This window comes from Lutra lutra, chromosome X, assembly GCF_902655055.1.
Source record: "Lutra lutra chromosome X, mLutLut1.2, whole genome shotgun sequence".
Classification (NCBI taxonomy): Eukaryota; Metazoa; Chordata; class Mammalia; order Carnivora; family Mustelidae; genus Lutra; species Lutra lutra.
Genome location: NC_062296.1, coordinates 64997959 through 65069625, shown reverse-complemented (window position 1 = coordinate 65069625; position 71667 = coordinate 64997959). Strand labels below are relative to the sequence as shown.

Sequence of the window (71667 nt, the reverse complement as noted above, 5' to 3'; positions counted from 1 at the left end):
GAAATGAATAACAAAATGGAGAGCAGTTCCAAATTCAGAAACTCTTATCCACCTGGTCAGACCCTGGCTGATTCTGGAACCCCTGAATTTATAGATCAAGTTCCAACAAGAGTAATTCTCGGAGCCTTACAACATATGTCTGTTGAAACTCACCATTAATTTGTTTCATCACCAATTCTAGGTGCCAGGGGTATGAAAATTAATAAGTCACATCCTCTAGTTCCTGATGGAGAAGGCAGATGTGTAAGCAAATAGCTATTATACGAGGTTATAAACGCTAAAATACAAGTATCGTTAAAATGCTATGGGAATGTCAATAAAGGAGGAATTAATCCGGTGGGGAAGGGTCAAAGAAAGCTTCAAAATGGAGATTATGTGTGAGCTCAGCTTGAAGGATGGGTAGCACTGTGTCAGCCAGACAAAGGAGAAAGGGCGCTGGGCTTTGTGTTTGCTTCCATTTGTTCCCGAGGTCTAGGGAACTCCACTAGCCTTTGAGAACCCTACCTGCTTCAACACGTCACAGTTCTCCCTTTGCTTTTTCCCTCTCCTCCTTCCGCTCATCAAGCCCCCAGTACCATTCCCTTCCCCAGGGGCACCTTCCGGAAGGTGCGTAAGTGGTGTCCTTATATGCTCTTTTGTTCTGATATCAGACACAGGGTCATTTTAGGCATATGTGTTTTTAATTTACATAAAAGGTATCGTGCTGGGTCATTTCCCTTCTCCCACGATACATGCAACACTCTGTAAAGATGTGTGCATTTGCTGTATGAGCATTTAGCGTTGCCTTCTAGCTGCAGCCTAGGTGTGCACACACCTCATTTCTCTATCCTCTCCCTTCATAATGGACACCCGGGGTCCTTCACAGTGCCCTTCCTCCATAAAGAACATCCGCACATATGTCCTCTCACCGGCGTGTGCGGGAATTTTCCTTGGCAGGATTGCTTGGGGATGGGCCATCCACATGCTTACTTTTACGGCATGTTGCCAAATTTCTTCCAAGAGGCATGCCCCCAGGGGACATTTATTGAGCACAAACCTTGTGCCAGGTATTCACCGGGGAGTTAGTCGGGAAGGAAGTCCTTGCTTTCAGGGAGCTGATAGTCAAATGTGGGGAAAAACAACAAACTGAGACGTGCATGATGAAATACCACGTAGTGAGAAGGGCCGTGAAGAAATGAGGGGCGCTCTGGGTGGTGCAGTCAGTTAAGCGTCTGCCTTCATCCCTGGTCATGATCCTGGGGTCCTGAGATTGAGCCCCATGTCGGGCTCCCTGCTCAGCGGAGGGTCTGCTTCTCCCCCTCCCCGTGCTTGTCTGTGTGCCCTCTCCCTCTCTCTCAAATAAATAAATAAAATCTTAAAAAAAAAAAGAATAGAAAAGAAAATGAAGCAGGGAATGCTATTTTAGGTAAGGTCACCAGAAAAGGCCTCTGAGGGGTGCTGTTCCACATGAGGTCTGAAAGAAGTGAGGGGTGCCTGGGTGGCTGAGTCGGTTAAGTGTCTGTTTTGGGCTCAGGTCATGAGCCCAGGGTCCTGGGATCGAGCCCCACATCGGGCTATCTCCTCAGTGGAGAGCCTCCTTCTCCCTCTCTCTCTGCCTGCTGCTCTGCTTACTTGTGATCTCTACTCTGTCAAATAAATAAATAAAATCTTAAAAAAAAAAAGTGAGAGAGTGAGCCATGTATTGGGTCTCTGGGGAGGAACATTCCAGGCAGAAGGAACAATAGCAAGGCTCCCAGGCAGGAGCAGGTTGGGTGTGTGTGAGCAGGAGGGCAGTGTTTGGAGTTGTTAAGCTATGAATTTAAATCTGATGATAAGGGATGCCTGGGTGGCTTAGTAGGTTAAGCGCCTGCCTTTGGCTCAGGTCACGATCTCGCAGTCCCAAGGATGGAGCCCCGCATCAGGCTCGGTGTCAGGCTCTCTGCTCAGCAGGGAGTCTGCTTCTCCTTCTCCCTCTGCCCCTCCTCCTGCTCATGCTCTCTCATGCACGCTCTCTCTCTCAAATAAATAAATAACATTTTAAAAAATAAATAAATTTGACGATAACGCTAACAAAATTCTTCACCTTGGGCTCCATTTTGATGGTCTGTTACTGTTATAGGAGTGCCACAGTTAGATTGGAGGTTTGGAAAGACCCCTTCCCTTGCAGAAGGAAGAAGGATGGTGGGGGTGAGGGGAGAAAAGGGGCAGGGGGTGCACAGGGCGGGAGGAGGTGGGGGGAGCAGGGCGGGATTTCAAACCAGCCAGAGGAGTAGGTACCTGAATTGGGATAGCGGCAGTGGGTTTCAGTTGAGAGTTTAGACTGTCCTAGCTGACTTTAAAAAAAAAAAATTATTATTATTATTATTATTATTATTGTTTTTTGTCTTCACAAGTGTTTTCTGAACAACTCTCAGGGTCTGGTTTTCGAGCCAGCAACTGAACCGATGGTCATCAACTGTCTTCATCACCATTAGGTGATGAAGCACCCAGAGGATGGTCCTTACAGAAGAGGGAGCCCCTTCCAGGACTGAGGAGGCGTTCAGACAGTAAGCTGGACCAAAGTGCATCCTTTGCTTCCTGGGAGCTTAAAGAGAATAGCATCTTGGCAGGGGTGTTGCAGCTAACTGCCCAAACCATCAGCTAATTACTTGGGTCTGAGCACAGCTGAACAAACCCACCTTCCTGAGCCACTGCCAGAGGTTTGAGCAACTTCATTCTGGCTGGATTTCAGCACCACACACCAAGAGCCAGATGACTGGGCCAGGAGGGGCAGTTCTCACCTACCTACTTCCTTCTGTTAAAAAAAAAAAAAATCCTACAGTGCCATCAGATTTGGGGAGGGCTAGAGACAGTATAAAGGCTATTCAGCCCCACTAAAAATCAGAACTGTGCAGTTATGACCAGAAATGAGAGACCGCTCTTCATCAGGTTGGCAAACATTAAAAAGATAGAAGGATCAACAATATGTAGAATTGGGGAGAGTGGGGGAGAACAGGCGCTGCTGTACACTCACGATGGGAGTTTTAATTGGCAAGGTCATTCTGGAGGGCAATTTGGCGGCTTCTAGCAACATTTAAATGCTCATAGCCTTTGGCCCAACAGAGTCCTCTTTCAAGCCAGCCTGAGAAACTATCTTGTAGATATATTTGCATGTGGACCCAGATACATATATATACACGTGTGTGCAGATAGATAGATAGATAGGTAGATAGACAGAGTGAAAACTGTAATTGATCTAAATGCCCATCCATAGGGGAGCTGTTAAATAACTAATTCATGGCGCGCCTCTACAATGGAGTCTTGGATGGATACACAGACAGGGAGAGATGTTCAAGATCTACGATCATGGAGTAAAAGCAAGCTCCAGATGATAGGTAGGATAGAATCTCATTAATATAAAAAAAGAAATCTGTAGATGTTCATTTCTGTGTGTAAATACTTTCCTACGGGGTCTGAAAGGACACACTTGGACTGTTATCTCTAGCCCCCCCCCCCCCCCCCGCCGGGAGGGCTGTGGGGAGAGGGAAGCGTGGTCAGGAAGGTTTCTCCCTATGTACTTCTAAGTTAGCGTCCATGCATGATACATGCCTTTCAAGGTGATTTTATCAGAAACCCAGAAAACCGGACCATGTGGCATTGGTATTGAAAATGCTTCCTCTTCCTCCTCTTCCACCACCTGTCCTGATCATCGCTTTCAAACCCCTGAGCCTTTTCTCTTCCTCGGCGCGTGACAAACCCTGAATCCTAAGCACGCTCTTATTGTGGCTGATAGCTCTGTCAGCTGTTAATTATTCATGCTAATGGAAGGGGCTGGAGGAACAGATAATGCAAAATCGAGAGGAGTAAATCTTTCAGAGTCTCTGTCTACTCCCCTCCCGGATCCCCTGGGAGCACCTTGCATACTGTAGGTATTTACTCAGCAATAAATATTGATTGATATGGATTGATATTTGTCTCTGCAATTTCAAATCCCCCCTCCCACCCTCCGATGTGTAGATACACCCCCCTGGGAAGTGCCCTGGTCACAGCTTTCCTGACCTGGCCTTTCCTGGCGGGTGGGGCCCTGACCCCTGCAGGGGCTTCCCAGGGAGGACCGGCCAGCCCCAGGCATTAGCCACCAGGGGGCTGTTCTGTTCCTGGCTAGAACAGAAATGACAGGCGTCCTTGCTGCTACTAGTTTTTTGTTGTTGTTTTTTTCCACACAGTGGTTACTATGTTAACTGGTGGCCCCACCTCTCTAGTGGGTTTTCATCAGGCTGATGCTCAGCACAGGCACAGACAAATGAGAGCCAAGACTGCATATGCACTAGAATGGCTACCCTAAGAAAAAATACATACTGATAACCCCAAATACTGATGAGGATGAGGAACGATCGAAAGTCACGCTGTGCTGGTGGGAAGGTAAAATGGTGCAACCACTTTGGAAAATGCGCCATTTCTCCTAATTACACATCTCACCCTACAACTCAGAAATTCCAGCCCCAGGTATTTACCCAAGAGAGACGAAAACATAGGTCCCCTGTAAGACTTGATCACGAACGCTCAAAGCAGCTTTATTTCTGATGGCCACGTGTGAGAAGCCCTTCAGGTGTGCATCGGTGGGCAAATGGATGAACAAATCGTGGGCACTTGCACAATGGAAGATACTCAACGATAAAAAGAATAAACCAATGATCCATGCAGCAACATGGATGGACCCTAAAAGCATTTTCTTGCATAAGAGGAGCCAGGCACAGAAAAGTATGTACCGTATCATTCCATTTTTATGAAGTTCTAGAACCAGCAAGGCTACTGTATGGTGATAGATGTCAGAAAGGTGTTGTTTATGGGCATGGGGGGGATTGATTGGAAAGGGGCATGAGAAGTCTGTCTGGGATTATGGAAATGTTCTGGATCTTGACAAAACTCATCCAACAGAACATATAATAAATGTATACTTTGCCCCGGCTGCCATAACAAAATGTCACAGACTGGTGGTGGTGGGGGCGGGGGCTACTGTTTAAACAACAGTTCTGGAGGCTGGAAGTCCAAGGTCAAGGTGTTGTCACGGTTGGTTTCTTCAGAGGCTTCTCTCCTTGCCTTGCAGATAGCTGGCTTCCTGTTGTGTCCCCACATAGTCTTCCTTCGGTCTGCTGTGATGTGTGTCCTAATCTCCTCTTTTTATAAGTATACCATCATATGGGATTAGGGCCCACCCTAACGACCCCATTTTAAGTTTATCACCCTTTGAAGGTACTTTGTCTTTAAATTCATTCACATTCTGAGGTCCTGGGGGTTAGATCTTCAACATATGGGATGAAAGGGGGGATATCATTTAGACCATAACAATAACTGTGTATTTTATTATATGGAAAATGTTCCTCAATAAAACAGAAATAAAAAGCAGGGAAGTAACCTCCCCCCACCCCGCCCCCACATTCCTGGAAGCAGAGGAGGCCTGGTCACTTATGAACAGTGAGGATGTCTGCCATGTAGATTTAAAGGCACAGTATGCAAATTACAATACCACAACAGCCAATGTTTATTGAATGGGGTCCTCTATGTATATCCGCTGATTTAATCTTTGCAAACATACTATGAGGTAGAGGCACCATTATTATCCCCATTTTATTAATGAGGGAACTAAGGCACAGAGAGGCTAAGTAATTTACTCAAGGTCACACAGCCAGAAAGTGGCCAAGCCAGGATTTGAATCCAAGCAGATTGGGCCCAGAGCCTGCATCACCATCACACAGCTCTGTCTCCACTGGGTAGAGAAATCATGAGGTTCTCCTAAAGGAGAATAGAGGTACTCTGGGTTAAAGACTGAAGGCGTCCCTAGGGAAATTAACTGATCACTGTGTTACTTAATGGAGTGCTTGGGACATAGTAACTTTTCAATATTAGATTTGAAGGCACTTGATAGGTTTTTCTGCCTGCTACATACAGGTCTCCTTCTCAGGGTTTCTGGCATCATCTATAAGTAGGAAACCACTGTGTGTGTGTGTGTTTCATTGAAATATAACATACACATAGAAAAGGGCACAAATCCCCCCCTCGTTGCCCCTTTCCAAACATCACCCCTGCCACCAAGGGTAACCATATCCTTACTTTTAAGAGGGTGGATTGGTTTGGCCATCTTGTTTCAGTTTCCCAGAGCTTCCAGAACAAAATATCACAAACCAGGGGGCTTAAGACAATAGAAATGTCTCACAGATCTGGAGGCTGGAAGTCCAACATCAAGGTGTTGGCAGGACCATGATCCCTATGGCGGTGTCTGGCTGTTCTGGTGTTCGTTGGCTTATTGATTTCTCACTACAAGGTCTACACCATTGTTATGTGGCCTGCTCCCTTTCTGTATCTCTGTCCCTGTGTCTCTTCTTCTCTGATAAGGACACAACTCATATTGGATTGAGTGTCCTTCCTACTCCAGTAGGACCTTTACCAATTATGACTGCAACCACCCTACTTCCAATAAGATCACACTCTGAGGTATCGGGGGTTAGGACTCCAACAAGTCTTTTTGAGGTGACACCATTCACCAGTTCACAACACCGTCCAGATGGAAAATGAGGCCCTACAGGATGAACTCCTGTGGCTGCCTTCTTCACAGTTACAGCTTGCGAGATTCCTTCATATTCTAGTAGGTTGCTGTAGTAAGTCTCTCCCTGCTGCTGTCTAGTATTCCATTTTGTGAACATACCATTATTTAGCTACCCCATTCTACTGCTTTTTTAAGGATTTTATTTATTTGTCAGAGACAGAGAGAGAGGGAGAGAGAGCATGAGCAGGGGAAGGGGCAGAGGAAGAAGAAGACTCCCAGCTGATCAGGAAGCCTGATGCGGGATTTGATCCCAGGACCCTGGAGATCATGACCCAAGCCAAAGGTAGATGCTTAACTGACTGAGACACCCAGGCGTCCCTCCATTCTACTGTCAGTGGGCATTTAGGTAGTTTCCTGTTTGGTGCTAGTATGAGTCATGCTGCTACAGATACTCAAGTGTATGTATTCTGGTTAGCTTCTATGTGCCTTCCCGTGGATATAGATGTGGGGGCGGAATTGCTGGGTCACGAGGCAGGCATCCGGTCAGCTCTTATAGATACTGGCAAATGGTATTCAATGGGATTTGACCTATTTACCCTCTTAGCAACCGTGTCTGAGAGTTCTGGTTTCTTCCGGGGCTGGCACTTGGTATGGCCCTTCTTTTTCATTTTAGTTCTTCTGATGGGCCCGTGATGACATCGTGCCATATTTTTAATTTGCTTCCTTTGGTTTTTCGTTCCAGCTTCCCATCTCTCTTGGATCATCCGGGACGCTTCCCGCTCCCTTCATCACCCATTACCACAACTAGCATTTCGAAATCCCTTCCTTACAGTCGGGTGTCTTGGTCTACAGGGAAACCAGTGTCTTTCCCCATTTATCATCCTCTTACAGAAGAATTTCTCTTGCAGCATCTTTGAACTGCCTCTGAACTCAAGTTGCAAAAGAATCCATGCCTGTTTGTTGATTATTTGGGTTTTTTTTTTAATGCCTTCAGAACACAGCTGGAACAAAGCTGGTTGGAGAGCAAGATGCTTGCCATAACGAATTTACAGAGTCTGTGGTGCATACACATCTACACATAACAAAGTAATCCCCCAACTTTGCTTTATGGCTGTCTTTCTTATTGTATGATTGTTCAATGCATTTCGTGGTGCAGTTATAACTAATGGAGATAAAACAATTCCTGAACAGCGTGGGTGGATGCAAGGAGGGAGCCATCCCCTGCTTAAATGGCTACCACGGGCCCCCTTCCTTCCTCTTGCCTGCACTCTCTTGTCTAGGCTATAGCAAGTTTGCATCTATTGTGATTTTACAGGGAAACAAAGTGGTATCCTGGAAAAGACAAGGCTGAGGGGAGAAGGGTCAGTCACCTTAACACCAAGCCCCATCCTGCCGCTTGGTGGTGATGTGAGAGAGGGGCGGGGAGCCAGGCAGATGGGCATCCTTGAGGAAGCAGGTGACTCAGTGGGAGTGGAATGAGTCCCGGCCAGAGACTAGAAGCCAGTGATGGATGGTAGCTCTTGTGCATTACAGGATCACTCCCTTTTGGCCCGGTCAGGTGTTCTGCGATGTCTTTTAGACAAGGCCAGTCTGTCTGGGGTGCTGTCTGGACTTAGGTTGGAGATTTAAAGGGGAGACACCACTCTGGGGCCATGAGTTAACACAGCTAAAGAGTGCTGCCTTCTCGGATCAGTTCTTCTCCATCTTCAAGTGTCCCTTCCTAGAACAGCTAGAGAAGGAATGGCGATCACCTACCAGGTCTGTTTTGAACCTGCATTGTTTCCAAAACTGCCCCCGGGTGAGTCAGACTTTTGATGTTTGACATCTATTGACAGTCCCAGTGCATTTGGGTTGATAGAGATTATAAATAAATAGATCATAACCTGCCCCCATAAGGACTTTTTTAAAATAAAGATTTATTTATTCATTTATTAAAAGATTTTATTTATTTATTTGACAGACAGAGATCACAAGCAGGCAGAGAGAGAGAGAGAGAGAGAGAGAAGCAGGCTCCCCGCTGAGCAGAGAGCCTGATGTGGGGCTCCATCCCAGGACCCTGGGATCATGATCTGAGCTGAAGGCAGAGGCTTAACCCACTGAGCCACCCAGGTGCCCTTTATTTATTTATTTTTGAGAGCATGAGCAAGGGAAGGGAAAAGGAAGATGGAGAGAGAATCTGAAGCAGACTCCATACTGAGCACAGAGCCCAACGCAGGGCTCGGTCCCATGACCAGGAGATCATGACCCGAGCTGAAACCAAGAGTCAGATGCTTAACCAACTGAGTCACTCAGGTGCCCCTATGGACTTCTTATTAAACATGTACCAAGAAGCTTACATGTATGAAGAGAATCTCAGAACCATCCACACCCAGCCACAGGGCTGACAAATGAGGACTGCCAAGGCTTAATGCAAGTGAAATGAAGACTTCCCTCAAGAGGCCCAACAAACCACTGCCAGACCATGACTGTAACATAGAGTTATACTGTTTCTGCCATTTACCTTAACTTTCACTTCCTGTCTGGAAACAGCTGGTCTCTGTGATTTGTTTAGGTGGAATTTCTCCAAGCATCGTGTCCTTGGATTTATCTTCCAAAAGTGGGAGAATAATTGAGTTTGATGCAAAGCTGCATAACAGTGACCCCTTCATGGAGGAGAGCACAGGAAGATCAGTTTGTGGGCTTGGCTTGAGATGTGGGGCCAAGGGGGAATTGTGGAGGGGTAGACTGAGGAAGAGAGGAATCAAAGAACATTTAGGCTTATCTGTGGCTTGTTTCAACACTCAGCAGTTTTGTGGCTACACAAGGACCATCCCTTGAAGGGAAGGAATGATTGAGGACTATTGTCATGTTGTGGCCGATATGATAAAGTGGAAAATTAACGAATGGGTTACATTTTGGCCTACAGAATGAGAACTGCCCACCTGGCTAGAGACAGGCCCACCACCTACTTTCAGGAAGAAAGGACAGAAAGCTGCTGCACAGAGATACTTCTCCCATATGTCAGGATATCAACCTTCAAGTTGCCAGGAATCAGGGCCAGGTTTCTCACTGGCATTCTTCTATGATTAACTCAATGATTAGTAGGTAAACTAAGTTGTGAGAAAAATACATCTTCATTTTCCCACATGGGAATAAACAGCGTCATTTTCAGTGAAACAAATGCTACCAAGAAGAATTTCTTTCTTTTTTTAGCCCTGAATTGGCAAGAGTTGGTTCATCACCATTCTACTCATCCACCAAGGAGAATGGTGGCCTCTCTGGGCCTCTAGTATCACTCACTACTGGAATGACCCAGAACAACCACTTTTGTCTTCTGAGTTAGTCCCTGGTCTAAGAGCTTGTGGTAGATGGCGCTGTGGTTGCCAGTTCTTCCCCTCTCCCAATGGCCATGCCTTTTGCCGTGTGACTTGCTGTAGCTAATGAGATCCTGACAGACATGATTGCCCACAAAGCATGGAAATGGGCTGGGCCCTCTCATGGCAGCTGCAGCCCCTTTATCCTGGTCTCAGAATTAAACATGTGGAGCATACCCGAGTGCTCCCCTGTAGCCTAGACTCAAGCCCAGCTGAACCCGAAGCTTGAAGCAGATCCACTCAGCAGAGCTCAGCCTGGGTCCACTGAGCCACAGACCCTGTGGACCCATAAATGTGAGATGGAATGGTGATTTCGTTGGTCATTGAGTTTGAGGACACATAGTCGCAGCTGAAAGTCACAGAACTCTTTAAGCATTTTTTTCCCCCATTGAACTCAACAATGTTATATGTGGGCACTCCTATTATTCCTGTTTTAAAGATGTGGAAACATTGTTAGGTTAAGGAATTGACTCAGGTTCACATTGCTAAGAAATGTCAGAATGGTAATTCAAATACAGGTCTGTGGGGTTCCAAGGCTTGCGTGGTTAGCAACTGTGTTTTCTTCATCAAGGGCAAACCTACAGGGTCTAGAGCAAAGGGAGAGCAGCACCACTTACGTGTCAGCCAGCGGACTTCCTGTTTCCGCATCACTGGACAATTTGAAATCTTGAGATTTTGAACCATTCCCCTCTTCTCCTCCCAGCAGATGGGTCCTATTCTTAAGAAAGCTAGAGCCTACGGTGCTGTTGACTCTTCAGAGGGGACAGAAATTCTCTGGTGATATATTTGCTTACAGAACATTAGCTGTTTACTTACCAAGAGATGTAAGGGGTGCGAAGATTATGCTCTCTGGCAGTTGAAGGTCAGTCGGAAGTGATGACCAAGAACCTGTGAACCCTTGGTCCAGATCAGTGGAAAACCATGATTTGTTTGATAATATATCCATTTCATGCTAATTTCCTAGGAATTGGGGGAGTATGTAAAGCCAGTTGGTTTTACTTTTACTGGCTTGGAATCTGGGTTTTGGAGAAAGGAGCCTGGATTCAATAACTGAGTGACTTTGGGCAAGTTACTTAACTTTTTGGGGTCTCGGGTTTTTTAACTTTTAAAATAGAGATAATAATACTACTTCCTTATAGGTGGTATGTGGATAAAAATGAGATAATGCATATAGAGTACTTACTTAACACAGTATTTGGCTTTGAGATACTTTTGGCTGCAAGCGACAGAGATCCTGAGTCAAAATGGCTGAAACAATTTAGGAAATGTATAATTTCGCATAGCCGGGTGAAGGAAGAGAGCTCCAGGTGGGAATCCAACCAGGGCTCTGGTCCTCATATATCTGCCATTCTCTGGACTTGGCTTTCCTCAGGTTGTCCCCCATAGAAACATGAGAGCTGCTGGTCCCAACTGGACCTGTGGGATTGCTTGTCCATGGCCAGTGAAGGAGAAAGAACAAACCACTCTCAAATATGGAGAGAAATTCCTTGCTTGACATCTCATGGAGCCAACCTAGGTTATTGCCCTCCTCCTGAATCAGTAACTGTTGCTAGAAAAAAGAGTGCTCCATGGCAACTGGCTTTAGCTTAGGTCTACAGATGGTCAATTGGGAGAAAAGAGAAATGGACTATAATGATTGATTCACGTGAGTCAGGATTCATCTTTGTTGCTGGAGGTAGGGCCCACCTTCTCCTAAGTTACATGGTATGGGTGGGGAAGTAGTGATTACTTGAATAAGAGCAAGATCATATTAGAAGAGGGGCAGCAGGGAATAAATTTGGTGAAGGCATTCAACAGGGATGACCACAGCAGACAGAGAGTAGGTGTTCAGTAATTGCTAGCTTTGCTGTTCTACTTTTGCAACCAAAAGGTGGGTTTTTTTTTGGTCATTCTTGGTGTTTTATGATAAGGCAACTGATGTCTGGCCCTCAGCCATGCCCTGAAAGACAAATTTGGGAACTCTGGGGTGACAAATGATTTACATTGAAAGCTTGTCTCACCTCTTCTTTTTTGGAAATTAATCTATCTGGAAAACAAATTCCAAGGCCCTGTGAAGACTTGGTTGGTCTAAACTCAATTCCTCATGTCAATGTCACCTTGAAAAGGCAAAGTTGATAATGCACAGCAACTTTTCCCTCCTTGGACCAAACTATATTTTCCTTCGAAAATATTATACTTCAACAGTTTTTGTACAAAACCTTGGCAGTCTGTGGTAGACATGTATTGTTTCTGCCTACCTCCCTACCTTTCCCTCTTTTCCACCTGACAGAGCTTCCATTTCCTATGGGAAACTCATTCTATATGATTTGAATAAAGCTGACCTCATCTACACACACGCGCACGCACCAGGTCGGCCAATCAGAAAACACCATCTCTTCCTATGGAGAGAGTTATTAGCTCCAGGATGGGCACACAACTCAAGTCTAGCCATTCTCTCTCTCTCTCTCTTGAAAATTTAAACCTTGGGTTGAATGAATGAGTGTCAAAGGCCACAACTCAGTCTTTATATATAGGCCAGTGCCTGTGAAATATACTTCCTGCATTCTCTTTATTTACATCCAGACCTGACATGGTTTCCATCAGTCACAAGTTCCGATTGTCTTGATTATTTAGCTCTATGAACCTCCCAGAATTTCTGTAATAAAAACTGCTATGGGTTGAATTGTGTCTCCTGAAAATCCATATGTTGAAACTCTAACCTGTGGTGTGACTGTATTTGGAGATAGGGCTTTTAAGAGGTAATTATGGTTCAGAGAGGTCACAAGGGTGAGATCCTGATCAAATAGGACTGGTGGCCTTATAAGTAGGAGAGAGGAAGAGATATCTCAGCACACACACACACTGAGAAAAGATCCGTTGACCACACAGCATGAAGGCAGCCTTCAGGAAGCCAGGAAGGGAGTCCTGACCAGAACCAACTCTCCTGGCACCCTCATATCAAACTTCCAGCCTCCAGAACAGTGAGGGAGAAATTTATGTTGCCAAGGCCATCTACTCTTGTACTTTTTTATGGCAGCCTGAGCAAACTAAAACAAAGGTCATTTCCCCTCTTACATATCAATGTCTATTACTTGCCAACCAAATAAGTCCTCATTTTGTAGTAGCAAAACAGTTGGCCAAATTGTCACCCCCTGTGTCTTCAGATACAGACAGTATGCCTCTGCACACCAACTACCGGGCTTAGTAGGAAAATATCAGGATGTGGTAGTGTGGGGTCAACTTTTTGTAGTTCTCCCCAAGGTCCTATCAGAAAACCTATTCTATTTGGAAGCCAAAAAGGAATAGTGCATACCTCTGGCTGAAAAGCATGCTCCTGAGCCTTGGCAGGACTGAAAAAGTCCGATTTTCTGCCCCACACTGAAGTTAGAGCTCAGGAAGGCAAGGAGGTAGGAAGCACAGTGGAAGATAAAATTGGCCCCAGGAAGAGACCGCGGAAAATGGGAAATCCCTGGCTCCTTCCAAATACCTCCAGATGAGGACTCTTTGCCTGACATAGGTAATAATTATCCTCAGTGTAATGAGTCATTCACTCAAATTGAATGGACGCTTTGAACTTGGAAGTGAGGGACAGATTAACTGGGCTTCATAACCAGGCTGCTGTTTTCATTGCTGAAATACTGAGCCCCAAATGGAAGCTGTTAGATTAAGAATTAGGGGTTACCTGCCGCACACTGAGACCAATTATGACACAAAAGAAGCCACAGGGCTGGGGTAGGGGTTCAAGCACCAGAACTCAACAAGGCCTTCGGATTTGATTGGAGTCACCTCTAGGTCCGTGGGGTCGCCTACTTAAGTACTGTTTTGGAGGGGAATGGAGGCAAGCTGTAGGTACAATTTAATTTTTTAAATGTGCTCTGAAATCCAGGGGCTCGTGTGAGGGGTAGTGATTTATCATTAAGGATTTAGAATTTTTTTTTAAGATTTTATTTATTTGACACAGAGACAGACAGCAAGAGAGGGAACACAAGTTGGAGGAAGTGGGAGAAGGAGAAGCAGGCTTCCCACTGAGCAGGGAGCCTGTTGTGGGGCTCGATCCCTGGACCCTGGGATCATGACCTGAGCTGAAGGCAGACACTTAGCGACTGAGCCACCCAAGAGCCCCGGTCAGTGAGGATATAGATTGATGGGTACGGAAGTTGTCCTTATGTACATGTTTCCTGTCCAGTAAGTAGGGGTGAAACTTCTTCAGAGTGTCCCGGCCCCATGTCTTCCCATGTCAGACCCAGGAACTATCCTTTGCGCTGTTTATTGCCAAATGTGTCATTCCTGGATAATTTCTTATCTCTCACAACAAGGAAAAGGTAACACTCCTGTTATTACTCACAATGCTGTAGCTCTTTGGAACCTGTTTGCATTGAAACTGGACAGATCTTTTTGCCTTTCCAGCTCCCTCATATGACGTTATGCAAAGCTGGTTATGTCACCCAGCCTTTGGCCTCACCCAGAGCACCACTGTGAACACTGGCAGAAAGGCCAGTGACTCTCAAAGGTCCCTCCTGTGTCTCACTGATGACCATCACAGATGCCCATCTTCCTGAGTATATAAGAAAATGCAAATGATAATCCGTTGTCCAGTCACCTGAAACTTACCATTTGAAATTTTATAGTTCGAACGCCTCTTCCACTCCTATCTTCCTTTGGTCTCATCTCTGTAAGCCGTCGTCATTGCCTTTCTAGAATGTGATCTCTTATGACACTGCCTCACCCCTGCTTTTCACACATCACTGCCAGCGGGGAGCATAGGTGAGGGACCCATGGGCAGAGGGAGAAGAGTCTTGTGCATGCAAGAGAATTCTGTCCCTTACCCTGCATAGCTTGAGACAAGCCTAGGAGAGCATCACATTGCGTTGACTGAAGGTGAAAGAGGACAGAGATCAGAGAGGTCCATTGATGTTGTAGAGCAACAGTCCAGGGAGCCTTCCTGGTTGGAGGACATAGAAAATATTTGGGTAGGTGCTTCAGGTGACCAGGACCCACTCAGAACTAGGGTAGCAAGATGAGAGGCTGTGCCCACAAAATATTCTGGGCCAGTTCAGGCATTGGAGGGGAAAGCACTCCAAAGTGCTTTGGAAAATCTCAAGGAAAACACTCCAAAGCTGGGGTCCCTTGAAGCACTAAGATCAGAGGAGGGGTCCTGCTTGCCCAGGTCTAAGGCCCACACACTGGCTTTGATTACTAACCAAATCTCTCATTGAAAAGATCCAATGTCTGGCTATTAATTAAGAGTTTTAATGACACTGGATCGCTGAAGTATGCACCAAGCCTGGGAAGCAGTGCTCTATGACTGTTCAGTTCCTAGGTAATCCCAAGCCCCTCTAAGTGTTCTGACAGGTACAGAGCTGCCAAATGGATATATCATCTAGAATTGAATTGTTTCTTATGCCCTCTTTAGGGAAGTCCGAGAGAGAGAGAGAGAGAGAGAGAGAATGAATATGAATGTGTGTGCGTGTTGTCCTGGCAAGCATTGAGAATGATTGAGAATTGCATTTCTATGTAGTGGGTAGTAAAGTGTCTATTGTTTTTGTTTTTATTGATGAAGAAATGAAGACACAGTGATTATTTAATCCTCCCACTGTCGCATGCATAGAAAGTGACAAAGCCAGGATGTGATCTATTTCATCCCCAAGCCCATATTCTACATGAACTCAAATAGGACAATGAGACAATAGAAACATCCTTTAGCACCTGGGCTCCCCAAATTCACCCGGTGCTTTGCCTGGAGGGTGGGAGGTGAGTGGACGGAGCACAGCGAGAAATTTTCTTGCTTGGGGATGTGTTCACCATCCCAATCCTTCTTCCCTTCTGACTTTCTCCCCTTGGCCTTGTACTGGGCAGCCTGATCTTACTGCATTGTGCTGCCTGATGTCTGAGGGCTTTGGGAGCCTAGGCTCTGTGGTCTTTATAGCCATCCTCTCAAAAAATAAAATGCATTTCTCTAGGTATTCACTCCATCATTTCTGCCTTAGGTCAATAAATGTGCTAGTTGAAATGGAGGATCCCTTTGAGAACCTGGGGATTTCTTCCCTTTTTTGGTTCATTTCTTCTGTTCTCCCTCCCCCTCTCCCTTCCTCCACTCCTTCCTTCCTTCCTTCCTTCCTTCCTTCCTTCTTTCTTGCCTGCCTGTCTTCCTTCCTTCCTTCCTTCCTTCCTTCCTCCCAAGCTGTGTACTTATTTATTTTTTCATTATGTCTAATCAGATATCTCTGTGTGTTTGCACTGGGAGCACAGTGAGCACAGCCCTTGTTAGCTCAGTCTCCCGAGTTATTGAAACGCTGCCTATCTTTCTTATGCCAACCTTCCGCCCGGTTTTGGATGATTCGCTCAGACTGCCTTCATTCTGAACTGAAGGAAACCCGGATGCTGGGGGTTACCGATGTGACCACACAGTGAGTTTGGAGAGGAGGGGTTACATCGGCCTGAGCCTGCCTGAGGACGGACTGGGGTCCGGAGATGGTGAGTCTTGTCCTGTCTCTGTCCCAAGAAGCATCGCGTCTATCAGATAAGTCTTCTCTGTCACGAGGAGCCCTAATTAATGCACATGCTGATTTGTTCTTCCCCGCTGAGGACTGCAGATTACTGCTTACTGGGTGCTACATATGTTATCTTGTACATATCTTTAATAAAAATAACACCGGCTACAATTTACAGTGGCCTTACTGTGTTCCGGAGCCCTGTGCCAAGCCCTTTGCATTCATTATTTCATTCACCCTCCCATCACCCGATGAGGCCACGCTTGAGCCTTATTTCTCTCGCCGCATAGAGGAAGGAGCTGAGGCTCCAAGAATTTCAGTAAATTTCTCAAGGTCACACTGCTAGAAAGAGGTAGGGCGGGTTTCACACCAAGGTTTGTTTGATTTCATAGCACTTAACCACTTGCCACCGTGCTGTTATGTTTTAATGTTAAGGGGAAGTGAGAAATGTAATAATAGAACTTCGGCAAGGTGGCAATAAAAATGAGGTAGGGCTGTTGCATCCCTCTTACAACTACCCTTCCCTCAATCCCCTTGCCTTTACGTGCCAGAGGCGCTCAGAATACTGATGGGGCCAGGCCAGTGAGGAGGGCATGACTGGGGAAGCAGCAGGCTCCTGGGTCTGAGGTGGACCTAGCCAAGTGGGATGTGCTGTTCCTGCTCCGAGATCTACCAAGTAACTATCAGAGAGCTTTAGGGTTGTGCTAGGGAGGGGCCAGGGCAAGAGGATGGAGCCGAATGGGCTGGCAACCCCCGTGGCTCTGGAGGGCTAGGCACCAGCCAGCTCTGTGACCTTGGGCAAGTTCCTGAACCTCTCTGGGCTTGCTTCAGGGAGGTCAGGCTGTGTGGGGGGTTGGTTCAGGCTGTCTACAACACTCCGGTTTTAGGCAGGGCAAACAGAGAAGGCTGGGAAAGTTCCCAAGCCTGCCAGGCCCACAGTGACGCTTGCCCTTCCAAGGACTGTCCCTAAGAGTGTCCCAGGTGGGACCCAAATGGCCAGGCCTTCAGATTCCTGCCTTGCACACTCACCAGACGTGGCCACCCCAGAAAAGACATGACCTTGGCGAAGTAGCTCCCAGCCGCTCAGATAGACTCGGAAGGGCTGGTGTCTGAAGGCTGACTATGGAGCTGGACAGCAAGTCCTCTTCTGAAGGGGCAGTACCATCGAGCATTTACCACATGCCTGGAGTTTATAAATGACCGAGGGCATGGATAGAGGACCAACTCAGGCAACAGATTGTCCAGGGAGAAGTTCCCAGAGCTTGGCAAACGGAAGAGGGCCTTGCTGTGGGGAGAACTCAGGTTCTTGTAGAGAACCAATGGAAAAGTAGGACATCTGTGCCTCTTGCCACATTGCAGGGAGCACAGTACAGACCCACACAGGGAACTGAAGCCCAAGGTCAGAAACCTGCAGGAGGTGGGAGGTGGGTTCGTCGGGGGCCTGAAAGAGGAAAAAGCCAGGGCAAGTGGGCCTCACATCCTGACCAGCGTGAGGGCCCTGGGTGGGGGTCAGCTGTGTGGCACCTTGGTGAGCCTGAAGGTCTCAAGGCTGGACATAGGCCTCGTTAGGTAAAGACCCAATTAAATAGGTGTTAGGAGGGAGAATCCAAAAATATTCTATGGCCCCCGTAAGACGGCTCTAAATTAAAAAAAAAAAAAAAGCCAACTTCTAAAATCAGAAAGTTCTCTCGCTTCCTATTCAGTGTGTCTCCTTACCAACCTGCCTCTCCAGTGTCTGTTCGTCTGCAGTCTTTTACACCATGACCTTAGCCACTGTGATGATCCCAGCACCTTAACATGGCCCGTTCTTAGTGAATGTGTTCAGTGGGAAGAGGGGCTAAGGGCTTCCCATCATGGCCCCCTTAGAAATTTGGAGATGCCAGCTGAGGCATGTTAGGAAGGGCTCTGAATACCCAGGCAAGGAAGATGGGCTTCCTTTAGCAGGAACTGGGGAGTTGCTGAGGACTTGGTGACAGAGAGAGTGATAAAGAGAATTAGACCAGTCCTGGAGCAGGACGCATGTGCTCATGGTGTTCTAGATATTCCAGAAAAATGGGAGGCCGGAGATGGACACGTAAAGCCCTCAGGTTTATTGTCTTAGTCCGGATAAAGGAGAGGGGCCTGAGCTGAGGGGTGGGGTGGCAGTAGGGAGAAAGATGGGGTCAGAGACACGTTGCAAGATCCCCATGTTCCTGAACTTGCCACCAAGGAGAGTGGTGGCCCTGGCTAACAGCCAGAGGGGGGTCTGTGGGAGGAGCTGGCTGGGAGGTAAGGGAGCTGGAGAGAGGGGGTGGGCATTTCTCTCAGTTACGAGATTCTGAGGGGAGAATGATGGGATTTTTGATGCATAAGCTACATCCAGTGGCCCAGAAGCCGCCCCTGAGATAAGGATTTGTGTGTAAGTGTTTCTGCAAGGAGGCGACATGCAGGGCCCGAGGGGAAGCAGGAAAAGAAATGCACCAGAAGAGAAGGAGACACACAGGGCCCACACAGGCCTGGCCTGGCCTCACCTGCAAGACAGCTCTGGAGGGTGACTGCGGCTGGCATGGCCCAGCAAGGGGAGCTGGGCTTTCACACCCCTGTCCCCCGCAGCCAACGACCATGAGAACTCTGGGGGTGGGTGATCTCCAGGCCCAGCCAGTTGCCTGTGCGGGTGTGCAAAGTGGCTCCCTTCCTATAGCCTGAGGACTGGCATCCCAGAGCAAAGCCCGAGTGCGAAGTCAAAGCAGGGTGCCAGGAACCGAGTGTGCACACGAAGTGGCGAGAGGGACCCCAGGGCCATGGGGTGGGGCACCAACATGGTCTGCCGTCGCTGGGAGCCCGGCCTTGAGAAAGAACAGTGGCTTGCCAGCGACCATTCTGGCCAGACTGATCGTTGTCCTCCCAGCCATCTGCTGCTTCAAGGAACAGCATGGAAGCCTGGGACGGGGTCTGTGGCAGATTTCACCTCACATTCTCCTTTTTACATAGAAATGGGGAGCCAGGAAGCAGATTTCTTCATGCCCAAGCTCCCAACAGGCTGCAACGTGTCCTGGGTGCTGGCACGTCCTTGCTACTCTGGCTGGGGGGTGGGGGGGTGGGTGAGTGGGCATCCGGCCCTGCGGAGGCCTCTGAGCTCCGGCTCATTAGCCATCCCAATGCCGGGGCTTCCGAGCAGGCAACCAGTGCCACAGCCTTGTGACAGCTCTCTCTAAGGCGTTCCCTTGTCAGCAGGCAGGACACTGGCCTCGAACACCCTAGCGGATGTTCCATGCCTGTTAGGACTTGCTGGAAGATTCCAGAAACTGCAGGACACAGGTGCCACCATCACATGTGCATTGCGTGGGCCTGGAGCGCACCGAACGGGAATCGCAAAGTGATTTAAGCTAGGCCTCTGGGGTTGGGGAAGGGGAGGGAGGCCAGCTCCTTCCCTGCAAGGAAGGAAACAACGCTGAAAGCCAGGGAATTCAGAGCAAGACTGAAGAGCCTCCTTCTCAGACCCCCGCCAGGGTTTGGGCCTGTGCCTTGGTGCAGCGTGCCAGGCACAGGCCAGAGGCCCGGGGAAGTGCACTCCGAAACAAAGGCATTGGTGAGGATTCTGCTCCTGCCTCTGGCTGCCTTCTGTTCTGATGGGGCCTTGTCGAGCCCGTAGGAGTTGTTAAATACTTTGAGGCCCATCCCTGCCTATATCCACCCCTTTTTCCATCCCCATGGCCTCTCTGCTGTTCCGTCCACTTGTCCCTGCGCCCCTCACCCCAAGAGAGGCAGGCAGGCAGTCTGGCCTGGCTTTACCCTCAGCTTCCCAGCAGTGAACAGGAAAACAGTAGGCAGTCGGGAGTTGTGGTCTTTGCCCAGAAGCCTTGCCACCACGTCTCTGTCCCCGCCACCTTCCTGTGGGAGAGCCCAGCGCCATGTGCTCTGTGGCGGCCCCCTTGGTGGGGTTAGCCCCGAGCTGAGTCGAGAAGGTGGCACCTTCTCCCTGAGTGGACCACACCGCTGTCTCTGCACCCCCGCTCAGCCCCCCTCTCCGGGTTTGCTCAGGTTTGGCATCTTTCCAATCCCACAGGAATTTGGCTGATAAATGAATTCATACTCAAAGGTTATTGACTTAATTTGTCACCCCCATCCAGGAGCTATTTGCACTGAAAAGAGATCCACCAGGGAGAAGGCAATGTTTAACTGCAAAGAATGCCTTTGGAAGGGGTGGTAGGGCGGGGGCGGGGGGGGGGGGAGCCGCCCTCTGCGGATCACCACCCAGGTGACACTTCCGGCACATTCTAGCTGCAGGCATGTCCCCATTTCAGGGGGCTCTGGAATGGCCTGGGATGCTTGGGGTGACTGCAGACCCTGGGGCCCCAGGGATTTGACTTAGCGGGCCTGCTTGGGGCCCGGGACTGTGCATTTTCACCTGCTTTCCATTTTTCTGATGGAAGACGTCTGGGGACCGCAGTTTGAAAAATTCTTGGGGTATTACCCTGCTCGGGCTGCGGTAAACTCTGCGTGGCTCAAACAGCAGCCATTGATTCTGTTCTGTTTGTTCAGTTTTAGAGGCCGGGAATCCAAGATCAAAGTGTGGGCAGGTTTGGTGTCGGCCTCGGCGTGGAGACGACTGCAGCTCCCTGTGTCTTCGCCAGCCAAGTGCTCTGCCCCCTTAAGCACCACCGACCCCTGCCACTGGCCACCCTCATCTCTCTGTGTGTCCAAATGCCTCGTTCTTAGAAGGACACGGGTCAGATTGGATTAAACCCACCCTAAGGGCCTCATTTTACTTTAATCACCTCTTTAAAGGCCCGTCTCCAAAGGCCGTCACCTTCTGAGGTCCTGGCAGTTAGGGCATCAACACCCAGACGCGGGGGAGGGATCCGTTTCAGCCCAGAGCGAGCGTGTCAGAACAGCAATAATTAAGGCATTTTTGAAGTGGTTCCCAAGTTCACTCATCTTTTCGGTTTACGGCAAGAGAAAAGATACCCAGGTTTGAGGGGTTGGTGCAGAAGCCCCCACAACCTGTAGCTGAACCAGAGGCAACGGGGCCTCGGACAGCGCCCCCTGTGGGCACCACCCGCCTCCGTTGCGGCAAACGCCTGGGCTCAGCCCTCTGCAGCGCCTATCCTGTCGTTCTTCTTCCTGGGTTCAGGAACAGACTTTCTCCTCTCCGGCTCCACGAGAGAGAAGTCTCCGGCACAGGCACCAGCGTGGCCACCCGAGGCAGCCCTTCCTTCTGCCTCCTAGGGTGCTGCTTTCTCCAGAAAGAAGCCAGGACCCTTCACCCTCCCCATTCATCATCACCCTGGGCAATCTAATTACAGCCTTGTCTTTAAAGAGGAACTCATTTACAATGGAGACTTATTCCTTATGAAAATGTAACATCTTGAACTATGTTTTTCTGGCCCCCTTTTCAAAAATAAAAAAAGAAATTAATTAATTTCCTTGCACACGGGAAAAACTCATGAGGTCTTGCCGGTTGTGCGAGGAAATGATTCTCTCTTCTCTTCTCTTCTCTCTCTCTCTCTCTCTCTCTCTCTCTCTCCCGGCCTCCCGCTGTGTGACAGTGAAATGCTAAAATGATTTTGGCAGGAGAATATTCTCAAAGGCTGTTTTTATTTCAGCAGCAGAAGAGTATCTCTGAACACAGGCTGCACCTCGGCCCTGTGGGGCTGTTTCTAATTGCACGAGGTGAGTTGCAGAAATCCTTCCCCCAGACGGGTGGGGAGAAAGCGGCAAGACACCTAAGAAAGAAAATCGTGTCTGCCACACTCAGCGCTCACCACTTAAAGGAGTTAACTTGTTGGGACAAAATATTTCTATGGGTGCGCAAACTATGCATGAGAATAATGAGGCTGACCCCTTCCTTTACGCTTTCCAATCACTGGGCTTTGTTGCTTCTCTCTCTAATCACAACATGCTATGTTCCTCCTTGCTCACACCTCTGTCAGCAAGACTGGCTGAGAATACTTTAGATTATCACCTTCTCATTTTCAGTGTGAAATAATTGCCCAAGGATGGAAACTGACAAACAAGAATGTGGATTTCGGAAAGCAGCCCACTCGGTATTTAGGATGGCCTGCGTAGAAGGGAGACAGGTGCACTTACGTGTCACCACCTTCCCCCGTCCTCACACTTGCCCCTTTAAAAAGTAAGCTGTGCTCTCGAAGACCTGGATTGATTCAAAATATGGAAGATAGTAGGGGGACTGACATGTTTAATTAAAGTCCTATCTGATGCTGCAGTATAAGGGCAAAAGGTTGTGTGGGGAAGTCTTGTGGGTTTTGCTCTTGGTGCCGCCACTGATGGGCTGTGTGGCCTTGGGCAAATGAACTAAACTCTCTGTGCCTCTCTATTTCCATCTATACAAATGAGACCATAATAGCAATGCTTTATGAGGTGGCGAGGGCTGATTTGGTAATAGAGAGTCCTCAGGACCATGACTGGCATACAGCAGGCGCTCAACCAATATCAGCTATTCTTACTTATGCCCTCAGAAAAGAAAGAGCAGATGCCTTCTTTCCCTCCTTCAGAAATATTTAGTAAGCGCTGTGCTCTGGCATCAGGAAAAGTAATCAAGGGCCCTGTCCTCAAGGAGCTCAAGTTTGGTGCACGTGTAAACAACCAGCTATAACACTGCATAAGACAAATTTGAATAAATGCCAAGTAAGGATAACAGTCCCATCAGATGGGGCCCAGGAGAGGAGCCACGCTTACTTTGGAGTAGAAGATCATAGATGGCATCACGAAGGAAGTGGCCTTTGAGCTGGACCTTGCTAGGATAAAAGGTCTCCGTAAGTAGAGAACAAAAGAAAGACGTTCCAGAGGGCAGTACATGACACCTCCAGAGAAAGGCGAGGATGTCCATGATGTTGAGACAAAGGAACCAAGGGGACCGGGCACCAGACAGGTAGTCGGAGACTTCATCTGTCCTGCAGCAACCTGGCATCCTGACTTTTTTTTCCAGGTGAAAGAACTGGAAATGAAATGGCTGTGTGACGTGTTCCCCCTCTTTTTCCCCCCTGAAAGACTTTGGGGGGAAAATTGTAATGAGCAAAGTCTCACAGCTACTAACTCTAATTTAGCAGCAAGACCCTACCCTCCCCGCCCCAATTCTGTCCATACAGGTCATTTATTACACCCAGAGAAATCTTTGTAGTCCCCCACAAAAGTGCAGCTACCTCTGGGGTACAACGCGGCTGCTACTTAACTGTCACGTAACATGACAATCGAGTGTCCTATTAGAGCTAAAATTTAATTGTGAAGACGGGTACCATATTTAACTGCAATCCTGGGGGGAATTTAGGTTGACAGGCTGTAATTACCCAAACTGGAACCTGGCCAGGACACACCTACTCTTTGCCAAAAGAGCTATGGGGGTTTCAAGGACCGCAGGACGCCCGGAGCTGCAGAATCTTTGGGGTGGGCAATCCGCGCTTGCGGCCCCACAGCGCCCCCTAACAGAGCTCAGGGCAAGCGCAGGAGCTCCGGGGAGCCGGCCTTTTCTGAGCACACAGCCCCCCCCCCCCCCCCCCCCCCCCGCTGTGCTTTGCAGCCTACCCCCAAGCCCTTCCCTGCCTCCACCTGGCTCCCATCCATCACGGGTTATCAGAAACTTTCCATTTAAGGTTGCGTGGCTGTGGGTCCTGCAGTCGGATTCTCGCTGGGTCTTATCTGTGTCTGTCTGTCTGGTTGGCCTTCTCGGTGTGTCTCTGCCCAGGTCCTGCTGTTTCTCTCTTATCATGATGGAAGTGCTTGTCCTGATAAAATAATTACCCACCAGAGCACAGTGGTTCTGATCACCAGCTGCTGTTTCTACATAGAGATCAATTAGAGACATCTTTTCGCAGGGGAAGTGGGCTGGTCAGGCCAGTTTACTAAAAATCCCATTAGGAGTCTTACTGTGAAATGCATTATATTCTGGCCTCACAATGCAGTTATTACCAGAAAAAAAAAAAATACAAATTGGGCCAAGAAGAGGTGGAAGTGTGGCTTGCTGATGTCACTGAAGGGTTAAAAGGGAGAAAGTTCTGGGCTGCAAGCAGCAGTGTGAATAAATGTGGTCTTAATTTAAGGTTATGGATTTTTTAAAAAGCCTTGCTTTTTGTCTTCACAAGCCTTGGCATTCATATCAGTTAAAAAATAATTTAGACAGAAAATAAATGTTGGAGCAAACTCAAATTATTATGTGCATTTTAAATAAACCTGTGTTTTCTGCCACAGACATAGCATATGAATAATAACATTAATAGTGATCACAATCATTCGTCAAGTGATGATCTTTTCTCTCCAACCTTCCAGGCCACTGGTTCCTGCCCCTGCTATTTAACACAGCCCAAGGCCCGTGTCCTTCGTGAGGGGGACTGACGATAACAGCCCCCACTCCCTCTGCAGGGGGGAAAGGTAGAAAAACCCAGGGTTCTGGTTCCAGCTCGGCCCTAATTAGCTGGGTGAATGTGGGTAAGTTGCTTCACACTTCTGGCCAGTTGTCAAAGGATGGAATGGTCTCTAAGGATGACCAGTGGAGCCCATGATGTATGAAATCAAAAGCAATACAGGAATGTCGCCTGGGAAAATTTTTTTCCCCTTTTAAAGATGAAAGGTCTGAAAAAAGACAGACTCAAATAGCAACTTCAACAAAGCAATTATTGAATAGAGCACCAGAGAAAGTTAGGTTAAGACTCTTTTTTTTTTTTTAATTTGCCGGACAGTTTTCTGCTGCGTTTCTAAGAGCACACACACATGCATACACACATAGGTACACTTCGGTCAAAGGCAAATCCACGTAAAATGCTCACTTTTCTGCCTCCCTGGAAAGAGGTTTTCACTGATCCACAAAGACAACAACATCATCGGGATATTATGACCTGTTTAATTCTTCTAGTAGTATAAAACTGTCCAGGTACTACCAGCAGAACAATAACAAGTAAGGTCAAACCTTAGGAAGTTGTCATTTCTATAGGCCAAAAAAGAGTTGAGTATAAGAAATTTCTTATGGCTCAAACTAATATTATATATATAGTATATATACATTACATATCAAAAGATATATATGTATTATTATGTTTGTGTACTTATATATGTATTATTATTTATCAAGTGGTATATATATGTATATGATATATAAACCATTATAAATTATATAATAATGATAATATAGCGGAGAGAACTGTGATTCTTCTATATTCTTATTTTTTTTAGTGAATACTTTCTCTGCAAAAGACTGGAACTTTCTTCATATTCCTATCCTAACACTTAGATCGAGATGGCATAAGACTTATTAACAGAACACACTTTGGTACTCCAGGTTACATTTCTAAACATGGGATCAGACCCTGACTTGGTCCCATAAGAATATCCCCAGGCTTTGATGCGCGCAAAGGTGACTCGGAGACACCGCAGGGATGTTGGCTCCCAGCAGAGGTGAAGGGTGCCCCGGGCACTTGGGGATAATGATCCCAGTGGAGCTGGGCCCAGCAAGACCTGTGCACAGCTTCACTCAGAGGTTTGAGTTCGAAATATGTATCGCCGAGGGGAGATGCTTTTTTAGCAGAGTTGAATGGCAATCATTTTTTATTAGTCATTTTAAAAATTAAAAAATACATGTATTATTCTACCCAATAATGATTTCAGGGACAGCAACTGTAATAGAATGTTCCAGGATATTTTCAAGAGAAAGAGATGAGGCCGGTAGTAGGGAAGCTTCCATGAAGGAAGTGAGTGGATTCCAAAATGAATAAGGAAATACTGATTCCAGAGAGAAACAATCGAATTTTGCACTGATTAAAAATTTCACTTCCTTATTTTATGTCCGTAGGTCTTTATCCGTTGTCTCTTCCACTTCCACAAAACAGCCAGAATAACCAGGCCAAGGGCTCCCTAAAAGGCATTTTTCAACAGAGATAACCATAAAGTTACATTGTGAAAAAAAAATCAAGAAATTATGAGAAAGTATAAAAGAAAAAAATAAAAGTCACCTGTAATTCCATCATCAAAAAAGTATGATTGCACAGTGTTTTTACCCATATGCTTTTCTACACATATACATTTTTAAATGCTCAAAAAAATCAAAGCATCCTACACCTTCTGTTTCCAATTTTTTTAATGTAGTGACATCTACATGTCATGGACATCTCTCCATATCAATAGATACAAAGCTATTTGTCTTTTAAAAGGGACTGCCCAGTATTCTGCTGTATGCTTAACCAATCATCTACTGATACACATTTAGATAACTTCCGGTTTTGCTACTATAAACTTCACCGAGACAACCAATCTTAGCGTCCACATCTTTGTTTACTTGTTTGATGACGCCTTAGGATTCTTTCCTACAGGTGGAGTCTGTGAGTCAAAGGACAAGGCATTTGTTCTGCATTGCCAAGTTGCTCTCCAGAAAGGCTGTACCTATTTACAGTCCCATTAGTGGTAAATGTAAATGCCCATTTTCCCTCACTTTGCCTGGGGAGGATCACTAGGTTTAATCTTTGCCTAGCTGACAAATGAAAAAGTATATTTGATAGGTTCAGTCTCACTGGTAATCAAAGAGATATCCAATGAAATTGCTTTCAGTCTTTATACAGAGTTGACTTATATTTCTTATGCTTCTTCTTTTGTGGATTGTCTACTCATGCCTTTTGCCCATTTTCCTATTCGGGTATTCCTCATTTTCTTATTGGTTGAAAGAGCTCTTTATATATTAAAGATACTCTTCTTTCAGTTGCTGTCTATGTAAAAGATGTTTTTATCATTTTTTCACTTGTCCTTTAACTGTTTGGGTTTTTTTCTTTTCAATACCAAAGATTTATGTTTTATGTATTAAAGCAGTTAACTTCTAAGGGTTTCAGTCTTCCAGGTCACTCTAGAAAGGCAACCTATTCATTTGCATTTTATTTTTCTAGCCATACTGAATTACACTATAGTTATAGCTCTCTTTTCCCTCCAAACCACATTTCTTGTTACTTTCCAGAGGTTCTGGAGTAAAAGCATAAGGGACCTTGCAAACCAGAGCAGAGGAAATATGACTATTAATAGTAACACTTGACATTTCTATTTCCCATGTGCTATAGGATCACTAATTAGTAAGCCCAAGGGTCATCCTGGAGGTCATTCACTCACTTTATAGGATACAGTGGCATAGGATAGGGAAGGCTGTGGCATTCATTTGGTGGGCTACACTCTACCTGGCCAAGACCTCAACCCAGGCTCCTGATTCGCCACCTGTGCTCATATGAAGGTAAGGCACTTTCCTCCACATAGGCTGGCAGATCCCCAGAATGTACTCAGATTGTCAGGATGAGTTTTCTGACCAAAACACCATGGCTGTTCCTTCTCCATTCCCAGAAACCAGAAATCATATAACCTAGAGGATGGTTTGCAACCTGGACTTTTCTAACTGTGTTTCCGACCACTGAAGGGATTGTACCACTTTTTAATTCACTGCTAATTTTTTGACAACTGAGATGCTGACTGTGAGAGTTAGGGAAGGCAAAGAAACATGGAGGAAACGAGCTGATGGAAAATAGCTTCTCAGTTGGTGTATGGTGCGCTCCCAAGGCTCCTCATGTGAAACCCATTCACACCATGAAGTTTGATGGGCTTCCTCGTGCTCCAGGCACTGGGCTAGGGGCTGAGAGTCTTGGCACTGAGGCTGAAGTCTGCCCTGCGCTGTTGTTTATGCTATGGACAGTACGGGGCTCTGGGCAGAGCAGGGGAAAGGGTCCTGGAGGGGTGGCCTCTCTGTGGAAATCCAACAGATGCACAGGCATTCATCAAGAAAGGGGAAATCTGTGGGCCTGAGAGAGATGAAGGCAACCTGCAAACTTCTGAAGAGTGGAGTGGGAGGGAAGCCAGGAGAGTTGGATTCAGAGAAGATAAGGGCTTATTGTAGTATTTCTGACATTATCTTTGGAGAAGGATTAGGGATTCTCCCCTCCATCATGTGTCCCAGACCAATAATTTGGTGATAAAATACAATAAAACGGATTAACAAACATGAACAGGCATCCAAAGTACAAACCCCATTTTTTATTATTAGATTCAACAGACAAAAATTCCTCTGCCGGATTGCTATAAAAGTTTCTGTTATTCTTCGTCTCCGTACTTAACCCCCTGGCAGACCAACAACAGTTTGCCTGCGGGTACGGGTCCACAAAGCCTGTATTTTGAGCGACACAGAGGCGGAGGGGCCTGGGAAGAAGGTGGGATCTGCAACAGCAGTGCGGCCAAGGTGTTAAGTCAAGGGCGGTCGCCTAAGGGTCCTTTGTGTGTAGCAACAAATAGGTGGACGCCAAGAGCAATGCCTACGGAGTGGCTGAGACATAAGCCAGACCAAGCGTTTGAGGAGTTCACCAGAGTTCGCTAGGACTACAAAGCATGGAAGGGGAGATGAACTGCGACCCGGAAGCACTCAGGCCCCGCCTGGTAGTCCCGCCCCGACAAGGCGGTGGGAGCGCCCGGGGAGCCAATGCCAATGCGGCGTGTCACAGCCCTGTGCCCTGGGGCCTCTCAGCCGGCAGGCAGGTGGGAGCTGGTGACGAAGGACCCGGGTGGCAGGTGGCGACGCTGCTGTGCGGGCCTCCCCTCCCAAGCGCACTCCGAAGGGCTTGGCCTTCCTCTTCAGCAACGAGGCTCTCTGGGCTGTGCACCTGCGGGCCGGCAAGGACTCCTCTTCCGCGCCATGTTCACAGCCACGGCACAGTGAGTGCCGAGATGCAGCTGTCGGAGGTGGAGCCGGCCGTCTTCCTGGCCCCGCTCCAGTTTCTCTGCTCCCCTGAGGTCATGACCACGCAGCCTACTGCTGAAGAGCACGGGATGCTGGCACTCGAGGCCCACCGTGTGGAGTTCCAGAAGAGCTCCTCCAGGCCCACCACGCTTTCCTACTGCTGACATGCCAGACTCTTCCAAGAACCGCAGCCAGCCGGCCAGTGCCTGAAGGATGCCCGGCCAAAACACAGAGACACCCTCTCTGCCACCGGCTTCACAGACATCGACCTAGACACAATGGTGGCTGGGCTGGGGCTGGACAGCCCGGGCCTTCAGAGGTACACTTGTTCAGTGCCCTAAGCCGCTGGTCCGAGGCCAAGTGTCGGCGACGGCAGCCGCAGGTGATGCCGGAGAACAATCGCGTGGTTCTAGGCAAGGCGTTTGCCCTCATCTGCTTCCCGGCGACGACCCTTGAGGCATCCGCTGCAGAGCCCGTGCAGAAGGGCATCCTCGCGGACCTCGAGGTGGGCAGCCTCTTCCTGTACTTGGCCGTCCATCCTGGGCCACGTGTGAACTTCATCCATCAGCATGGCTCCTGCCCCCACAGGAAGGGGTGTGGCAGCACGAATGGCCTCCAGTGGTGGGCAGAGCCGCTGGGGGTACTCTCCATCAACAAGAGCATTTTCGTGGTTGGCTTTGGGCTCTGTGGCTCCGTGTATGGGGCCGCTGATTACCGTGTGAACATCCAGGTCGTCCACATGGACAGCACCATGGACCAGAATGACCTGGGCTTCAGCTGTGATGGCTCCACCAGTACCTTCTGGATCATGTTCAAGAAGCCGGTGGAGGTGCTGCTCAACTTCAAGCACACAGTGGGTGCCATACGGAAGGGCCATGCCTCTAATGAGGCACCAGAGGCCTGCCCAAGGTGATCCATGAGTCACCCATGACGGAGGGCCAAGACATGCTTTACCTTCTGCTCTGTGGCCAGAAATAACAAAGGCAGGTCCGTGGAGGACAGCCACATCTCAGAGGCCATGTTCTACACCCACGACCCCAGGATCCCAGCATCGTCCAGGGAGGAAGGCCAGGACCCTGAAGTCACCTGATGCAGGTAAGCCACTCCACATTTCGTGCCAAGGCCTGGTGGCCCCTGATTCTGTCTATCTGCTCCCTGCATCAGGAGAGGGTCTCCACATTCTCTGCTGGTGAGCATGGTACCTGTTTAGAGGAGCCAGGAGGTGGCTGGGTGGGGGGTGAGGGCTGTGTGAGGCAGTCCCTCAGGGCTTGGGGTACAGGGCTGGCTTGGTCCCTCCCTAAGGGTCCACCTGGTCCCCAGGTGTGGTGTCCTGCCCACCGTCCTTACATCTCAGTGTCACATGACCCAAGTGCCTGACCATTGGATTTGAATAGGTTTTCATCTCATGTTTGCTTTGTTTAACTGCACATGGCATGACATCTAGGATTTCCATCTGTCTGCTAGGAGTACGGAGGGGGCGTTTCTAGTACATTCGGTTGGTGTCTTGTGTTGTTTTTTTTTTTTTTTTTTCCACTCAGTTCACTGAATGTATTTTGGCCATCCTGAGCCTGGTCCCCAGCATAGCGGCCTGAGCTCTGGAAAGTGGGACACATGTCGGGGATCCAAGCTTCCTTGAAGTCCTGAAGGCCACCTTCCTGCCATGCCCAGGCACACCCAGTGGGCCTCGTGAAGGGTCATACTTGTTTAGCCTGTCTGAACGGGTCCTTCTTGGTCCCTGAGCTGAGCCCATAGACCTCAGTCAGACCCTGTCTGCCTGGGAGGGGCAGTGCTGTGAGCCGGACTTGGTGGCCACTTCCCTGGCTGGCCCTCCCATACGTACTGTAGCCCCACCCCTGGAGCTTTGCAGAGGGGCTGGAGGGCATGGCCTTTCCCCCAACTTTCAAGTCCCTACCCCCTCCCAGCCCTGTGTGTCTCTGCCCCAGGGATTCCATCTGGAACCTGTGTCCTCCCCAAAGCCATGAGAGGTGTGCCTTCACACCATAGCCTCACATTATTTTTTTTAAATAAAGGTAATACACCTGCAAATGAACAAACCAAAACCAAAGATAACCCCATGAACACCTTAAGTTTTATATCAATAAGCGTCATCCTGTTTACACCAAAATTAACAAAATTTAACCAAAAAAATCTGTGTGTTGGCATGGAATAAAGACACACAGTAAGGGGGTAAGTGTGTGGTAGAGGAGAAAACATTTTGGTCTGAAAGTCCAGAGGCCTAGATGATCAAGTGAGGCCAGGCAGTCTTAACCTGTGTGACCTTGAGCAAGTCATTCACCCCCTCTGCACCTCAGTTTCCCTCTCTGCCAAATGAGGGGATTGTTCAAAACCTCTTCTGCGGGTTTACCTCCTGCTTTGGCGTTCTGCGACTTCACTGTTAAGTGATCACTGTAAATATGTAAATACTCTTCAAAATAGGGCAGCTTCTTCCGAGTCACCAAATTCTGTGGATCTGGCTGTGCATCGCCAAGAGCTCCTCCATCGCCTGCAGACGGGCGCCAGCAGAAAGCGCCTCAATTGGTTACAACTCGTAAGATAAACCTGCCTGCCCCCCAGATTTTGAACCAAGAACATGTGCCAAGACCCTCCACGTTCACAGTGTTGCTAGAGGACCCATTTCAGGGGCCAGCTGGAAGAGAGAGGCAAGGACCTGAGGGCATCGTGGAGCTGGTCTGGGCTTTGTCGGGTGAAATTATGGTTTCGGGGAAAGCTGGGCAGGAGTCAGGGAGACTCTGCAGGGGGGTGATTTTTCCTTCTTTGCCCCAATCCCTCTAAAGTGAAGGGATCATTGGCCCAATCGTTGGTCCTCATCCCTGTTCTTTCTTTAGCTAAGAAACGGACTTGGTGTTCTGTCTTTTACAGTCTCTGATAGCCCAGCATCCCAAATTCAGCAAATCGTGAAGTGTCTCGGGAACTCTTTCTCGCATCCATCATGTATTATCTTTGAACTTGATTCCTAGCTTTATAGACCTCCCTATGGCTGTGTTCCACGTTTCCTTCAGGACAGAGTTAACAGAGGCACAGCGCCGTCAGAGACAAAGAGGCTGGGGCACACTCGCACTGTTGGGTCAGAGCAGAAGGAAGGGGCTTAGGGGGGCCAGATAAACGGGGAGCTGCCCAGCGCTCCCTGGAGAGTGGCTCCCGGCTACTGGGCAGGGTCCCGCCGGTCCCCTTTTAGCTTGCCGTTGCTCTTGGCCCATCAAGTGCCACCGGAACAAGCCATTTGGGTGGTTGCGGCCACATCTGGCTGAAGTGCCCAGCTGTTGCTCTAGCCTCTCCTTGCTTTTCAGTCTCCGTCATGTGGACTCATTACAGCTGTGATCGTTGCTGATGACATTAATGCGCTGTGCCGCTTCGGCGTCGCACGTGCCATCTGCTCCTATCAGCCCTGTGGGGTAAGTGGGAGGTAATTGTTTCCCATCGGTAGTCCATTTTCTCAGATAAAGGATGCGAGATTCAAAAAATAAACATCCACTCTGAGTCATGGTGACGAGGCCAGTGTGGATCTGGGGGCAGCCATCCCATCTACCTTGAGTAGTGGGTGAGCCTGTTTTCCCGGTAATTCAAGTTGAAGGGCAATTTGATTCATTAACAGTGGCTCCAGGAGAGGAGGAGGTGCAGGGAGAGTGGAGAGGCAAAGAAAAAATAAAAAAAATCCCCGAGAGTTCTTATATACCAGCAGGGTCAGCGCAGAGAGGAGGGGAGGGCTGGCGCAAGAAATTGGTGATTCATCAGCGAGGGCTCGCTGGTGGATGGCGATGAAAGGTAAGCGCGGTATAGTTTCAGTGCGGGCTCCCGCTCCATGGCCCCACGCTCCGGCTTTGGCTTCCTGCTGAGAAACACGGGTTCTAGACTGGAGCTGGGGATGCAGATTGCCAGGAACAGGGCTCAGAAGGGAGCGGGCGGCGGGGGGGCAAACCAAGAGGGCGGGACAAGGCATTGCCAGTGAGGATCTGAGAGACCAGCTCACAGACGTGACTGGGAAAGAAACATGACTGAGCCGCAGCCTCCAAGTCCCCCAAGATGACCGGTCGGGTTTCCTTGCTCGCCTCTTCTCTTTCTTTTCTTTCTGTTCTTGATTTCAAGGAAATTGCATCCTGCAGTTCACCCCTAACCTGTTAAGCAGGCCACACGGCACCCTTGATTTGACTTGTGCCTCCCCTCCAAGCTCAGCCCCATGTACATCAGGCATTCCTTCAGCAAATGCGTACCGAGCTCCCAGTACCTCTCTGCCCTGGGGGGCTGGCGCCGATTTCTCCTATCTGTCATGACAGTCACACGAGAGCACGTGCAGCCCAGGCCAGAGGCAGCAAAGGCCCTTGGTGCTCAACGAGGCTGGCAGGAAGCTCATCCCTGCTTTCACACACGCCGGCTGTGTTCCCGAACACCCCTTTATCCGGGAGGCCTTCTTGGGTCTCCTCCCCCGGCCTGCCTGCTGCCTGCATCTCCTGCTAGTCCCCACCTGCCACCGGGAAATGTACCCTCCCCGGGTGGATGGGGTGGGGGCAGGGCACTCCCCCCCAGCGCCCCTTGGGACAGCTGAGGCCCCCGAGGGGTCGCACTTGGGGCTCCTTCCTGCCAACCCAGAGCTCCAAAGCAAGGAGCAGGAGATTCCTTTACACCAGGCTTGCTCCAATCGCAGCCAGTCCCGCTAATTGATTCATGTTATTTTATTTTCTGTACTGGTGGTTAGGGCCTCGAGCAATTTTATGCAAATTTATGAACCTTATGCAAATGAGGGCATCCCTAGACTAATTGCACACAAAATGGAAGCTTTGTGGGTACCTCCCCCATTCCAGTGTGCCCTGACTCCTCCTCATTCCTTAAATTACTCCCCAACTCCCCCATGCCCACAAGCCCCTAAGATCAGCAGCCTCCCCACCTCTACCAGCCTTCCTGCCTGCGGGCTTCTCAGTGGCCATGTTGGAATGTCTGAGGGACAGCATCTGCTCTGCTTGCTAGGGCTGGTGGCTGCTGATGTCCCGGCAAACCCTAGCCTTGGGGGACACTCCTCTCAGCTTGTTTTTATTTTATGCTGTTTGAATCCCATCCAGCTTCCTCTCCCAATCCTCCCAGGACAGGTAAGACCAGCCTACTACAGCCTAGAGCCTGCCTGAGGCTCATTGACCTGGCAGGATGTGGCCCCTTTGGGTAAAGGCAGGGCTGTATGTGGCCCTCCCATTTCCAGGGGGCCCTGTCCCCAGTCTGAGGCCCATTCCTGGTCCAAACACGCTGACAAGTGATGCTCAGGAAGGTGCCATCTTGGGTGGGGTTTCCTAGAAGCTGTGCCTGAGGCAGGAACTTAGGTGCGAGTGACTTGTCGAGGCAGGGCTCTTGGGAGAAGCCCACGAGGGAAGCAGCATAGGGCAGGGGGAAAGCTGAGCAGATGTGGGTTCTGCTAAAGTCTGGACTCAGCAGGGAGCTTGGGAGGTGTCCACCTTGAGGCAAGGGAGTGGGTTTCTGTACCCACCCTCCAGCCCCTGCCCCTTCTACAGACATTGGCTGCCAATAGCCCTAGGGGACCCAGGGTGGGGGGCGGTAATCCACCAGGCATTCTGGGGCAAGAAGACTCCCGTCAGACAACACCAAGCAGGTGGGGGATGCGTGACCAGCCCAGGTAGGGACCAACAATATTTCCTGCTGGCATTAAATGAAACGCCGGGTCACGCAAGCCCTGAGATGAAGGCCTTTCCATTTCTTTTATTTGTTTGTTTAACCTAATTTAATTTTAACATCCCTGTAAAGCAAGCCATTTGAATCATACCCATATTATAAATATGCTCGTGCTCAGCGCAGGTTGCCATGTGCTTCCAACATCATATGACCAGTAAACCTCCCAGATGGAGGAGGGGTTTGAACTTGGACTGACTTCCCCTGCGAGCCTGTCCTGTCTGGCAATGGGCCAGGACTTTTGTCTCCAGCCACTTAGATGTGCAAGGTCAGGATATGCCACTTCGAGACTCTAATTTACCTAGCTTTTCTCAAGAGCCCTCTTTCCCTTATTTTCCCTTTTGTGTGGCTTCTTTTTACAAATTCCTTCAGATGATGATGTGTGTGTGTGTTTTCAGGGAGGCAGGCATAGAGGACAGGAACAGAGCCTAAGATTTCCTGTCTTCTTAACCCTTCCTTCCTGCCCCTTCCTCTCCCCCTCTATCCCATCCTGCCGTCCCCCACCTTCAGTCCCATCTTGGCCTCCTCCCTGCACCTTCCTATCCTCCTCCTTCCTTCCTCTCCCTTCCCCCCATTTCACACCTCTGCTTCCTGGCCCATCCCCCTTTCCTTCTTTCCCAGCTTACACCTTTCCCTCCCCTCTGCTTTCTTCCTCTCCCTCCAGCTGTAACCCATCACCTGCCCTCCCGTTTATCTCCTCCCTCTTCCTGTTCCCTTCCTTCCTTGCCACCTCCCTCACCCTCCACCTGAGCCTTCAGGTAAGCGGAGGTCTGACCCTCTTGGCTGGGACATCTAAGCAGGCAGCCCCTCCTCCGTGGCCCTGTGGGGTGGGGGCAGCTGGAAGGGAGGCCCCCTGCGGACCTACAGGTGTACCTGATCCTTCTCCCGCTGGGCTGAGTGTAGGTCTCACTTGGAGGAAGGTGCGGAGGAGGAGCTGGGTGGGAGAAGAGGGCCGCTGGAAGGGATCAGCTTATCTCCCTCGACTCAGGGACCAGCCCGCGTCCAGGCAGCTCCGCCAGAGAATGGCTAAGAGAGGAACGCACAACGGATCCTCGGAACCATGTGGCTGCGAGAAGGTAAAAGTAAACTGTGATGAAAGACATTGCCTGTCGGCCCCGTACGTGCTGCCCTTTGGGCCTTTGCACAGATTGCAAGTTCATGATTGACCCACCTTTCTCCAGAGAGGTGCTCTCCTTGCAGACCAGCTGGCCAAGGAGTATACACGCCATCCGAGCCGGCATCAGCAGTAGCTCTTACCATGTGTCTGGTGTGGTGCTAAGTGTTCCCATTTTACAGATGAGGAAACAGAGGCACGCGAAAGTTAAGTCACACAGCTGGTAAGTGGTAGAGCCAGGGTTCGAACGTGGGAAGTCTGACTGCATGGTCTGGGCTGTTAAGCAGTGTTCCAACGACTTCTCCTCACCGAGTGTTTGGCTATTCAGGATGCCCCGTAGGTGCAGAGAATGGGAGAGAGAACACTCTGGAACTCCTTTCTCCAGATGGCAGCCAAGGAGGCAGTGCCATTTCTCTGGAGCAGGTGGCCACAAAGCCAGGAGTGATTCTGGATTCTGGAACTATCAGAAACCTGTTTCCGCAGGAGCAGAGTGGGGGGTGGGGCAGGAATCTGCGGTTTCTTCTCCAGTGGGAGGGTCTGCCTGGGAGCTGTCCCGCATCACTGCAGGAACCTTATACACTGCCCTCCCCAACTCTTCTGTCCCTGTGGGGGACACTTGCCACTTGTTGCGCTCATGCCTAGGGAATGGAACAACCGGAATGAGTCACGGAGGGCACAGCTTTGCTGTAAAGGAAGGAAGCACGTGACCAGGTGTCCTAAGTAGTCCCCTATGAATGGGGCCAAGAACTCACCCCTTCCAAAATCCCTTCTAATTTAGGCCTCTGTGAAAGAGTGGTCATTTGTTGAGGCCCTTCCTCGGTTCTAGGCTCTTTACAAATGTCATCGCACATCTACGAACCAAGTATCGTTACCCCCACTTTAGAGAGAGGAAAACTGAGACTTGCAGAGGCTAAGTGACCTCCCGACCTGAGGCCACCTGATCCCCACACCTGTGCTTTCCCCAGTGGCGTCTCCCTGCCAGGATTAGAGGGGAGCTGTGCAGTCCACCTGCCAGTGCTCCCCACTCTGTTTTGCCCACCACCCTCTTCCCTGCCCTGCCCTCCTCCTCCTGTCTCCTCTCCTCTTTCTCCCATTCCCCACTGGCAGGTCCACCTACCATCACCCCCCACCCCAGCTCAAGCCAGAAGGGGGAGCAGTTGTGGTGGCAGAAGGAATGGCCTTCATCCTTTCCTTGCACTGTCGCTCCGGGTCCTGACTCCTGACTCAATTACAGTTACTCCAGTGGTAAAAGAATTAAAATCTAAAGCTAGAGGGATCACAGGGCTGAGGTCATGGCCAGATGTGTGTGTGTGCGTGCATGCACATGGGTGCCTGTGGGAGTGTGAAGGAGGGAGTGTCTGGGTGTGGGTGTGGGTGATGCCCACGTGCGCGCGCTCAGCAGTGTCTATGGCGGGGAGCAGAGTCGCTTTTAGCAGAGCAGGAGAGGGGTTTTTGTGCAGGCTCAGTTGGCACTGGGTTCTCCAGCAGGAGCCAGATAGCAGGGCAGCCAAGTGCTGGGTGACCCCAGCTTCACCAGCCCCATCCTGCACCTGCCTCTGGGTGGCCTTCCTGGTAGAGGTGTATTGTGTCTGCTTGGAGTGTCACAAGGGGGCCGGCTGACAAAGAAGGCTGGGACTGGGGAACCTCATGGCAGTTCTGGGGAGCAGGAGGGAGAGGGAAGCCCTTTTGACCACGGAATGGTGAGGAAGGGCAGATTTCCCCACCCCTCTCCAGGGCAGGCACCTTTGACTTGTGGGACCTCAGGAGGGGAAGGGAGGATCTGGGAGGGGTAGTAGGGGTACCTGGAGGGGCAGCTTAAGTCAGAAATGAAGGCTCTGGCTAGGACCTCCCAGCCAGTTGCCTCAGCACGAAAATGAGGAAGGAACGGGGGAGGAGGGGACAGGCTGTCATGTCCTGGAAAGACCCAGATTGCATAAAGTCTTGTTCCCAAAGGCCTGGGGAGCCCTCCGTGTGTGGTCCTGTGCCCCACACCCACACCCCTGCCCCTGCCAAACAGGCTGGACCTCACCGCCCTCTCATTATGAGGGCTGCCATTGACCATGCAGCCAAGGGGGAGGTGCACTCGCTCTCGCTCGCTCTCTCTCTCTCTCTCTCTCTCACTGGAGTGCTGAGAGACCATCAGGCTCTCTGACAGCACAGGTCTGTGCTAAGAACAAATGGCTTCTGATGGGTAACGGGCCAGCAAGTGGCAAAACGACTCTCTCTCGGGTGCAGTCTTGGGGACTATGGATGCGTGCTTGCCAAAGGGCATAGACTGACCCCTCATTCCAGCGGCCATGCACCCCAGTGTCTACATCTGTGCCCCACTACGGCACAGGTGCTGCACTTATTAGGGTAAGTATGATAACAAGGTGACTGAGTGGCCTCTGCACGTCCTGTTGTCGGGAAGACCAAAGTCCCATCTGTGTGTGAGATTTCTGATCATTCCCTGGAAATTGGAGCCTCTCTGGAGTTCCTCACGTCTGGGGGTTGGGGGGCTGGCGGAAGTGCCAGCTGAGCCTTTGTCCCAGCTGCTTCTGACCCATGAAGGCTTGCTTTGCTAGAAGGAAACCTGTGCTGCCCTGTTCAGAGTTTTCTTTCAGGTGGGGTCCCCTCAGTCCCCATTTACAGGAAAGATGAGGGGCAGGTCTTCACAGAGAGCACTCTCTGAATCCTACCCCTCAGCCAACTTGGTATCCCTCAGACAAGGCCTGAGTCAGCCCGGCCGGGGCCCGCCTCCTGGAGGCCCCTTTGAACTCCAGTTCCTGAGCAGATTTATAATGAAATTCAAACGAGATCGAGGTGATCCAGGGTGAATGAGGCTGCTCCTTGTCCCGCCTTTCTCTGCAGACGGCTGTGGACTGCAGATGTCAACCTGCTTCAAGAACTGTCTTTCAAAGTGGAGTTTGGTAGGACAGAGTGGACAGGTGCAAGGACATAGGCCAGGATGGCCATGGGATTCACCCCTGCTGCCCACGTGAGCCCCAGGGCTGCCATTCCTCAGCTAGAAGAGAATAGAGTCAAGGGGCTTTGGGACCCGATCTGAACACCTGTGTGACTTTCCATCTTTAGGAGGCTTCTGGAGCGGGATCACTGTTGCTGTGCGCAGGCACACACCCCAGGCGTGAACCACCAGGCCCATTCCAGCCACCGTTTGGGGGAACCAAACTCAGCACAGTGGGAGGGGATAGGCTTCATTGCCGCTTCTGACTGTGGATCTGTGCTGGTCGGAGGTGGGGGCAGTGGGGAGGCGTCCACTCGGAACTGTCCCAGCAGGAAAGGACCAAAAGCCTTGCGCTTTCTGCCCCAGGGCTGGGCATGCTTCCTGCCTCAGCAGGCAGGCACTGCCGGGTGGCCAGGCCTAGACTCGGGCTGACAGCGCTGTGGAACACTGGCCCCCGGTCTGCGGGATTCCAGCAAGGTGCCATTTCCATATTCTCTGGCAATAACTAATTAGCGATTATAAAGCTCTTTGAAATATGAAGTGCTGCATGATAATATCTGTAATGAGCCTGATTTTTTCCCTCTTGCATGCAAGGGGTGGGGGGGAGGAGAAGAGGTTTTACACCCATTAAGGGGGAGTTGGGCTGCTTCCCTTCCCCGAGGGGCATCAGAGTCCCGGGCTGATCGAGTGGTCCTGGGGAGGGGGCATCACTTTGACTCCCACCCTTCTCCACTATTCTACCCCCCCCTGCCCCCATCTGCTCTGCTTACCAGCTTCTGAAGTCCCCTCCTCTGGGTGAGAGCAGGAGGGGGTGCTGAAGATGATGGATGGAAAGGGGAGAAGAGAAAGGTGGAGTTAGGGTGAGGAGAAGGAGCGGGGCTCGTGGTCTCCTTAATGTGATTTAGAATTTCATATTAATATATCACCTCAGAAAAAAATTAATGAGAAACGTGAAGAAAATAGGATAATGAATATGATAATATATGGGGAGTGCTTTGGGCTTCTTGGAACAAAGGTGCAAGGAATTATTGCTGTGATTTTTCTCACGGTGCATATATATTTTTATTAAACTCTAAAAAAAATGCCAGTAGATTCACTTCTTTGCAAGGTATTAACGCCCCGCAGAGGAGTCGTTCTTCAATTAGTTTCCTGAGCCTCGGCCCACCTCTTGGCTGTTTTCTCGTCACTCTTCTGGAGACTTCCAGCTTAAGGGACAGGGGGAGTAGATGAGGATGCTCAGTATCTTTGCCCCGAGTGTCTCGTGCACACGTGCCTAGGGAGAGGGCCACCTGAGCAACTGGGGCTCAGAAGGGCCAGCAGGGAGTTGAACGCAGACCAGAACTAGAAGGCAGAGCCCTGGCTGGATGACTGCTCGAGGTAGCCAGAGGGAAAGGACCTCATACTTAGGTTCACTCTCCTGGCCTTTCTCCCCAGCCAAGGGTCTACTTAGGTCAGACCTCTTTTCAATGATTTAAACATAATTGAATATAAGTTCCCAGTTGGAAGGGACTTTGTGGGACTACCTTGCCAAGGGACTGCAGAGGCCAGAATGAAGCCGAGAACCATGTCTTTCTCAATTTCTCACTTTCCTGTACGAGTGGTTCTCAGACCGTGGCCCAGCTATATGATAGGCTAGGAATACCCTTCCTGCCCTCATGGTCTTGAGAGTCAATGTTGGGGGGGGGGTCAGAAGTCCAATAAACACACAAATATTTAACTACTATGGCATTACAAAGGAACAGAGCAGGAGGCAAAGAAGATACAAAAGGGACACAATTTAGATGGGACTGTCCCTTTCCAGGTGCAAACATGCAGCTGAGGAATGAAGGATGCGGAATCTTCTGATGGGGGATGGGGAGGGGATTTTGAGTAAAAGAAATAGCAGATGCAAAAGGCCTGAAGCAGGAAAGGGTTTGGCTCCTTACATAGCCAGGGCAGGGATGGTGGGAGTTGGGCGCAGAGCCCCGAGGGCTGTGCCAAGGAATTTGGATTTTATGCACAGTGTAGTAGGAAGCCACCAGAAAGTTTTAGGGAGAAGAGTGACAGTGGTTGCTCTGGCTGCAGTATGGAGGGCGGGTTGTTGGGGCCCGAGTGAGTAGTGTTAGGGACTATGGCTCTGTCCTGGTGAGAGATGATGGTGGCTGGGACCAACCAGGTGTTGTCATGAGGGGGACAACTGCTGACAGGTTCCAGAGAGACTTTGCAGCAGAGGCGATAGCACTTGGTTGGTTGGAAGTGAGCAGCTTTAGTTCCTTAGTTTCTGGCTAGAACAGCTCAGTAGAGGGAGGTGCAGTACAGGAGAGTGGCCGCGGGATGCTCGAGGAGGAACAGAGGTGAGTGGTGCTCAGTAAAGCTTAATTCCCCCTCCTGTTGGCTAAATGCCTGTTACACTGAGGTCCTGACGCATCTCAGGGGCCATTGCAAAGAATCCAGGCAGCAAAGAATTGGAATCAGGAGGACCTCACTAAGGCACAGCGAATGAGAAGCAAAAGGACAAGGGGAAAGAGGAGCAGAAGAATGAAGCAAGACAGATGGTGTAACAAATCTACAAGAGCTGATAGCCGTCAAGTCCTCCGCATAGGCATGTGCTATTCTAAGCATTTGGTATGTATTATCTTATTTCTTCCTGACAGTGGTTCTATGAAGCACAGAACATTGTTATCCTTATTTTACATACAAGCAAGAGGAGGACCAGAGAGGTTCTCTAACTTGAGCGGGGTTGCAGAGCCAGGAAGTGGAGCAGCAGCCCGGCTTTGACCCAGGCAGTATAATTCTAGAGCATGAGCTCCCACACATGATGCCTCTGTGCCTGTCATAATAGCAGGTGACGCTAAACAGCCAGCTACCACGAGACCAGCTTCACACACCCCTCTCGTAAGCCTCCTTTCGCCAGTGTGGAGCTTGATGGCTCAGAGGTTCAACAGCTTTCCCAAGGTCACTCATTTTAGAAAATGGCCAAGCCAGAGTCCAAACACAAGTCTGCCTGACTCCCGGGGCCCTGATGTAACCACCATACTGAGCCTTTCCCCAGAGGCATTCAGACTGTCTTCAAGAGTAAGGAGATAAACCAAGTTTGCTAGATTTCACCCCAAAGGCCAGATCTTATGCCTGTGATAGTAACAGAGACATGCCAAACGTCCCCGCCCCGCCTCTGCCACCCCCCATGTTCCTCGATGTGCTCTCAGAGTCTCCTAGGAGCTCAAGTGTTCATTCCTCGTCCATCTCTCCCTTCCTGGATGTAGCCAAACTGCCAGCTTTTCTTAGGACTCAGCCATGTGCACAGTTCTGCTCTAGGTTTTATGGTTCAAAGCAAATTTAACACTGTGTCCCCGACCCTGGGAGTTTTACAGCGTAGTTGGAGAATATTAAGGACAGGTACATAGCTCTTTTTGGCCGCCTGGGCACCTTCACCTCGTGTTTCTACCATGGACCCTTCCCAGGCTTAGCATATGGGCCTTTTCACAGTTGAGGACAATTCTGCTGCCAACCACCTGAACTTGGAAGAGGATCCTGAGCCCCAGAAGGGAAGAGTCTGGCTGACACCTTAATTGTAGCCTTACAGAAATTCAGCAGAGGCCCCACTTAAGCTGTGCTCAGACTCCTGCCCCACAGACATGGTGTGGAACGTACGTGGTTGCAAACCACCATGTGTCTGGTCATCTGTTGTGCAGCACGGGAAACCCACTCTGATGGCTACACTATATCCCAGCTCACACTCTCCCCCATAGCGTGACCTTGACATTCCTCCCATCAAGACGTGGAGTCTAATTCTCCTGACCCGGAGTCCAGATGGGCTTGTGACTCCTTTGACCACAGAGGACCGTGGAAGTGACACAGATTGCCAAAGCTGGGTCATGAAAGGCCACACAGCTTCTGCCTTGTCCCTGGATCACTTGCACTTGGAGCCCGAGCTGCCATGTAGGCATCCTGACACCCCCGAGGCTGCCACGCCGGGAGGCTGCCTATGGCTCTCTCTTATTGGCTTATCCAAGTCTTCAGGTTAGCTCAGCCTAGACTCTGGATGTGTGACGGAACAAACCTGCAGATGATCCCAGCCTCCAGCCCCTGAGTCACTCCCAGACTTCTGGTTCTTTCCAGGGGACTTTCTAGACATCATGGGCAAGACGAGCCATCCCCACTGTGCCCTAAGTAAGTGCCTGGCACACAGAATCCCTGAACTTAATGAAACAGTTTCTGTTTTACATTACTAAATTGGGAGGAGTTTGTTACCTAACAATAGTTACCAGAAAACATGGCTAAACTCCAAATCCAGGGGTCGGGGGAGGAAGTAAACTCTGCCTACGCCCGTGTGAAATCCTGCAAATTCACAGGGTGAAGGGCATGAACGTCATCATCTTAATATAGCGAGGGCCAGAAGGATTAGGAGCAGTACCACAGGCTATCATATAGCTTTCGATCTCGTTATGTTAAAGATTCAGCTGAGGCCCAGAGAGGGCTCTTGCTTTACCCATAATCACACAGCCTCAGTGTCAAGTCTTCAGACTCAACCCCGGTGGGAATCCAAGATTGTCCCTCTCTGTGCATCTGTCGCACCCCGAGCTGGAACTGGATGAACAAACTTGACCTGACAATTACCTTCCCAGCAAAAGGAGGAACCCAGTGCATGGAGACCCGGAAGGGTGTCCTTCACTTTTAAAAACCCTGGGCCGGTACCTGTTGTAAATGGCCGCCCGGTATCAATGTTTATTGGACTTTGTATCCTATGAGTCTGTTTTGTGGCTGCGCACCCATGATGGGTCACTGATTTTTTTTTTTTGAAGATTATAAATGTAACATGCAAAAATCATATTTGTTACATTTATACATATTTATACCATGCATTTGCAGTATATAGAGGCACTCAGAGTATATATTATTTATAAGCGTTGCTGCACGGCTCAGGTTGGTTAGAAAGGCTCAGAGTAAGAGTGTGTTTGTAAAGTGCTCCGGGGTCCTCTGGGATGACGGCAGCTATGTAAGCTCAAGTCATTATCATTAAACTAAACTGCCTTCCTCCGATTACTGACAGCAGCGGAGAGGATCTCCCGCCTCCCCTGCCCCAGTGCGCGGCCTGGTAATGCTGGGATAATATAAAGATAATATTACTGTAATAAGTGCTTTGCAGCATTTATGCCTTTATTAGCAGCGGCCATATTGTAAGTAAGGGACAGGCCCACAGATGTGCCAAGGGGATGCTGCCCAGGGTGGAACTCAGGGAGACGAGCAGAGTCCTGGGTCCAAGCGAAATGTAGGGGCAATGTAGCATGAGGTCAGATTCTCCCTCCTCATCCCCACCTGCAGTGCCTGTTTCCAATTTCAATCGGTTTCTGAAAATGCTGTTGAGCCCAGCTGGGTCTGGGGTCAGGTGGGGTGTAAATGAGACATGGCGCAGGGTGTGGGGGGAGGAGCAGCTTCTGGAACCTTAGCCCCAGGGATACCCCAGTGCATTTGAAGTGGCCTCCAAGCCCCCGGGGAGGCCCCAAATTGCAGAGGCCCTCACTTTGATCAGTGTGTAACAGAGACGGCCACAAAAGCCAGGGGCTTCCCAGGGTGAAATTAATCCCCATGGGTGAATGGCCTCATTCGTTGTCCCCATGAAACTATGAGAGGCCATAAAAATAAGCAGGGGCTTCAAAATAGTTCTCACATTTTACAAAGAGCCCCTTTCCCTGCAGCGTGGCTATCTGCTGCACTGGCTTCAGGTGGCGTGTGTCCTTCTGCCATACACATGCCACGGGGAGGAAGGTTTTGTTTGTAGACTTGGATCTCAGGGCGCCGAGACATCCCGCTTTTACCTCCACAATCTCACTGGACCCTTCTCTACCAGCTCTGTGAAGCTTGCCTTCTCTGCCAGCCCCATTTTACACAAATGGAAACTGAGGTCCAGCAGCGTAGAGAGGGTGGGCCAAGGTGGTATGTCGAGAAGAATCAGCACTGAAATTCAGGCCTTTTGGTCCAAGGTCAGTGACCCTGTACCCGCACGTTGTCTGTCCTGCCCAGGAAAGATTTGTACAACGGGAAGGGCCCCACCTTCCAGTCCTGCTTCGGAGGAGACAAAATCAGCAGCGAGAAGGCGAATGTGCTGGCTGCATAGTGCTGTGTAACAGAGCACCCCATGCCGAACGGTGTAACCCGGCCGCTGTCATTCTGCAGTGACGGGGCTCAGCGAGGCCACACTTCCTTGGGACTGCTCCTGTTGTTGTGGTCAGATGGGTGGAGGTGGGGACATCTCAGAGCCTTCTCACTGGTGCTCAGGCTTGGGAGACTCCAACAGCGTGTGCGGGCTGTTTCCATCATCTGTCCAACAGCTGGACTGCTGCCAGGGCAGCCCCAGGCCCCAGAGGTGGCGGTCCCGCGAGCGAGAGGCAGATGGAAGGTATATCAGCCGTTAGCATCTTGCCATGGAAATCACACAGCATCACTTTTTGTAACTCTTGCAATTATCTGTTCGGAGTAAGTCATGACTGCCAGCCCATATTCAAGGGGAGAAGGACTCCCCTCTCCACCACCATCCCCGGACAGGGACCACCCAAGAACTCGACGGCATGTTTTGAAAGCAGCCCAGCGCTGTTCAGACCACGTGTCCTTGACAGCCCTTGCAGGAGCCCAGGTAGGACTCAGGCAGGGGCTAACCACCTCTCCCAACCTTTCCTCCCACTTCCCTCCTTTAACCAGCCAGACTGTCCTCGGCTCCGACCTGGTCTGGTGAGGTGTCTCGGGCTCTGGCTGATGGCCCTGTGCTCAGGTGCTAAGACGTCCTCCTTAGGGAGATACAGCCCCCCACCTCTGCCCCAGTCAAAACGCCCAGTAACTGGGCCCCCACAGAAGATGCTGGCAAGGGTGGCAGAGCCTAGTGGCAGCCCCTGGGCCCAAGCCCTGGAGAAGGTACACTTGCCTTTTGGCTGAGACGCTTTAAAACCCTAGCGGCTTGGTTTCATTTTGAACCTGACAGATAAAAGACCGACTTTGACTGAGAATATTAACTTTCTGGCTCCCGCCCAAGAAAGCTGAACAGATGAGGAAATAATATAAAATAAAAGGCGTCTGCAAACACTGATTGTCGGCTGCTTTCCATAAAATACGCCCACTGTTATGTGTAATATTCTCCAAGCCTTTCATTGCTCGGCTCCCTCCCTCCTTTCGCTCCTGGTGCCTAAGGAACTGCCTTCTCTTATTTAGGAAAAAAAAAAAAAAAAAAGAAAGAAAGAAAGACAAGACAGACAGGAAGAGAGGAAAGGGTGCCTGTGGTGGCTGTGGTAAAATCCACCCTTAACTCCCCTCCAGGAGGGCCAAGCAGGTGCGCCCACAGGCTAAAACACCTTCTGGCTCCTTGCTGAGGATGGTGGGGGCGGCTCCTGGGTCCACCCCAGGAGAACCTGGCTTCAGGGGCCTGGGAAGAAGGCTGGCCCTCTGCGGCAGCCCCTCCCCTGTCCCCTGCTTGCAGCAGTGGGGGCAGGTCTAAGGGGGGACCACACTTGTCATGCCTTGGTCTGCACCCTAAGAAAACAGGATGACTTCTCTGTTAGTTTGCTCTGGGGGCTCTAATGAGAGACCACAGAAGGGGTGGCATAAACAACAGAAATGTTCCACCTCACGGTCTGGAGGCTACAGGTCCGAGATCAAGATGGCTGCAGGGTTGGTTCCTTCTGAGGGAGGGAGGGCCCTGAGAGAAGGATCTGTTCGGGGCCTCTCCCCTTGGCTTATAGATGGCCGTCTTCTCCCCGTGTCCTCGCACAGTCTTCCCTCTATGGGTCTGTGTCTGAACTTCCTCTTCTTCTAAGGATGCCGGTCATACAGAACTGGCGCCCTCCCCAACGGCCTCATTTTAACATCATTGCCTCCATAAAGACTCTGTCTCCCAATACAGTCACGTTCTGGGGTGCTGGGGGTTAGGGCTTCAACGTATGAATTGGGAGGGGACCCAGCTGAGCCGAGAACAACTCTTTAGCCTCAGAATTGAAATAAACACTATTAATTAATTAATTAAATTATTAATTGAATAAGTAATAACTGCGTCCCCACAGCTGTGTTTCAGCAGCAGCCTTGGCTGCTTCTGCTACATGTCCTTCTCCACTGCCTGGGTCAGTGGAAGCCCTGAGCTTGTGGGCTGGCTGTCAAAGGGCTCCTTGCAAAGCAGAGTCCTTGAGGGCATCGCCTCCCTGCCCCACCGCTCTGGCCAGGGCGCAGCTGACCTGGTTTGGGAGGGAAGGCCTCTGGACTGTCTAGGTAGATAAGGTCAGTAAGGGATGCAGGAACCAGAAGGTGCCCCCGGCCCCAAACACCGTCCATGCTGGGTCTGAGCAGGAGACAGAAACTGAAACTCTGCCAGCAACTTCATCTGGGATACCGGGCACGTTGCCATAGTGCTCCACGCCCAATTCTTTGATCTAGAAAACGAAGAAAAGGAGATGTAGCCATTTTCCATTGAGTGGGTCCTGTCTACTGAAGTCTGGCTGGGCCCATGATGTCAGGCGTTCCAGAAGGCCAGTTGCGGGGGGCGGGGGGTGCTGCTGTTTGCACAGCCCTCAGGGGAAAAGGTCAGAGGTTCCCATGAAGTCAAAGTCATGGCCCTCTGTTCGCCTCACCCATCCTGGGCACATCCTCTCAACACTTCGGCATCCAGGGGCCTGGAGCAGTTACAAGACCTGTGAGTTGGCCTTCAAGTGGCCAGAACATAGGGGGAATAGAGTTGCTCCCAGGGCAGTGTTTCTTAGATTTTTATTTTTTAACTGCAAAACTAAGAAATTCTTTTAACCCCTAAAAGACAGACAGACAGACAGACACACACACACACACACACACACCCTGTACCTTCAAATTATGTCCAGAAACTGTCCCAGTAGCCTTCTAGCCGGTCTCCCTGCTTTTCCCCTTTCCCCACTGTTCGGTCATTTCTCAACAACCGAGCAGGGAGAATGAGCCCTGAAAAAGGCTAAGTCACACGGTGTCACTTCTTGGCCTAAAACCCTCTCGTGGCAATACCTCGAGGGAAAATCCCAAGTCCTCCCACGGACTGACAGGGCCTTCTGTGTCTGGCCCCTATGACCTCTGTCCTCACGTCGTCTTCTTCCCTCTTGCTCTCTGTATACCAGCCACACAGCTCCCCCATCCTCAGCTTGAGCCAGTTTCTGGAAAGGCTCTGGATGGTGGGAAGGGCTCTAGCGCTGTCTTTTCGGGAGCCCAGGGGACAGTGACAGTCCCTCCAGTGCAGGGCTGTCCATGCCCACCTCAGCCGCATCCACAAGCCGCCAAAGGGGCCAGTGCCCACTCCTTGTACCTTCACCGAAAATCAGTTGGCTGTGCTGCCATCGGTTTATGTCCAGATGCTTTACTCTGTTTCACTGGTCTACATCTGTCCCTTTGCCAGTACCATAGCGTCTTGATTACTGTTGCTATGGAGCAAGCCTGAGAGTCGACTACTGTGATTTCTCTTTTCTTCACTCTTTTTCAATTTGTTTTAGCTCTTCTAGTTCCTTTGCCTTTTTATATAAATTTTAGAGCCAGCTTGTTTATATGTATAAAGGTCCTGCCATGGTTTTGATTGGTGCTATATTAAATCTATAAATCATTTGAGTGAGGAATTGACATATTTATTATAGGGAACTTGAACAATGCATGACTATGGTACATCCTTCCATTTCTCCAGTCCTTTCAGGTCCTCTTTGATTTCCTTCATCACTGCTTGGGTATTTTTCAGCAAACGGGCCCTGGACATGTCTTGCAATATTTATGCCTAAATAGTTCATTCTTTTGGAGTGATTATAAATTGTATTCCTTTGTAAAATTGTGGTTTACAATGGTATGTTGCTAGTACACAGACTCACAGTTTCATTTCGTATGTTGAACTTCTATCTGCAACCTTGCTAAACTTACAGTTCCAGGAGATTTTGTTTTATTTTGTAGACTCCTTGGGATTTTCCGTGTTGGCAATCACATTGCTGGCCAATAGGATTGTATTTTTAACTTCCCAGTATATATGTCTTTACTTTTTCTCACCTTATGGCACTGCCTGACCCACTGGTGTTGAATTGGAGGGGTGATGCTGGACATCCTGGCCGTGGTCCTGATCACAGGGGGAAAACATTCCATTTTGCATCATTAAGTATGATATTAACTGCAGGGTTAATTTAGTTGCCCCTCTATCAGGTTGAGGACGAGGCCTTCTCTCCAGTTTGCTGTGAGTTTTTATTATGAATGGATATTAAATTTTATCACATGCTTTTTCTGCCTCAGTCAATAGGATCTAATGTTTTTTTTTTTTTTCTTCTTCAGACTGTCAACAGTGTGAATTTTATTTATCCATGTTGGAATATTGCATCTCGGAGAAAAATCCCACTTGGTTGTGTTATGGTTTTATGTATCGGTGGATTCAATTTACTAATATTTCATTGAGGATTTGTATGTCCGTGTTCATGAGAGATATTTGGGTGGAGTTCTTTATTCTGGTGCTCTTTCTTTCTTTTTTTTTAAGGATTTTATTTATTCATTTGACAGACAGAGATCACAAGTAGGCAGAGAGGCAGGTGGAGAGGGAGGAGGAAGCAGGCTCCCTGCTGAGCAGAGAGCCCGATGCGGGGCTCAATCCCAGGACCCTAAGATCATGCCCTGAGCTGAAGGCAGAGGCTTTAACCCACTGAGCCACCCAGGTGCACCTTCTGGTGCTCTCTTTGTCTGGCTTTAGAATTAGTCATATAAAGTGAGTTGGATGGCATTCCATGCTCTGCTATTCTTTGGGAGACGTTTTATGGAATTGATGTTATTTCTTCTTTAAATGTTTGGTAGACTTTACCACGTGGGCCTAGATATTTCTTTCTTGGAATGTTTTTAATTACTTCTTTTATAGTTAAAGGACCATTTAGGTTCTCTATTTCATCTCGGGTGAGTTTTGCTAATTTATGATTCGCAAGGAATTGGTCCATGCCCTCTCATATGCATGGAGTTGTTCCTGTTACTCTCTTATTATCCTTTTAATGTTTTCAGGGTCTGTAATGATATTCCCTCTTTCCTTCCTGATATTGGAGATTGGTATTTTTCTTTCTCTTTTTGTCAGCCTTGCTAGAGATTCACCAATTATATCAATCTTTTCCAAAAACTAGTTCTTGGTTTGGTTGCTTTTACCTACTGCATATTTGCTTTCTGTTTTACTGATCTCTGTTCTTTATTATTTCCTTCCTTATAATTGATTTGTGTTGAAGTTGTTCCTCTTTCCCTAATTTCTTAAAATGAAAGCTATTGGTTATTGTTTGAGAGCTTTCCTTTTCTAATGTAAGCTTTGCATGCTATAAATTTCCCTCTGAGCACAGCTATGGATACACCACACAAATTTTAATATGTTGCAGTTTTATTTTCATGCAGTTCAAAATATATTTAAGTTTCTCCTGTTTGATCCAAGAACTGTTTAAAAGTATATGACTAACTTTCCCAGTATTTGGAGCTTTCCCTGTTATCTTTGTATCATTGAATTTTAGTTTGATCCCATTATGGCCTGAGAGCATACTTTATATAATTTCCATTCTTTTACATTTGTTCAGATTTGTAAAATATGGTCTCTCTTAGTGAGTGTTCCACATTCACTTGGAAAAACTGTGTGCTCTCCTGTTATTGGGTAGAGTGTTCTATAAATGTCAATTTGATCCAGTTGGTTGACATCTTTGTTCAGTTCTATATGCTTGCTGATTCTCTGCCTACGAGTTCTATCTGATATGGCGAGGCAAGTGTTGAAAAGTTTCTGCCTATAATTGTGGATTTGTCTATTTCTTGTTTCAGTTCTGTCAGTTTTTGCTTCATGTGGCAGAAACTCTTTTGTAAGGTACATGCATTTTTAGCACTGTTATGTCTTATTAGTGAATTGATCCTTTCATCATTATGTAATGTCCCTTTTGATCCTTGGTAATTTTCTTTGTTCTGAGATTTCTTTTGTCTGCTCTTAATAGAGCCACTCCAGCTTTCTTTTGATTAGTATTTGCATGGTGCATCTTTTTTTTTTTCTCCTTTTGCTTTTAACCTACCTGTATCATTATATTTGATATGAGTTTCTTGTGGATAGCACATACTTGGGCCATGTTTTTCTTCTGTCAATCCATTCAGACTATCTTTCATTTAACTGATATGTTTAGACCATTCATTTTAATGTCATTATTGATGTTTGGATTAATTCCACCATTTTATGATTTGGTTTCTGTTTGTTCCTTCTGTTTTTATTCTTCTATTTCCCCTTTCTCATCCAATTTTGGGTTATTTGAACATTTTCTAAGGAATGTTTTTATTTTGGAAAAATTTTAGATATACAGAAAAGTTGCAGTGATAATACAGAGTTCTTCCGTAGCCCTCATCCAGTTTCCTCTAATGTTAACAGTTTACATTACTCTGATACATTTGTTAAAATAAAGAAATCAGTAATTGCTACATTATCATTAATTGAACTCCACACTTGATTTGTATTTCACCAATTTTCCACTCATCTCACTTTTCTGTTTAGTCCAGGATACTATACTGTATTCATTCATGATGTTATTTGAACTTTTTTTTGGTATTCGAATTTAGTTTATCTATTGTGATTTTAACTGTATTTCATATAGTTATTTTGGTGGTTGCTCTAGGTATTATAAAACATATACTTAGCATTTCACCATCAACGTAGAATCAATATTTTGCCACTTCTGTTGGAACATACATAACCTACCATTATTTATGGCTCTTTACCCTTCCCCTTCTGTATTGTATTTGTCTTATGTGTTATGTCTACACATACTAAGCCCTCCTGAAGATGCTGTTATAATTGTTGTTTTCAATGGCCAAACATATTTTAAATATCTCAAAATTGAAGAATGGTCAATTACATTTACTCAGTTGTTGACCCTTTCTGTTGCTCTTCCCTTATTTCTGATATTCCAAGTTTCCTTCTGTTATCATTCCCCTCTTGTTTGAAGAACTTCCTTTAGCAGTTCTTTCTGAGCTGGTCTGCTGGTAACAAAGTCTGTTAATCCATCGTCATCTGAGTATACCTTTATTTCACCTGCATTCATTCATGAAATATATTTTTACTCTATTTAAAATTTTGTGGGCAGTTTTATTTTAGCACTTTAAGAATGCTGTGCTAGGACCCCTGGGTGGCTCAGTTGGTTAAGTGTCTGACTCTTGATTTGGGCTCAGGTCGTGATCTCTAGGCCATGAGGTTGAGCCCCACTCTCTGGGCTCAGCAGGGAGTCTGCCTGAGATTTTCTACCTCTCCCTCTCCCTCTGCCCTTCCCTCGGCACGCACTCTCTCTCTCTCTCAAAAAATAAATCTTTAAAGATGCTGTGCCACTTCCTCATTTCTGTGAACTGTTTAAAGTCATTCAAATTGTTGTTCCCCTACAGGTAATGCATTGTTTTTCTCGGGCAGCTTTCAAGAATTTTCCTTCATTTTCAGTTTTCACCAGTTCATGATGTGTCTAGTCACGGATTTCTTTGAGTTTTTCCTAGTTGGGGTTCACTCAGTTTCTTGAAGACATAGGTTTATGTCCTTTGCCGAAAGTGGAACAATTTTAACCATTATTCCTTTATATATGTGTGTGTGTGTGTATGTATGTGTGTGATATATATATATATATATATATATATATATATATATATATAAACATTACACTCTTTCTCCTCTCCTCTAGGTCTCTGAAACATAAATGTTAGACCACACTGGTTCCTGAGGCTCTGTTCCTTTTTTTCCATGTTCGTTCCGTCTGTTATTCAGACTGGGTGGTTTCTATTGATCTGTCTTCATATTCAGACTCTTCCCCCACTCCACCTCCACTCTAGCCTTTTTCATAGTAGAGCAGCCAGAATGAGCCACTGAAAACCCAAGTTGGAGCGAGGCCCTTCTCTGCTCAGAACCCTCCATCTCACTCAGAATCAAAGTCTGGGTCTTACCATGGTATACAGGGACCTAGACGGTCCGGCCCTTACTACCTGATTAGTTCCATCTTGTGCTAGTCCCCCTTGCCCATTTGGCTCTGGCCACCTTGGCCTCTTTGTTGTTCCCCTAATACTTCAGTCTTTTCCTGCTTTGTGGCTGTTTCCCTGGCTGATCTTGCTTCCTGGGGCTGTCTTCCCAGCTCTTCATAGAGCTGACTTCCACACCTCTGTAAGTCTTCGCTCAACTGTCTTCCTTTGAGTGAGGCCTTCCTTGACCACCCTACCTAAAATTGCAGCCCCACTTTCACCTTGCCCTGGTTTATTTTTTTCCTATTATATTACCTAACATGATACATAATTTTATTTATTTGTTAATCATTCAGAACGTGAACTCCATGAGGGCACGGGGGTTTTCTTGTTTTTGTTTTTGTTTCGTTTTTGGTCTTCTTTCCTCCTCCATGCCATGGCCTGACACATATTAGATGCTTGATAATATATGTTGAAAGAATGAACAAAAATACTGCCTGGGTCTGCTTCCACTGTAGCCTGTAGAATACAGAGAAAGTTTTAGATTCTTACTGAGTGTTTCCAAGTATGGACATTGAAAAGTTCTTGAATAGTTGCACAAGCAGATTCAGTGTCATTGATGGCGTAGGATCTTTTAAAAGAAATCAATGGTTTAGGCACCTGCTGTTACCACATCCTCCTAGAGCGGAGTATCAGAAATGCCAAGAGCGTGAGGTTCTGCACAGATTGACTCGTCGCAAGGTGTTGGAAACAGGTACCAAATTAGAAACCGAGAGCTTTGTACTTGGATTGATTCACAGGTTTCATCTTTTCAACTTCCCAAGTGCCGTTGCTGCTGCTAGTTTCTGAAATATCTCGCAAAGCGCCGGTCCAGCTTCTGCTGGTGTGTGCACGTGCACCCACAGGCACGCTCATGTGCTCTCCTACCCCAGGTGCTGTTCCAGCACGACCCAGTCTCCAACCCAGCTGACGTCCACAGTGCTCAGAGGATTGTTCAAAGAGGCTTTTGCTAGGACAGGATTTCCCAAGCTCCCTGGTTCCCAGGGAAATGAGGTGTGTCTGATGGTGTCCGCAGTTCCCTCCCACATCTGTCAGCGTGGTGCTATATGGCAGATAATAGGATTTCACCGCATTGTGGTGGTTTAAACAGGCCTGACAAGACTGTGATTTCAAACCTGTGTAAGTTGTAGACACCTAAGTGATTGTGGCTTCTCCTCCACGTTACTGGCAGGGGAGGGGAGACAGCATGGTGACGTTTCCAGCTTAGACCTGGTCGTCAGCCCTTCCTTCCCTTCCCCAGTGCAAGACTGGCCCTGTGCCCCCATTTAGAACCTGCCCCCTTTCCGTCATGTCTTGCATCCCTAGGAATCCAGCCCTCGTGGGCTTTCGAGTTCTGTGAAGGAAACTGTCTGCTGGGCTTGTTTCCCAGAATACTTATTTGAGGTGCTTTGTTTCTTGTGTGTCATGTTAGGTGAGCTGCAGACATTCTTTAAAAAAAAAAAAAAAAAGATTGATTTGTTTGAGAGAGACAAAGCACAAGTGGGAGGGGCAGAGGGAGAGGGAGAGAGAGAATCTCAAGCAGACTCCACACTGAGCTCAGAGACCAACTCGGGGCTCGATCTCACAACCCTGAGATTATGACCTGAGCTGAAACCAGGAGTGGGTGCTTAACCGACTGAGCCACCCAGGTGCCCCAGAGCTACAGACATTCTTATAGGAGTAGAACCTGAGGAAAATGAAAGCCCTTCTCCTATAAAATACACCTAGTCTGACAAAATAGGTGTTGTGTTATGTGTGCCGACAGAGGCCCCAGAGAGCCCCGGTCAAGGATCCCACACTCACCATGTCAGCAACTTACTGATTTTAGTTAGCTTTGCAGATGGATAATTAACTTTTACAAAATGCACCCATTCTGAGTTTATCTTTTTTTTTTAAAGATTTTATTCATTTTTTGACAGATAGAGATCATAAGTAGGCAGACAGGCAGGCAGACAGAGAGGAGGAAGCAGGCTCCCTGCTGAGCAGAGAGCCTGATGCGGGGCTCGATCCCAGAACCCTGAGATCATGACCTGAGCCCAAGGCAGAGGCTTAATCCACTGAGCCACCCAGGTGCCCCCTGAGTTTATCTTTTGATGAGTTTTGACAAATGCATACAGTCACATAACCATTACTCCAACAACATAAAGAAAGTGGCCATCTCACTAGAAAATTCCCTATGCTTCTTCCCAGTCCAAACGTCTTCCCATCCAGGTAAGCACCGTGACAACCTCTCTCACCATGGAGCTTCGTTCGTTCATTCTAGGGCTTTGTGCAAATAGAATCATCTAACACGTGCTCTTTTGTATCTGGCTTCTTTTGCTCCTCACAGTTTTGAGATTCGTCTGTGTTGCTGCCCGTATCTATAGTTTGTTCCTTTTAATTGCAGAAAGATACAAATCTTTCACAGTTGGTTTCCTGATTCACCTGTTGATGGACATTTGGTTTCTTTCTGTTCAGCTGCTCTGAACGTTCATATACAAGTTTTCGGACACATCTCTGTTCTGTTGGATAAATAAATACCTCGGTGTGGAATTAGAGGCATATGTTTAACTTTTAAAGAAACTACCCAACTTGGCCAAAGTTTTTTTTTTTCTTTTTAACTATTTCATATTCCCATTAGCTGTGTCAAAGAGTTCCAGCTGCTTTTTGCATGTCAAAAGAAGGTTCTAGGGAAAAGGCAATGGTTAGTTTCCTGGGGCCAACCACAGTGGTGGAATTTTAGGTGGTAGAGGGGAGCAATTAGAGTAGGGGGAGTTTCCCAGATCCCCACGACTCACATCCTCACCTTCCTGTTGGGGTCCCGCTTCCCACTGTCAGATACACTGGTGGGCAAGAAGGGAGTCAGGGAGAGGCAGGCTGGGAGGAGACTGAGTAGGGCAGGGCAGGATGGAAAGAGTGCTGGACTCGTAATGAAAAGACCTAAGTTCAAAAGCAGTTCTGCCGTGGACCCGCTTGTGATGTGCCCCTTCCCTGGCATTTTAGTATTCTCACCTGTGGAACAGCAATCATAAGGACTACCCTGCCCAATTCTCAGGGTTACAAGGAGGCTTCAACCTCACAGAAGTTCTACATGTGCAAGGATTTCACTAGGGGCGGAGACTGGTGGTGGTGGTGGACTTGTTGGCACCAGGACAACAGCCAGGATTCTCAGAATTCTGGAGACCTGGGGTTCAGGCAGAGAGAGAGAGAGAGAGAGAGAGAGGCAGAATGAGGCTGGATGGGGCACCACTTCCTGGGAGGGGTGAAGTCCTAGGTAGAAGAGCGTCCTGCCCTGCTCCCCACCTAACACCTTGGATTGGGGCAGGGAATTGGCGGTAGAAATTGGGCAGCTAGAAATTGGAGACCTGGGTCAGAGCCTCTGCTGCGTTAGCAACAAGTGGGGGTAAATCCTTTTTAACCTCCCTGAGCTTAAATTTCCTTGCTGGCAAAATGGATAGCATGTTCCTTGCTGCCCCTGTCCAGGAGCTGAAAGCACCCTGTGTGGTGAAAGGTGCTGTGTGGACAGGGCATGGCCGGGGCTGGGGCTGGAGCTGCCGAGGGAGCCCAGAGACCCACACTCCAATCCCGTGGAAGCCCCCGCCCCCCGCCCCGTCCCTTTGCTTAGCACTTCGAGCCCCTGGCCCCAATGTTAGGACGGGCCTAGGTGTCAGTGAGTCAGAGGCTGTGTGTCAGGTGCCCAGCTCAGGCTTAGGCAGAGAGAAGCTGCTTGGTCAGCAAGACAGCAGCAGACTGAGGTTAAAACTACTTCAGCCACCGCTCACCACCTGGGTGAGGGAGCCTCCCTACCCTCCTACCTCAGGCGACATCCCAGGGAAAAGTCCTGAGACGGACACAGAGATGTGAGTGCTGGAGGTCTATGGAGGAGTGCTCTTGTGACGGTAAAGGAGGCAGAAGTGGGCCAAGGGAGACCTCAGGGTATGCCCCCTCGGTGAGGAGGGGCAGTAGAGCTGGGCTGGCCCTGCAGAGTTGTTAGGAAGAATTGAGGCAAGATGGTGGCCTCTAGAGTCCTATATGACCCTGCCCTTGAATGTGGGCTGCATCCCAGGAAGAGAACGTGACCTTGGGGCAGTTTCTGGAAGGGTGTTAACCATCCTATGCCTTCAATATATACAATTTTTATTTAAAAAAAAAAAGACTTCATTATGAACTCTCTGCTTCACACATTCTCAGCAGCTGGGGAAATGAGTGCCCCCGTCCTGAAGGGACAGCTGGGCAATATGCCACAACATCTACAATGCCTCTCAGTGTCTCAGTTTCCTTATCGGTAAAATGGGGACAATAATAGTGCCTACCTCACTGGGTTAAAATGAGGATGAAAAGAGTTAATGCATACCAAGTCCTTAAAATGGTGTCCTGTGTGTGTTTATTCCCACCAGCATTTAAGAAAACATTCCATAAATCCTTCTTTAGCAAATGAATGCATAGATGAATCAGCTCTTCCAACCCTGTCCAGAATAAAAGACAAATGTCATGTTTGCCCTTTGAGGGGAAGAAACCCTCTAGCCAGGCGACAGTGCATTGGGCTGGAAAGCCGAGGGTTTGGTATATTTTAAACCATGGGCCTGCTGCTCAGAGGAAATGTGAAATCTCCGTTTCGAAACCTTTGCTGCCCCAAGGGCCTGGCATCCCTCGTGTGGGCATTGCCAGAGACCTTTACCCTCAGTGTGCTGAGCTGCGGTATGGGGATTTGACAGCTGAAGACAGCTCAGCGGGGTGCAGGAAAGCAGACGGTTAATCTGCTTTGACAATACAAAGGGTTATATAAACGACCCAGTTTCTGTAATTTTGCTGTAACTGTCATGGGAATTGCTATAGACAGATACGGAGAAGGCCCTGTTTATGCACTTAAACTTTAAAAGGTTTAACCACTAAACACACAGTTTCTTTCTCTTCCCCTCCCCTCCTGACAATTCTGCATTTAAATTGTACTGGAGCTGGGGTGCGGGGTGTTGGGGGGCTCACGGTGGTGGTTGAAAAGATGGGCTGCCTTTATCTGCCCAGGTCCTGGACCAGAGCCCCACTTTCTGACTCCTGGACCAACTTCCTGCCCCAGCCAGCCTCCTGGGGGTGGTGGTGGGGATTTCCTTACCTGCTCCCAGCAACCAGCTGCAGAGAGGGGGAGGGATGTCAGGAAGTGAATTGCACGAGCTCTGAGCTCCCGGCTTTTGCCCAATTTAAATCTGGTCCCCGTCCCAGTGTTCAAAGCACGTCTCTGTTTGATTCTTGCCATCTCATCTGAGAAGACTTTTCCCAAGGTGGGGGTGGGGTGAGTTCTAAACCCAGAGAGGCAGGAGGCGGGAGGGTTTATATAGGCAGATAGCACAGGCTTCCAAGCTAAGTGCCTTAGCAGGGAGAGAGCTCCTGGCTGCTGCTGACATTTCTCAGACAGGAGATCAATAAATGGGTAGAGCTTGAAAAGCAAATCATGCTTCTACCTGCCCTGGGGAACCCTCAGCAACTGTCACGGCAGAGGAGGCATCCCAGAGGAGGCCAGGAAAGACAGGGGGACGCAGATAGCCTTGATACAGCTGAGATGAGGGGGCAGGGAAATTGGGACTGCCCAAGGGGATGAAAGGGGCAAAGGCTACAACCCCCCCACTCATCCCCCCCAACACACCCCGTTCCTCCACAGATCTTGGTGAGTGTGTGAGGATTCCTGACTTTTGCCTCCTAGGTAAAACCAGACACTCGGAGGTGTGTTTTTCCAGCCATGTGAGCCTGGCCTGAGCTGGGACAGCTGGACCAGGCGGGAGACCCCTTAGGCACGGTTGGGCCCCTTCCAGAGATGGAAGCCTTATTCCCTGCCCCGCCAGCACCCATGAGGACTTCAGTGATTTCTCCACAATCCATGTGATGTGCGAAGGAATTTTCTGTAGCAGACGTGAGTTTTCTCAAGAGCCCGACGGGCCTTTGTGGGTGTGTATGTGTCCATACACATATGTGCACGCATGCACACATGGGGGAGACCTGAAAGTAAGTGTTAAACTTGGTTCCGATCCGCTCAGCCTAATCCACTCTAATAATTTAAACAGTCTGTTTCGGAAATTCAGTTGTTTTGTTTGCTTCAAACAGTTACTCTTTCCATTGTGCTCTTATCCTCTCCAGGGTGGCCCCTGGGCATGGGGTGGGAGTGTGCCACGTCCTTACAGTCACGGTGGTCGGGGCTTCCTCTGGTATCACCGTTGCTGTCTCTGGGTCCTTCTTGTCTCCATGGCAATAGACACACAACAGTGGCCACTGCTGAAGTCAGTAGTTCAGTGATCTTGCGGTGCCCTCTCCCAGGGATTTGTAATCCTCCCTGCTGATTTGGGCTGCTCAGCCCTGGTCGCTGTTGAAGACCCCCCCAACCCCGTGAGGCATGGCCATGAGCCCTATTTGGTCTCCTATTCAGGTGACCCCATCAGTTGCCTCGACTTAAGGATCCTTTTCACTCCGTGGTGGTAATTCCCTCTGGCGAGCTCTTCAGCTAATGTCTTGTCTACATCCGTGCTCACCTAGGGCCTATAGATGTACATGCCCGGGATCTCTCACAGGCCAGATAGAGCCAAGGATATCTCAGGGGTGCTAACTCAGGCTTGCTCTTGACTTCTGCTGTAGCTGCCCTATGTTACTGCTGTGTGTTATGCCAGGCAGGTCCCTCCCAGAGTCCCTGACTGAGAGTGGACAGACGCACTTCTGCTATGGGCCTTTGGCTTGCCTCTGCTCCTATCAGATGACTCCCCACTCAGAAACTTTGGTCTAGAGATAGTCAGAAAAAGCAGGCTTTTCCAATCAGGTTGAGACAACACCCGTGTCATATTCTGTGCCTTTCTGACCCCAGGTTCCCCATGGGTTAGCCTTAGTGGCAGAGGATGGGCAGAAAAAGAAATGGCTTCCTGTCCTAGATTGCATTCTCTCGAATGCAGAGCATGACACAAGGCCTTGGGTGAAGGTAGTTTATCTGAGAGGTGATCCTAGCACCTAGGAGCCAAGGAAAGGAGAAGATGAGATGGGGAAGAAAACAACAGGAATCTAAGGAAAGCCTACAGGGGCTGATCTCCTAGGAAGCATAGAGAATGCCTTCCAGAACTGTCCACTGGAAGGACAGGAGCCCAGGGCATTTATCTACTGCAGCCATCTGACCCTGGTTGAAGATTGCCCCTGGGGACACACACACATACGTAGACAAGGCATGTTCCCATATTGCTGGTGGAGAGGGCCCTGGGGCGGAGAGAAGATAGACACTCTCAGCTTGATGTGAGCCTGCCCACTGAAGCTGCTGCTGAAATTCAAGGTGGGCCAAGAGCAGGATAGGAGTCACCAGAGATGTCTGATACACTTACCTCCTCAATGGCAATTCAATCAAGGGGGAATTTTTAAAACATAGGACAACAGGCTTAAAGATCTTCTGGTCTCATCTCCTTGTTTTAAGGGGGCCCTAACCATTGTGATGTAGGGGTACCTGTCTGGGTCAGCCAGAAGACCATGTGACTCTTGATCTTGGGGTCATGAATTCAAGCCCCATGTTGGGGATAGAGATTATTAAAAAGAGAAAAAAGAAAAAAGAATTGACCCAAGGTCAAAATGGTTGAACACAGAGCCCAAACTTGAACTTGAATGCCAGCAGCTCATGTCAGAGCTCTTCTACTGTATATCACAGATCCATTCAACCAAGGATTGTATGTTTATTGACTGCATATGGTGTTCATAGCATTGTGAGGTATAAGACATAATTCCTGCTTTCAAGGAATTTGCAGTCTTGATGATGAGAGAATTTTGATGTTTAGTCACCATATGTACTTGCTAGAAAAGGGACTGGCTGAAGTACCCTATTCAATCAGACAGTACTCTAAAAACATAGGGAAGAGACAGAAAGGGCCCAGAAACAGAAAGGGCCCAGAAAATACAGAGTGCCTGTGGCAAATATTCACTCAGCAAACTTTGAATATTCCTCCCAGCTAAGATATGGAAGGAAGATGTTAAGACAGCCCCGCAAGTTCCTCACCTCCTGGCATTAATGCCCTTGTAAAATCCTCTCCCCTTCAAGTGTGGCCAGACTAATAACTCGTAGCAGCCAGAATGTGGCAGAGATGACAGGATGTCACCTCCTAGATTAGGTTATGAAAAGACTGGCTCCTGTTCTGGGGGCTTTCTCTCCTTCGCTCTCGTGTTGCTGGTTCTAGGGGTAGCTAGCTGCCATGCCATAAGGTAGCCCTCAAAGAGATGCACGGGCATGAGCTTGGAAGGGGATCTCCTGAGGCCTGCCCGCAGCTGTGGGAGTGAGCTTGGGAGCAGACTGTCCCCACCACAAGCTGAGCCTTGAGATGGGACTGCAGCTCTGGTGATGTGTCTTCGAGAGACATTGAGCCGGAGAACCCAGCTAAGTCATGCCCAGATTCCTGACCCTCAGAGATGGTGAGATAAGTTTTCCTAAGCTTTTTAGTTGCTGTGCTTTGGAGTAAGTTGTTACACCATAATGGCTAACTGATACAGAGGGCATTGCATCCGAAGTGGCCAGTGAAAGCGTGAGTAACGCATAGACTCAGGAACAAGTAACAGAAATCTATTTGAACTATCTCGAGCAGAAAGGAGCAGCTATTGGAAGGATTTGTGGTTGTGTCCCGGAAGTCAAGGCCCAAAAGGGAAGCAGGACTCACGGGGACTGGAACCAGAGCTTAAAATCCAGCCTGTGGGTAGTGAGTCACCTTTGCTCCCGACTGTCTATCTATGAGGCCCTTAGACTATTCTGTCTCAGCAATTGGCATTTTCTATTTCTTCTGTACGTGGGCCAAACCAGGGGCCCTTGAGGGCCTTCTATGTGCTCTCCATGTAGACACACCAGATACTTATTTGAATCCCCAATTCTGGAAAGAGAAGTATCACGCAGCACACCTTAGGTCAGCTGTCCATGTTTGGGCCCCCCAACGAAAGCTAGCAGAGGGGGTGATAGGGCTGACTGCTCTCTGAGGAGGGACTTTGAGAAGAAGGTATAAGAAGTACAGGGAAAGTAGCCAACAAATTGCTTGAACTGTCCTCAAGTAGCTTATGATGGATTTGGGCTGAGAAGAAAGGAATTGGAACAGTGGTGCATTTTACAGGCCTATCCTTAACCGGAACACTGGGATTTCAGGAAGAGAACCATGCAGCAAGGTCTAACTGAGTGGCTTCTTGAGAGCCTTGCTCTTTGCTTGGCTTTGGTTCCCTCTAGTAGAAGATGAGCAGTTTGACCCCAGGTGACCTCCAATAGCCCTTCCAGCTTGGGAATTCTGGGCCTCTAAGGGAAAGAGAAAGCAGAAGTGGGGTCTCCAGACATCCTCATGGACCTGTTCCTGACATTATATGACCAGATGGTCTAGGTCTCCTGCGTGCGCTAGAGGTACTCAGCATAGAGCAAAAAGCAAGGTGGGGCCCGCACTGAGATGGGCCTTGAGGACAATCAAACCACGATGTCCCAGCTTTTCAAGCCAAAATATGTGTTTGTGTGTGTATGGCGGGGGGAGATGCAGATATACAGGACTTTGGAAGCAACTCAGTGGCCTCGAGCCTTGCATAGTCAAAGGTGACTTGGAAAATTTACAAAGCGGAATATTTGCAAAATGGAAAACCAACTTTACCCCCAAGGCTGTGTTATCTTCTTGTGGGAGGTGGTTGGGATGACCAGAGCTGCTCTTCAAATGATGGGCCAGGACACGCTCACCGGCGCTGTTGGTCTGCTGCGCCCGTCCCCCCCACTTCCGCATCCTTATCAAGTACGTGCACGTGCGCCTGCATGTGTGTGTGCACATGCGTGCACACGTTCCCTGGAGCACTGAGCAGCATCATTCCTCTGCTTGCTTCCTCCCAGCCACTGAGAGCGCCGCCTGCAATGACGTCAGCTTCTCTGCAGAGCAGTGCCAATCCACTTGTTCCCTGCTTTGCGTCGCCTGCATGGCCCTGCCCTGTTACGGTGCTGGTGGAGGTGTGGGTTTTTGCTTTATGAATCTCAGTGTATGAACCTCCTCGTAAAATTGCATTTCCATCATTGGGAAGGAGAAATGGGTAGAAATAACTATCTCTGTGTAGTTGCAGCCTCAAACAGAAGAAGATGTGACTCAGGGCTGGAATCTGACGAGGAGGCATCTTTCTTGGCAACAGGACTTGCAATCAAATGTGGCAGACCCGTTTTTCCCTTTCTTTCTTTTCCTTTCCATTTCTGCCCACCTCCCCCCCCTTTGCCAAGTGAGGCTCAGTAGGTACAAAGGGACTGCGACCCCGACCCGTTTGTGATAGCAGGAAGCCACCTCCCTCGCCAGGGAGGATGGATTAGCTAATGGCTGTTAAATGCTTTGAAATGAATTGTCTCCTGTACCCAAATACTCAATCTGATTGTAGCCCTAGGTCTGATATCATGGGATGGAAATGTAGTTCCTGGCTGCCATCAAAGTGGGCCTTCGGGTGCATGTGGGGGGTGGGATCTGTGATTGCTGCTTATCAAAGGATGACACATGGAAAAAGGGGAATGGCACTAGGGCCTTGCCCAGTGGCAAGGGAAGGGCTGGGAGAGGGGCATAGAGAGGAGACACTCAGGAGAAAAGGAGGGGGTGGGGAAGAGAGTGAGAACCAGGGAATCCCACTTATTACCAGGATCAGAGTTGTAGCCTACCCTTCTGTTTCTGTGAAACATGCTGAAAACAGACATAAGTCTTAGGAAACATAAGGTTTGCTCTCCCCACTGCCTACCCCCCAAAAAAGCTTCTGTTCCAAGTTAAGGTGTCAGAAATTATTTCACCTGGCTTTGCTTTCCCCATCTGCTTATATGGTTAGTGGGTTGCTGGATTGGCTGCATTGTGTTATTTTAGTTTAAAGTTCAACAAAGTACGACTCTTGTATTTTCCCAAGGTGGCTTTTTCTCTTTGCCTGAAATGGGGCCCGATCACCTGCCCCAGCTGTCAGAAGACATAGGCCTTCCCCGCTCATTAGCGGCGGGTCCAGCCTGCTTGGACCATCTTGGATTCCGTTCCGGTCTTTATCTGCCATGGAAAGACCTGTGCGCGGGCCATCATTCCAGCTGTCCTCGCTTGTAGGTAGCTGAAGCTCCCATTGGTCATGCTGAGCCTGCAGAGCTGGAGTCCCTTCTTTATCTGTGGGGAAGAGGACACAAGGCAGCTCAGAGATAGCAAAGAGAGGGTTCCTGTCAGGGAAAATCTGACAAAGGTGTGAGTACTGCTGAGTCTGGGAGTTATCCACCTTGGGGTGAGGGTGGCTGACAGTATATCTGGGCCTGCAGATGCTTGGCCAGAATGAGCTGCAGGATCGATCATTCATTCATTCATCCATTCATCCATTCACCCAGCATTCATGAATTATAATACCCATCATTCTGCATTCATCATATATCTATTCTTTCAACAAGAACATATTGAGTATATTCTATGTATCAGGTTGCTATTCCAGTTCCTGAGCTTACAATGATGAATAAGACAAAAGTGCTCCTTAGGGACCTGGACACACACCCCAGCAAACATCATATGGATTAAGCACAATGCTTGTCCTGGGAGAGAGGTACCAGTGAGGTTCTCTGGGTGCCCAGGGAAGAGGGGAGACATCAAGCTGGAGGGAGTTGAGAAACTTTTGCCAAAGAGATGGCATTCGAGCTGAGCCTGGAGGGATGGAAAAGCCTTTCCCACATGGCCGGCCACAGGGGGATGGGCAAGGGAGACGACTGTCAGCCAGCCTGGCTTCAGGAAGGGCAGGAGGCAAGACGTTGGATGAGTGCCAGGAAGTGCAGACCCCTGAAGACTACTAGAGCACAGGCTGAGTGAGGAGGGGCCGGAGAGGGGAGGACAGAAGTGTCTCCAAAGACCACGGATAAGACCTGGCAGTTTGAGGGAAGCAGGAGGTAAGGCTGAGTGGCTGGTGGGCGAGTGGCCTGGAGTCTTTGCCCACCAGCCAGTCAACCTAGATGAGTTTGTCCCATTCCCTAGTTTATATCAAAGAATCATGTATCCTCGTCCAAGCTTGTGGAGTGAGATGATTAAGACTGTTGGGTCTGGTCTTTGATTTCACGGACCAATACGATGTTTTAAAAATCAAGGGGACTGCCATAATGATGTCAATTTTTAATTTTGGCAAGAAAAAATGCACTCAAAATTTGCCAATTTATTATCACCATCTGTGGCGAAGGCTGCTAATTGCCTACTGAGTATCCATTCTTCCCTTCCTCCTGATAAACAGAATGCTGTTTTATTTGGGGTGGCAATATGGCCAGATCAAAACCACATTCTCCAGCCTCTGCTGGTCACTGGGCAGAGCATCTGGAACAGCTCCCAAAGGGGGCCGACAGCCCACATGTCTTTCCCCCTCCCTGCTTGCCCCTTCTTCCAGCTTAAAATTACCACCCTTATGGGACCACAGTGCGCCAGCATCATGCTGGATATGGGGCTCACTCTGAGGATTGCCTCTCATCTGACGAAGCAGGGAGCAACGTCCCTGCCTGGTGCTTAGAACCCTCTGAATCTCTCTTGGTGTTTCTACTTCCTTCCATGGCTGCCCTCACCCTGTTTGTCCCTTGTAGGTATGTGAAGGGAGAGAGCATGCTGGCATCTAACTTCTGGCCCTTTTCTCTTTTTTCTCAGACTCCTCTATTCCATCACACGGGCTTTCTTCTGCCCCTCCTTTCTGAGAGTAACTGCTCTTGAATCATGCACAACCTTCTCATTTCATAGATGGCACTATTGCTGCTCGTCAGTGAATGCTCAGCCCAGACAGCATAAAGCCTTCTAGGTATTTCAAAATAGAGGCACCCCGACACGTAGATTTGGTTTCAAAAATGTTAGATGGGCAGGGGTGCTCTGTGGTGGGTACACTGACCCTTCACCCAGAATCCCCTTCCAAGAAGGACTTGGGCCAACTACTGGGAGTGTTGTGGGTGCTGGGGGCAAAGAGCTTGTAGCTGTCAGCTCTCTTCAGTGTTAGCCTTAGCAGCAGAAAGCGCTTGCCTGAGGCCATGCCCTCCCAGGGCACCATTCAGGCCCATTGCTGATGCCTCTGATGGGGCCCATCTACTCCAGATCTCTTGGAGGGATGGCCAAGGCCAAGTCAGAACAGCCTCACAGTTCCACTTCTCCCTCTACCCAGACCCGCAACCTCCTGCTCCCTCCCACAGATGGTGATCCTTACTAAACACCCTGCATGCCAGACTCTGTGTCAGCATCGGCTTCCAGAAAACCTGACCTGTGACCCAAGACTGTTAACGTAGAGATGAGTTAACTAACTGCAGAAAGTCACAGACACCCCTACACTGAGCAGCAGAGGGCAGGAGGCCTGTCATCAGAGTCCAGGGGCCTGCTCACTGCTGACAAGGCTGGAGCATTTGCTGGAACAGAGCCATGGCTGAAACTCCAGAAGCCATACCCCCACCCCAAAGCCACCATGGCCACTGGAGCCTGGAGCCACCCACTGCTGATAGAGATGCCACTATCAAGAGAAAAAAGAAAAACACCTTCTGTCCCCTCCTTGCCTTTCCAGTCACCAACCATTTCTTCCCATTAGAAGAGTCTGCCCAGCAGCCAACTGGCAAAGGAGTCTGGGACATTGTCCTTTGCAGGCTTCCACGGCCGAGTGACACCGAGCCGAGCACAGAAGGGCGGGACGGGAGCTGAGAGAGAAGAGGCCAATGACGGGCAGTAAACCCCTGCCTTAAGAGGGACTGAAGGGGAAGGGACAGGGAGGAGCTTTCAGACGAGCTCGCAGGCCTGGCTGACCACCCTGAGCATGGGCTCCCCACCTTCAGACAGTGGGAGAGAAGACATGTGTGTTGCTTTAAGCTGCTCATTTGTTTGGTAATTTGTTACACAGCAATAGAGGCCCGGGATACACAGGCGGGAGGAGGGCGCTGACATTGTGGGCCAGGAGAAGCCCAGGAAAGCTTCTCAGAGAACGTTTGGAATAAAGAATAAGGCGTCATTTTCTTTATCCGTGAGATGGCTTTACTAGTCCCTCCTATCTCACAGAGCGATTATGTAGATAAAATGAGATAATAGCTGTTCAGATTCCTCCAGAAATTTAAAAGAACTCTTCAACTATGATATATGATCACATAATTATGAAAATCATCATCATGCTAATAGCATTATGCTAATCATCCAACAACTTGCAAAGCCTGGGATCCAGCACTGTGAAGTCACTGGATTGGGACTCCCAGAAGGATCTGGGGAAACTGGTGGAGCAGGAACTGTGTGGACGGCACCTCAGTAAAACCTGGGTTTGTTTTTCACTTCCAACTTCCTTCATCCAGAGTTGGGGAAAGTTCCGCCGTACCTCGAGGAGAGGAAATGCATTTGGTTTCGTGGTAAGATTTTAGCTTCGCTTGCCTCCTTGCATTTGAGTTCAAACTTTCTCCAGATATATTATCATTTAAACTGGAGGGGAACAATATTCCTGAACTGGAGCACAGGCCATGACCTTGCCTACATGATGGGCAGCTAATCCACTTAGAACCAGTGACTCGCTTTGTATAATTTATAAGACCCCATGAAAAGACAGGTCTCCATAGATTAATATTTCAGCTGTCTCCCCCTTGCATTTTATCCTCTGCATGTGGCAGCAACAATCACATGAATCATTCCTGAACTGAGTCCATATCAAACATCCAGAGCTTTGTCTGCATTCAATGAGGGTTCCGCTCATTCGAGGGAAGTTTCTATAGGATTTCAAATACGTGGATGATTTAGCTTGGACACCTCTTACCCCAACCTGGCTGTGGCAGATAGAAAAAAAGGGAGGGGGGCTTGAAAATCTTTGACATTCCTCTTACTCAGTCATGGGTGTCTGCGTCCCCTCCCCCTAGAACCTGGACAGGCTTGGGACTGCCTTGCCCAACAGAGGACGGTGGAAGTATGTTGCGTTTGTGACTTCTGACCTCTCCATGGTCACGAAATGCCATGCAACTTTCTCTATGTCTCTTGTAATGCTTACTCTCTTAAGACTTTTGCTTGGGATGAGAACCTGGTCATCAGGCTAAGAGTAGCCCAAGCCACAAAGAAGGACAGACCATATGTACATTTTTGTTTTGTTTTGTTTTTTGGTCAACCATCCCAGAGAAACCCAGCCTTAGAATCACTTCAGCCCAGGCACGGAGCATGTAAGAGAAGAAGCCTTCAGATAATTCCAGACCCTAGCCAAGGACTCACCCGACCATTCGAGTCTTCATACCTGAGGCACATGGTGGAACAGGGACAAGCCATCCCTGCTGTGCCCCGTTTGAAACGCTGTCCCGAAGAATTCATGAGCTCAGGAAAATGGTGGTTGTTTATGCCACCACATTTGGGTGGTTTGTTAGGCAGCAGTAGATAATTGGAACACTAGGGTAATGTTTGTTTCTTTTTCCAGGTCCGTGAGAAATTACTTGGTTAAAGAGGATACATTTCTTCAAAACCAGAAAACTTGGGGCGCGTGGGTGGCTCAGTGGGTTAAGCCGCTGCCTTCGGCTCAGGTCATGATCTCAGGGGTCCTGGGATCGAGCCCCGCATCGGGCTCTCTGCTCGGCAGGGAGCCTGCTTCCTCCTCTCTCTCTACCTGCCTCTCTGCCTGCTTGTGATCTCTCTCTGTCAAATAAATAAATAAAATCTTAAAAAAAAAAAACCCAGAAAACTCTTCTGTACTTCTGGCAGAAGTAACAAAACAAGCCTCTCTGTGGGCGCTCTAGATCGTGTGGGCGCTCTAGATCGTTCTTCCCTGTGTGTTGACCTCTTGAGGCAAAGACATGTTCTTAGTGTCGAATTTCCTTTCTCTGTACTGTTTCTGCAGTTTTTTGATGATTCGTGCACGAGTTCATTTATTTATCCAGTAAATAGAGATGAGGTCCCTTCTGCATAGCTGGTAGGCTTCTAGATGCTCAGGATAGGATAATGAGCAAAGCCTACACGATCTCTGCCTTTCCAGAGACAGAGTCCAGAGCATGCTTCTTAATGGTCTTCACGTCGCAGACCCCCCTGATGCCTAGTGAGGCCTTTCGACCCTTTATCAGATAGTGTTTTTAAGTACATAAAATAATATGCTCACGAAGGAAACAAGTTGCAATAGTTACCAAAAAATTTTAAAAACACATTTACGACTTGATAGATCTGTTTCATTACATGACAAGATCCAATGGTGAGTCCAGTAAATTTTGAGGTAGTGTCGAGTCACTATAATAAATTAAGATACTTGCAAAGACTGGATTATGGAAGTGCCTGTGATTTCCATTGGCAACACAAAGTCATAGGTGCAGTCAATGCTACCATGGTTTATTGCCTACAATATTGCCTACAAACAGAAGGAAATGCTAAATTTTAATAAGATTGAGCGAAAAGAAATATGTGATCTCTTTCTTTTCCAAAGGAAGAGCTTCTGGATTCTGTAGTCCATGGACCCCAGGTTAAGAACACTTGGTTGGGGGCACCAACAGGCCTCAGCCAAAGAAGAGCACCCACTCCGAAGCCTGCTTTGTGAATATATTAGTTTCCTGAGACTGTTGTAATGAGTCACCACATCCTTGGTGGCCCAAACAAGGACATTTATTCTGTCTGAACCCTGGAGTCCAAAAGGCCAAAATTAATATCACTGGACCATGCTCCCTCTGGAAGGTCTATAGGAAAATTCATTCCTCATCTCTCCCACTTTCTGGTGGCTGCTTGTGGTCCTTGACCCATGCTGCATCATTTCAAAATTCAGAGCCAGCATCTTCCCATCTCTCGGCTCTGTCTTCACGTGGCCTTCTTCTCTGTGTATCAGATCTCCCTCTGGCTCTTATAAAGATTCAGGGCCCACTTGGAAAACCCAAGATAATCTCCCCATGTCAAGAGCCTTCATTTAATTACACTTGCAAAAGCTTTGCCATATAAGGTGACATTCACAGGCTGCAGAGATTGGGATGTGGATATCTTTGGAGGGGTCATTTTTCACCCTACCGTGGTTGGCCAGTCGTCCTGGTCCAAGCTGGCACTGGTGATGTGCCAGGGATGGTTTTCCTGAAGAAGAGGCTTTGGACTGGTAAGTGATGGACCAGTAAGAGTAACTAGATGGGAGGGGTGGGCAAGGCAGGTAAGATTGATTTAGATAGGAAGACTGAATCAGGCAGAAATCCAGAAGCTAGAAGATCTCTGCCACAGTATGGACCTGGAAGGTAGACCATGGGTCATGAGTACCCAGGTGGAGTGCTGAGAGATTCCCAGGAGGGGTCAGTGGGAGCCACATTATGAAGCGTCCGATCGGATTTAGTTATAAGGATTTCCCTTATGGCAATGAGAAGACATTGGAGGGTGCTATAGACTGAGTGTTACGTCCTTCCAAAATTCATATATGGAAACCTTAGCCCCATGGTGATGGCATTAGGAGGTGAGGCCTTGGGCAGGTGACTGGGTCATGAGGGTGAGCCCTCATGAATGGGATTCGTACCCTTGTAAAAGAGGCCTCAGGGTGTTCCCTCGCTCCTTACACCACGTGAGGACATAGCAGAAAGGCAGCTGTCTATGAACCAGGCCCCCACCAGACTCCAGACTTGCCCATGTCCAGACCTTGGACTTCCCATCCTCCAGAACTGTAAGAAGTAACTGTCTGTGGTCGGTAAGCACCCTAGTCTACCAGTCTATGACATTTCGCGATAGCAGCCCAAATGGATGAAGGCAGCGGCTGTCAGATGCTCAGAGCTGGGAATTTGAAAGGTCACTCTGGCTGAAGTGAGGAGAAAGGATTGTGGGGTGGATGGTCACAAGAATGAGTGGTCAGGGGAACAGGTTGGAGGGTGTGGCAGCGTCCTGGCCAGAGACGACAGACACTAGGTCTAGGGTTGCCATGATGGAGGTGGGAAGAATTCAAGAACAGGTCCAATCGGTGGACATTTTAGAAAATCCAGTGGCTCAGGGCAGCAGCACAGGGTCAGTTAATGGTAGTAGACAAACACGAACAATGTAAATTGTCAGTGTGTTGGAAGGACTAGTTTTAATTTACAGAGCTGAGTGCAAGCAGTGAAATGTACCTGTATTTGACTAAATGGGTGGGAAGTTCAGTCTCAAGTTACTTGGGATCTACCTGCCCCCTTCCCAAGGCTGTATGACAAGTCTGAGCGCTTCCTGCAGACGACATTTGAGGAGGGACCCTGGGGCATGTTCAGTACTCAGTGATAGCTCTACCTTCGTGTTCAATAACCTGTTGCCCTGCATTTCCAAAGGAATCTCAGCCAAGCTGTATAGCTCTTAGGTTCTTTTCAGTAAGCAGTTGCAGCAACCAGAAATTTTGAGATGATGAAGCATTAGCATCTCTTCCTATAACCTTGCCCACAGAATGCAAGGCTTTGAACAAATTCTGCCACTTGCATGGAAATTTATTAACTTTTTTTTTTTTTTTTTAAAGAAAGCACAGTTTAGACAACCCGTAGCTTGGAAGTCCCAAGTCTCTGTCCTTTCGGGGGCCACAAGCACCACCTTGCTTGAAACATTCACTCAAGGCCCATCTCAAAACTCCAGAGGCAGGATTCTTAAGTCGTGCCATTGAATTTCTTCTTTTTAAGGCTGGGGACAAGATCACTTAGAGCTTGGGTCTAGAGCCGTCTGTGCATGTGGGCCTCTGATGGGCTTCTCCTATAAGCAGGGGACAGTTTGTTTCTTCCCTAAGCCAGGTGGTCCACTAAGGAGGTGAAGGAGCACCCAGGAAGAGAATGGATAAGGGAGCCTCAGAAAGAAACCCAGCCAGTAAAAGGTATGTTGTCAAGCCAGTTACCACTGGAGGTGGCCAGAGCTTAAATTTGTAGGAAAAATCCTGGGAGCCAGTGTGCAACACAGGCGTGAGGGTGATCCTATCTGAAGAGCAAGGGAGCTGGAGAATTTATGTGGCAACTCTGGTTAACGATTGCATGAGGGCAACTCTAGAGGAATTAATTTCCAGGCACTTTTGGCCTGCCACACAGTCTCCGTGGCCACACAGTGGAGCAGAGTGGGCTCCAGGGACGAGAGCAAGCCCATAG

General features: G+C 48.8%; 1 pseudogene; it reads left to right on the top strand.

Moving 5' to 3' along the window:
* The first annotated feature begins 28658 nt into the window (after positions 1–28658).
* Positions 28659–30097, top strand: LOC125091511 (BTB/POZ domain-containing protein 2-like; annotated as a pseudogene).
* Positions 30098–71667: the final 41570 nt, after the last annotated feature.